General features: G+C 43.8%; 1 protein-coding gene and 1 long non-coding RNA gene across 4 annotated transcripts; both read left to right on the top strand.

The window, feature by feature from the left end:
• The first annotated feature begins 6,352 nt into the window (after nucleotides 1-6,352).
• Nucleotides 6,353-20,187, top strand: Nnmt (nicotinamide N-methyltransferase). The gene is made up of 3 exons (XM_059267811.1): nucleotides 6,353-6,625; nucleotides 8,723-8,930; nucleotides 19,755-20,187. The coding sequence occupies exons 1-3, from the start codon at nucleotides 6,472-6,474 to the stop codon at nucleotides 20,185-20,187; spliced, it is 795 nt and encodes a 264-aa protein (XP_059123794.1). The 5' UTR covers nucleotides 6,353-6,471.
• An 18,640-nt stretch (nucleotides 20,188-38,827) lies between these two features.
• On the top strand, nucleotides 38,828-69,904 carry LOC131914966 (uncharacterized). Of its 3 annotated transcripts, XR_009380231.1 has the most exons (5): nucleotides 57,648-57,698; nucleotides 58,806-58,956; nucleotides 62,378-62,508; nucleotides 68,944-69,203; nucleotides 69,661-69,904. It is a non-coding gene; the product is annotated as an uncharacterized LOC131914966 (long non-coding RNA). The 3 variants fall into 3 exon arrangements; XR_009380230.1 differs by lacking the exons at nucleotides 57,648-57,698; nucleotides 58,806-58,956 and adding an exon at nucleotides 38,828-38,947; XR_009380232.1 differs by lacking the exons at nucleotides 57,648-57,698; nucleotides 58,806-58,956; nucleotides 62,378-62,508 and adding an exon at nucleotides 38,828-38,947.
• Nucleotides 69,905-72,089: the final 2,185 nt, after the last annotated feature.

Below are 72,089 nucleotides of genomic sequence, written 5' to 3'. Positions count from 1 at the left end.
CACGTGTGTGTCTGTGTGTGGGTATGTGCTGGTGCCTACAGAAAGAGGACAGAAGAGGATGCTAGATACCCCAGAACTGGAGATACAGGTGGTTGTGAACTGGCAAGGTGGATTTTGGGAAATAAACTGGGGTCCTCTGCAAGAATAGTGCACGTTTGTAACAATTGAGCCATCTTTCCAGCCCAGTGGCCCCATGCTTGTTGAGATGGTTATTTCATGCTGCTGAGTGGTTTGGCCCCATTGGACCAAATAGCAAAAAGAAGCAGAGAGGAAACTTGGCGCGCGCGTGTGTGTGTGTGTGTGTGTGTGTGTGTGTGTGTGTGTGTGTGCGCGTGCGCACACACGCGCGCGTGCACTATATTATCTTTCAATACCCTTGAACTCTAAACCTGTTGGTTTGGGATTGCTGCATTTGGACATAGTGGATCTTGGTGGTGGTAGTTCGCTTGTTCTTAATGCATGGGGACCATTTGGTTAGAGTTTGAGAGAAAAACCACAGGGCAGGCAAGCTGTAAATCCCAGTAGCTGCTAGAAAGAGGGGGATGGAGAAAAGAGAAAGTCATAGTGTTGAGTTAGAGTCAGTGGTGGAAATCTGCAAGTAGCTGTATGGAGGAAGGTGGGGTGTGCCGGGAGGGTTCTACAGAGAACCTCCCGAGTGAGAAAGCCCGAGAGAACCAGGGCCAGCATGCCTATGATTTTGATCGGTCTCCGAGGACCAGACAGAAAAAAGAAAAGTTTGCAGGCCGATCTCAGAAAAGCAGGCAGGTTTGGCTGTGAAGACCTGCAAGTAACTGAACGCAGGATACTTAAACAAACAACAAAACCCTATAAAATACAGAGCGTGAGACTGAAAATTCCACACCACTTCCGCATGAAGACGGCTATGGGATGGACACTGGTTAACACTGAAGGACTTAGGCGTCTCCTTTTCTCACCCTCTGGTCGAGGACGGTCCCTCCCTCCTCCAGCTGGTATTAAGGAGTTACCCACTATGTGCCAGGCGACAGGAAACTCGTGGCTTCTTCTTGCAGCCTTTCTGCCCCACCCCACCCCCACCCCCGATAAACAGTGCAGTTTGTTTCAGCTGCTACAAGGTCTTCTTGCGATTGGCTGAATCTAAAAGGTCTTCTTGTGATTGGCTGCTTTCACCCATGCCATTTGGAGAACCCCCAGCTGATGCCCATAGCTGTCATTTCTCCTTTCACTGTGGCGTATCCCTAGTTGATTTCCTCTACTGTTGCTGGATCGTTATACTGTTTCTAGCCGGGGCTGTCACAGTTCATCTTCATTTTCCATTTAATTGGAGTTGGAGTCACCCATGAGACATGCGTCCGAGTAGGTCCTTGAGGACATTTCCTGAGAGGTTTAACTAAAGCCGAGAAGAATCTTGGGTGTGGGCAGCCCCACCCCATTGGCTGGTGTCCTGGGGTGAATAAACAAAGGAAGGGAGAAAGTAAGCAGAACACCACCATTCATCTCTCTCTGCTTCCTGTCTGTGGACACAATGTGACCAGTCACATCACATTACTACCACCATGCCTTCCTGCTGTGATGGACTGTTTCCCCTCAAACTGTGAGCCAGAATAAACACCCCCTTCTGTAAACTGCTTCTGTCAGGTGTTCAGTCACAACAACAACAACAACAACAAAAAGTAACATCAAGAGACTATTCCAGACAATGCTGTAAAGAACACTGTAGGTGTGTCCCAGTTCTTCTCTGGGTATATACCTTGGAGTGTACTCTCTGGATCTGGGCTATGTACACATTCATGTCTATTGTTAATGTGAACGATTCATTCATTATTCTGTTCTCCAAAGATGCAGGGTAATGTGGTTTGGCAAGGTCCTTGTTCTGGTCACATGTCACTTGTACCAGTTTGAAGGATGTGTAGTAATATGTTATTATGGTTTAAATTACATTCCAAAGGTTTGTGGGTCATTCCTTTGTGATAAAAGGTCTGTTTGAGTCTTCTCTTTTTGTCTTTATCTTCTTTTGGGTTTCAAAAGTGTCTTATAAAACCTGTATCCCGACCAGGCCTGGTGGTGCATGCTTTAATCCCAGCACCTGGGAGGCAGAGGCAAGCAGATCTATATGAGTTTGAGGCCAGCCTGGTCTACATCATTAGACCATGTCTCAAAAATCCAAAAGTAAGTCAGTAAATGAAATCCCAGTTCATCGTCAGCCTTATGTGTCTAGCTTTTCTGTCTGTGAACTGGTGCTCCTGTCTCTTAACATATGTTTGGAACAGACATTTTTAACTGTCACATACTCAAATGTATAAATCTTTTACTTACTATTAACGGCTTTTGCATCTGGTTTAAGAAATTCTTCCCAACACCCAAGGCTATGAAGATACTCTTCTATGTCACCCTTTGAATCTTCAGAATTTTGCTCTTTAGTTATAGCCGGTTAATGAGACTTAATTGTTTCTTGCTCACAGTGTGAGGTGGGGCTCTCATTTCATTCTCCTCCTACAGATACTCAGTTATCCCAGGGCTCTTTATTGCAAGTCTCTCTCTCCCTGCTGATCTGAGCCACCACCCGTGCATACATCAAATGCACACAGAATGGGTCTGTCCACAGCCCCTCTACTCTGGCCCATGGATGGGTCTATTCATCAAGCACAGTGCCAATACCACTCGGCCTTAATGGTGATAGCTCTCTAATAAGTATTTATTTCTGGTACAGCAAGTCCTCCCACCTTATTCTTCTTCTCCAAGAGTACCCACTCTTGGCCCTTGGCACTGCCATATAAATTTTAAAGCCAGCTTGTCAAGTTCTAGGAAAAAAACCTATTGGGATTTTAATTGGGATTTTACTGAGTCTATAAATCAATTTGGAGGGAAATGACATCTTTACAATGTTAAGCTGTCTACTCCACAGAGTGGTGTTTTTCTCCATTTATCTAGGTCTTCTTTAATGTCTTTCAATAAAACTTGATAATTTGCTCCATTAACGTCCTGTATATATTTTGTTGCAGGTACTTCATAGTTTTTAATGTCACCATGGGAAAAGCTGATTTTGAACTTCATTTTATAACTGTTGCTAACTGAAAAGGAATTGAATTTTATCAGTTGATTTTGTGCCCAGAAGTTTGGCTTCTTGTATTCATCCTGGCAAATGTGTAGTTATGTTTCATTTCTCATACAGAACACCATGTTGACAATGGATCCTCCTTCTCTCTTTCTAATCCTTTTATTTCTTCCTTTATTTTCCTTAGCTCCTATATTTCCAGTACTTCTGGTAGAATTTTTGCAAAAATTGGTAACTGTTGCAGGGTGTGGTTGTTCACACCTTTCATCCTAGGACAACAGGAGGCAGAGGCAGGTGGATCTTTTTGAGTTCAAGGCCAGTCTAGCCTACATAGTAAGTTCCAGGACAGCCAGGGATACATAGAGCGACCCTGACTCAAAAACAAACAAACTAACTAAAACCCTGATAATTGTTAACAAAGGTGTCTTTGACCTCATGTTGAAGAGAAAGCTTTCAAATGCATGATCATCCAGCAAAATGTTTGCACATAACCTTTATCAGTAGATTAAAAAAAAAGTCGTTATTATTGTGGATGGATATTAAATTTGAGCTTTCTTATTTCTTCTGCATCTATTGAATAAATCTAGGATTTCTCTTGTAATGTGGAAATATAATGGCTAGTACTCATTGAATTTTTAATTGTTAGACTATTGTGTGTCACAGAAATAAACTGCTTTGGTTGTATAGTATGGCTGTCAACAGACCTTTGAATTGGGCCTGCCCTAAAACAGGGCTGTGGCCCAGGCAAGCAACTGACCCACCCTCTAGTGCTCAGTATCCTCCATGCTGACATGGAGACAAAAGTCCTAATTCACAGAGCTGTGGTAAGGTTTAATAACATGTGCAAAATGCTCCAGAAGTTCCTGTGATATATTAAGGACCATGGAAGTTTTAGTGGTTTTCCTGACTAGACAATTTTATTTAGAATAATTTAGATAAGTAATTTTTAGTTTGTAATTTTTCCTTTTCATAAATCACCTTGGTATTTGGATTATTCCTAAACTTATAAACTTATAAGCATAGCTGTTGAAGAATTTTGTGTGAATATAATTTAACCTTTCCTTCCTTCCTTCCTGCCTGCCTTCCTTCCTTTCTTCTTTCCTTCCTTCCCTTCTTCCCTCCCTCCCTCCTTCCTTCTTTCCTTCCATCTGTGTGTGTGTGTGTGTGTGTGTGTGTGTGTGTGTGTGTGTGTGTGTATGAATGCTCATGCCACAGCATATGTGTAGCAGCCAGAGGACAAATTAGGGGAGTTGGTTCTCATCTTCCTTCGTGGGCTCCGGGGGTCGATCTCAGATTGTTAGTGTCGGAGGCAAGCTGACCTAGTGAGGCATCGCACCAGGATGGAATGTAATTTTCAGTTTGAATTATTTAAGAGTTACAGCATTATTTAAAGTTTGTAGGTGTTACACCTTCAGTTAGGAATTTATAAATCTAATTTCTGTAATGTATTGGCCTAAAATTAGTTGTAGAATCTTCTTATTATCATTTAAATATCTATGCATCTGATGAATCGGGAGGCATTTCTCCTTTAATGAGTAAACGCGATAGCAGAATCTTATTCTCCTTCCTGACAATGGATGTAGGGAACTTGGCTCTTTCTATCCCCTTGACCATTTGGGAAGGCAAGAATGAAGCTGCATTCAGTAGATGAGCAAGAGAAGTTGATGTGCAGAGAATAGAGACCTCCAGCCCCGCAAAGACAGGCAGAAGGACATAGAAACAAGGGAAGATAACTAAGCTGCCTGAGAGGTTTTGGTTCACATTGACCAGTTAGGTTTCCTGAAACTTGTTTTCATTTTATATTATCAGCCAATTTTTTTTCTTTTGAGATGGGGTCTAACTATGCAACCTGTGGGCCACCCTCCATGCCCAGCCTTAGTGGAGATTCTTTGAGTGAGTTTCTGTGCCTTGTGCCCAAAGAGCCCTGGCTTAATCATGACCAGTGGGGGTACCAGGCACTTGCTGCTACTGCATTTGGTACAACAACTCTGGCTGATTAATCAGACACTATTTTGAGCAGCTACTCCGTGAAGCAACTTATGATGCAGAGCAGGAACTGTAAAGCTCAGAAACACAGTCCTTGGTTCTACTGGTCACTTCATTTCTCACTTCTATAATAGTTTGGGGAGAAATAATTGACAGACAAAACCAGGAGCAAATATATGCTAAAATCAAGTGCTCGGCTAGGCAGGGTGAATTCTAATTGGTAATGTGAGCCCTAGAATGGAAACTGAAGTAATTCTTTAAGGAAATTGAGGTTTCAGGCTTACTTTGAAATAACTGTCAGGATTTGAATTCTTAGAAGCAGCAGAGAGGCTTGGGGAGGCTGAGCAGGGGCAGCGGGGAGGGGAAGCCACAGATGCATTGGGCTGGTCTTGAACTTGTTACGCAGCCAAGGATGAGCTTGAACTCCTGGCTCTGCCTCCCAAGTGCTGGAATTGCAGACATGCACATCATGCCAGATTTATGCCATGCTGGGGATCAAGCCTCAGGACTAATGTATGGCAGGCAAGCGCTTTACCAGCTGAGTTATGTTCTCAGCCCTTAACCATTTTTCATTGATTGGATGTTCAAACATTTTAAGAGTATCTTTTATATATTCTCTGACAACTTCATACATCCTTATAATGTGTCTTGATTATACCCATCCTCAACTGCCTCTTACCACCTCTTACACATCTCCCTCCCGTGTGCACGACCCCATTGAGTCCAGCTAGTGCTGCCTGCTGGAGTGAGCCTGATCATGTTGGCTTGACCCTATGCAGGTCTTGTGCAGGGAACCATGACTACAGTGAGCTCATGAGTACAGTGGCCATGCTGTATCCAACAAGACACTTGTCCATGTTTAAAAAATTAATCTTTCCAGACTTCATCTGTGATTTTTTTTTCTTTAGCCAACATTCCTTAGCCCTGAGCCCATGTCCTTACTCCACATCCTCTTTACTTTCCTTCATATGTTTAAGCTGAAATTGTTCTTTGTGATTCATTTTTTTGGGGGGGGGGCTGGGAAGAATCCTTTTGAGAATAAGAAGACTGACTGGACTGTTTGGAGACGACCCATTTTTCTGAACTTGGGGCTTCGTCCAGGAGTTAAGCAATCTCCACGGTAAGCCAGGCCATTTCTCCCATCTGCAGCCTTTGCAGCTGACCTTGGCCACGGGGCAGAGGGTGGCATGCAGTGCGTGACCCTCCCTCCCTCCCTCTGCCACTCCTCTTACCCTAAACTCCCTTCTCCAATAATTGCATCACTTCTTGGAACAGCCAGAACATCTGAGGTCTATTTTACCCTTAGTGTTTAACAAACATCAGCCTCGAAGGGGTGGGCTGAGCTGAAGGAAGATTGATAGCTCAAGATTCCAAAAGCCAACGTCCCAGGGTGATCCCTGGCTTCCGGAGGAGGGGGCAGGAGTGGGCTGCTGACACAGAGCTGAGACGCAATGGAATCCGGCTTTACCTCCAAGGACACTTATCTAAGTCATTTTAATCCCCGGGATTACTTGGAAAAATATTACAGCTTTGGGTCCAGACACTGTGCAGAAAGCGTGATCCTCAGACATCTGCTGGAAGATCTTTTTAAGATATTCTGCTTGGGTAAGTTTGTCCATCTAAATATGAGTCACACTGCGTCCCAGGGGATGACTGGACTTGTGTCTAGCCATTACTCCAAGACAGTCTCTTGGCATCACTCATTTGTTTAATGAGAATAAAAATTAATGTTGGCTTAGCTATTTTCAGTTTACACAGTTCTTTTCTATCCATTGTCTTTTATATGGTCTTGAAAAATGAAGCCAGAGGGCCTGAGTGCTGGCCTTGCATCCACAGGACTTTCCAGGTGGCTCGAAGGAGACACTCACGGGACACTTCAGAGAGTCCAAGAGAGCAGAGAGCTGGGTGTTGGGGCATAGGACTCAGGAGGTTGAGGCAGGAAGATTTCTGTGAATCTGAGGTTAGCCTGGACTACATATTGCTTTTTATGGATAACCTGGGCTACAGAGTGAGACTCTATCTCAAAAAAATAAATTAATTGAAAGTTTGATTCTATTCTTTTTTTTTTTTTTTTTGGTTTTTTGAGACAGGGTTTCTCTGTGTAATTTTAGTGCCTGTCCTGGATCCCGCTCTGTAGACCAGGCTGGCCTCGAACTCACAGAGATCTGCCTGGCTCTGCCTCCCGAGTACTGGGATTAAAGGTGTGGGCCACCACCACCTGCCTTGATTCTACTCTTAATTGAAAGGAATATTTTCCCATGAGGTAAAGACCTCCTCAAATATTAAGAACTGGGTTCTTTGATTGTAACTTAATCTCATGTTTTAATTTTCTTATTTATGTATGTCTGTGTAAGCGTATGTGCCCATGTTGCATGCCTGTGTACACATGGGAACAGAAGAGGGCATCAGGTGTCCTCCTCCATTACTCCCTCCACCTGTTCCTTTGGAGCAGGGTCTCTTCCTAAAGCTGGGGCTGTGTCTTGGCTAGGCTGGGAACCAGGAAGCCCCAGAGAGCCTCTCCTCTCTGCTCAGAGATGGGATTACAGGCATTTGTGGGATGTCTGGCTTGTTACGTGGGTGCTGGCCCTCATCACTGTGGAGTAAGTACTCATAACTGCTGGGACATCTCTCTAGTCCCTAAATTTAATTGTTAAACAACAACAAGAAGTTAACTTTCTACCAAAGTACTCCTTAAAAGTTTTTGCATTGTCGAAAGAGATACCATGATAGAGGGAGACATCATGGGGATAGGGAGAAACTGGGGGCTAGGGAAGTTCCCAGGAGTCCACAAGGATGACCCCAGCTTAGACTACTAGCAATAGTGGAGAGGGTGCCTGAACTGAACTGGCTTACCCCAGTGATCAGATCGGTGAATACCCTAACTGTCATCATAGAGCTTTTCCCCAGTAACTGATGGAAGCAGATGCAGAGATCCACAGCCAAGCACTAGGCCGAGCTCCAGGAGTCCAGTCGAAGAGAGAAAAGAGGGATTCTATGAGCAAGGGGCGTCAAGATCATAATGGGGAAACCTACAGAGACAACCATACCAAGCTAGTGGAATCTCATGAGATTAAGACCAACACCCGTGGAGCCTCCACGGGACTGGACTAGGCCCTCTGCATAATCGAGACAGTTATGTAGCTGGATCTACCTAAGGGGCCCCTGGCAGTAGGATCAGGATCCAATCCTGGTACATGAGCTGGGGCCCACTACCTATGGTGGGACACTTCACACAGCCTTGAGGCAGGGGAGGGGCTTGGACCTGCCTCTACTGAATGTACCAGGCTCTGCTGACTCCCCATGAGAGACCTTACCTTCTTGTAGGAGTGAATGGGGGGTGGGTTGAGGGGGTGAGGCTGGAGGGGCAGGAGTAGGGAAGAAGGGGATCTGTGAGTGGAATGTAAATGAATAAAACATTTCTTAATAAAAAAAGTTTTTACATTGTCTATGTCGCCGTCTTTTGGGATCAGTGATCTGTATACCAGATGTAGAGCTTGCCCATCCCTAGACATCAAAATAGCTCATCAAAACATGCCTCCATTCAGGACTGGACATGAGGTAGGGATAGAAAGTAGAAAGATATCTTACCAAATGATTTTAATGGAGAGTGGTTAGTGCTGTGGCACAATCCCAGTAAAGACAGTGCAACTTCAGCTCAGCCTGTCCTATTATGATTCCCGATCCTTGCTTCCTCTGTACCAGGTGGCGTGAAGGGAGACCTCCTGATTGACATTGGCTCTGGCCCCACCATCTACCAGCTTCTCTCTGCCTGTGAGTCCTTCAAGGAGATCATTGTCAGTGACTACACAGACCAGAACCTTCAGGAGCTGCAGAAGTGGCTGAAGAAGGAGCCAGGGGCCTTTGACTGGTCTCCTGTGGTCACCTATGTGTGTGATCTTGAAGGGAACAGGTAGGGCAATGAGTATCTGCTCTTCAGCTTTCTCTGGGGACCTGATGTTTCTATTAGCCAGGAAAAACCATTAAAATTCAGTTGAAAAACACAAAAGAAACTCAAAGACAGAGACCAAAGGGAACTCCAAATGGAGAATAAGCACCCAGGAGACTAGGTTGGGAGCCATCCACACCACCTGAATACTATTTTATTGTCAGTCCTCCAACCAGAGCTGGTGGCTGTGCATGTGCCTAATGCTGACATTACCAGAAACAGCAAAACACTGACCAGGCTTTTTAACCGTCAGAAGCAATATGCAGCAATTATGTGAAAAGGATTCATTACTCACCATCCATAATATTAGAGCCTAAAGAGGGCTGGGAGATGGTCAGTGGGTAAAGTGCTTGTCATGGAGCAACAAGGACCTGAGTTCATATCCCTTCCGTTTCTTTAAAGAGACGTCTTTCCTCCAGTGTGTCTTTTTATCATCGTTATTGAAAACCAGCTGGTTGGAGATGCCTGGGCTTAGTCCTGGGCTGTCTATTTTCTTCCATTGTTCCTCACTCTCTGTTTTCTGTTTGTTTGTTTGCTTTTGAAATGCTGTGCTGTTTTGGTTACTATAGCTTTATTGTTGTTGTTGTTGTTGTTGTTGAAGTGAGGTAGTGTACGATTCCTGATTTTTTTTCTTAGTGCTATTTGGGCTTTGTGTGTCTATGGTTACATACAAATTTTAGATTTTTTTCCAACTCTGACATTAGTGTTTTAATGGGGATGACACTGACTCCACAAATTGCCTTGGGGTCATACCGACATGTTCATGATCTTGGTTCTTCTAATCTGCGGACAGATCTTTCCATTTTCTTGGTGTCTGCACTATTCTTCTACCTTGATATTTTCATTTTAGAGACTGTTGGCTTGTTTTAGTCATTTTTGTTTCTATGTTATTTACTATTTATTTATTGTAGATATTGTAATAGAATGGACTTCCTGATTTCTGTTTCAAATAATCTACTATTGGGCCATAGATATTCAGATAAAGGTTCTGAAAGGTTTGTACTTCTTAGTGCATGGTTAAAGGAGCTAGCACCCATCCATCCATCTATCTATCCATCCATCCACCCATCCATGCATCCAACAAACCTAGATAAACAACTGATGCATCCCATAATACTAGCTCTTAGGCCAGAGCAGTGAATAAGACAGAAGAAGCCTATAAGAAGCCTATCAAGGAAGGCTGATAAATGTCAGGTCATTTAGGACCTTCAAGGCTGAGTTAAAGATTATAGCATTTAGTAACAAATTGAAAGGCTGTTTTCATATGTCCATTTAACTCAGAAACCTCTTATACATTTAGCATAAGTGAAGACACATTCTTAAAAATGAATGTGGATTTTACAACTCTTTTTTATATGAAGGACTGATTCCCCAGGACGGAATTGTAAAAACTTTCTGTGAGAGTTTGGACACTATCAAAACTTACTAAGCAAAGAAGGAATTTATCAGGCTTTATAGAATTTCAAAGAAAGTTTATTGAACAGAAGTCTTCTGCCACTGTGAGACAACACATCTTTCTGAAATCTAAAGCACGTGTCCAGAAAGCTCTAGGAGCTACTTTCCCTAGACATCACAGCCCACATCTCATTCAAAAATGAGCCCTTCAGTCTAACAGGATACTAAAAGAATTACATATCTCCCTGCAGAATCATCAGCTCAGAACAATTGCCTCAAGACGTCCTCCCTGTCCCCATCACTTGGCCTGGATGAGGAACTGTACTTTTGGCAGAAAATGCCTGCATCCTTCCTTATCCTCACACCAGATCCAGTGGCTTCGACTATTTTGAGAACAATAGTGATCCCATTTGCCTTGTGTCTCTCTCACATCTTCGAGTACCTCTATCAACCTACAGTCCATTTCCCCCAAGATTATTTCTTCTTTATCTGAAGATATTTCTTGTGCTGATGGCTTCCGAGGACAATATAAGCTCGCTGCCGCTTTGGGAGTACAACTCAGACATTTAAAAAATCACTCATTTCACTACTGTTTGAAAGTTTTAAGACATCAGCACCAAACCCTTGTGATATCATGAGATATTAATGTAACTACCCTAGATCTGTCATGAGCAAAAAAAAGTAAACTCTTTCCTTAAGAAATTCTGGAAACAGGAGCTGCCCCAGTCATTGGGAGCTTTAAGAGGCCTTGCTGCTATTGCAGGGGACCGGAGTTCAGTTTCAAGCACCCACATTTGGGTAGCTCACAGCTGCCTGTAACTCTAGTTTAAGGGGATCCTTCTTCTGGATTCTAAGAGTACCCTTCCCCACACGCATACACATAAAGAAAAAAGAAAACTTAGAAAAGAAATCCTAGAAATAGAGTGAATTAGCCTTTGGCCCCTTGAACAACACATTGCTTACTTAGCCTTGGGATCCCTGAACTAGCAGCTCCAATATATCATGAAGTAGCATGTTAGAAATGCAGCGTCTGGGGCTGGAGCAGTGGCTTGGTAGTTAAGCGCACAGGCTGCTCTTTCAGAGAACCTGGGTTCAATTCTCAGCACCCACAAGGCAGCTGATAACCATCTGTAACTCCAGTTCTAGGGGATCTGACCCCCTCTTCTTGCCTCTAAAAGCACTAGGCACACTCATTGTTGGTGCACAGACATATATGAAGCAAAACACCCATCCATGTTTTGTTTTTAAGAAGAAGAAGAGATGTAGACTTTCAGCCTCACTGACTGTGTGCAGGCCTTGAGTTCCTACTTTCATGAGATCTGCTGAGGTGACCATGACAGTGGGATGAGAGCTGGGTCTAGAGCCAAGATTCCTGCAGACCCGCCGGGATACACAGGAGAAGGGAGATGAGTTAGAGTGTGCTGTCCCAGCTGTTTTTCTCCATTATACAGGCAGTGGGGGGTTTGGTGAGGACAGAGACTGGTGGGTGGCCCTCTAGAGAGCAGTGGCCCCCCTGAGCCTGCCAGGAAATAGCTGGAACACTGGAAAAGTGGCTGTTCTCTGAAGCCAGAGCTCACCACAGAGGTCGGTAAGGGTTGGGCATGGTGGCGCATTTTGGTTCTCTCAGCACTCAGGAGGCAGAGGCAGCAGCAGGATCTTAAGTTCAAGGTCAGCCTGAACTAGAGTGAATTCTAGCCTAGCCAGGGCCACAAGGCACTTGTTTGTTTTCATTACTGTATTAATTAATCTAGATGTCTGATGGTTTTCTTTGTGAGTTCACTAAAATTAAGTATTTTATATTAAAAAAGTAAAAAAAAAATAAGACAAGGTTGTCACAAAGCAAAATAAAACAAACACCAAACCCACAGCAGCAGTTGGTACACTGTTCGAAAATATTCACAACTGTGCCAAATTTGTTCTTCTCTCCTATGTTCTGTCTTTGTTGCAAGTATCTCTGGATTTTCAAACTCACAAAAGCTAACTGATACTACTCCTTGGGATCTTGGGATCTAGATGGTCATGGTGACTATTTGGTGACTGATACTTTTTATGGAGCTGTCTCTCTCTTTCAGATAGGAACTCTCCCATCTCTCAAGGTTATTATCTCTCTGGGGAGATTAATGGGATTGGTTGAGGAACCTTCAATTAGCCATTTCCGTTCTATTATAAACATCTCTGTTGGTAAGTCTCAAAGGACCTGAAACTCAGTCTACCCAAAGTAAAGTGATGACCCCTGGTCTACTTCATGGCTAGTATTCCTGGCTCCTTGAATGACATTATCAGACAATTACTTGAGTGACCCCAAAGCCTGGAAGTCCTCCTTGTCATGTCCCTCTTTGTCATGGGCTATGTCTAACTCAGTTCCAGCTTCTGTCCGTTTTTCTTCCTGCATTTCCCTTTCCTCAGTTTTCTTCTTGAAATATTTACCCATATCTTTATCCAAGCTACCATTCTGGTTGAAGTAGCCTCCAATCTCCACTATTGTCCTTTCACCCAGTTCTCTACAACCCCAGGGATCATTCCAAGACATACTTCTGATAGGACCCTCCCTCCCCTTTTCCTTTTTCTTTTGGGTTTTTGAAACAAGATTTCCCTGGCTGTCCTGGAACTCACTCTGTAGACCAGAACTCACAGAGATCTACCTGCCTCTGCCTCCTGAGTGCTGGAATCAAAGGTGTGCACTACCACTCCTGGCCCAGAAGTGTAGGCAGGAGTTTCTGTCCCACCAGCATCTCCCAAATACCCGGCAGCAGCTTCACAAATAAATGACTCAGAGACTTTATATTAATTGGAAATACTCAGCCGGTAGCTCAGGCTTATTACTAACTAGCTCTTACACTTAAATTAGCCCATAATTCTTATCTGTATTTAGCCACGTGGCTTGGTACCTTTCCTCAGTATGGCATTCTCATCTTGCTCCCTCTATGTTAGGCAGAGTTAGGAGTTGTCAGCCGGAGTCCAGACTGGCCTGACAGTACAGCCCCATGGACACACTCTTTTCTTATGTTCTCTATCAGATGGCCTTTACACATTCTGTCTTCTCCTGCTGGACCATTTTCCTCCCCTTGCTCCTCTCTTTGGTTTGGTCAATGATGGCATATGCCTCCTCCACATCTCTGCTTACATGGCTCCTTTTAGAAGTACTTTTCTTTCCACTGAAGACTAGATCAAGCCAGGATCTCAACATCCCATGTTCCTTTCCTTCTTGAATTTATCCATTTTCGCTTCCATTTTGGTGAATAATCCTCAGATTAGCTGTTTTTCTCTCTTCCCTTCTGTAATCTCCAGGAAGACAGGAGCTGTTTCTCCTTTGTTCATCCCTGAGTCCCCAGTACCTTTGAGTCCCCCAGTACCTAGCACATAACAGAGGTTCAAATGTAAATGTAAAATAAATGAATGAATGTGTCCTGCCTTCCATGCAGGCAGACTCCACTCCCTGCTTACACTTTCTACCCGATTCAGGTGTGGACTGTGCTGAAGGGTTATAGACAATTCTTCCTGCCTCTCACAATTCTTACATTGATACTCAAGTTTATTTGACTTATCCTTTTGTTCTCGTTTAGAGACAGGGTCTCGTGCATCACAACTGACCTTAAATTCCTTATGTACTTGAGAATGACCTTGAATTCCTGATCCTCCTGCCTCTACCTCCTGAATGCTGGGATTAAGGGCAAGTGCCACCACATTAGGCTTCTTCAGCCTTTATGTCCTTGAGCTGTTTTGATGGCTTTGTCACAGGAGGGTCTGCTGGAGGCTCTGGGGATGGGGCGTGGGGCAGGGGAGTGTAATGGATGGGGCTCCTGTGGAGATTCTATGTTGCCAGCTGCCTTGCCTCTCTGAATCTCAAGATAATTACTGGGTATGGAAAGACATTTTCACAAAGGTTCTTGCCAGGAATCCTTACCTTTTCTTCCCTTTGCTGCCATGCCTCTTAGGCTTGTGTAGCTAGCATATACACAGGAAATGGCAGCCTCTATTTGAAAGAGTCAATCTTTACAAGGAGAGCAATGGCCATGCTGTACTTAGTTTTCTGTAAACCAAGCTCCATGCTGCTCCGCTGTGTGTTTATCACCTTCTCCTTGAGCTAAACGTGAGGCTGAGTGGTAATTGCCTGGGTCTCCAGGCGAGTCCATTTCCCTGTGGGTGTTACCTGCAGTCTTCAAGAAGCCCTGAGGGGTAATCTTTACACAGCTGCCTTGGCAACTGAGTTCACTGATGTTTGCTGTGCAGCCAAGGACAAGCAGGTACCGGCGGCGATGGGAGAGCCTAACAAATTCCCCTTCTCAAATTGGCACATTTCCTGTGAGCTTTCGAGATTTCACAGTGGGCTTCACAGTTTGGGAACAATTTCCATCATCGTCTGACTGGCAAGTGCTAGTTCTGTGGTAATTTGTGTCTTTAAAATAGCTTAATACACAATAGGGCACAAAGGTCCACTATGCTTCTGACGTAATCGCTTAAATACACATTCTCACAATGTCCCCGACCTAGAGTAGCATTTTAAATCCTCCTCCACCACCACCACCACCACCACCACCACCACCACCACCACCAAATCTCCATGTTCTATTTCCTTAGCCTCTTCTATACACTTGTGATACACATGTGTAGACAGGTAATTCCAATTTTTCTGATCTACTTTCTTTACCTATTCAAATCCATTCTTTATAGGCAGATTTAATGATCAGGTTTTCTTCTTAACATGCTCTGTCAAATTATCTGTATTCTAGCAGGGCTGGCTGGGTGGCATCCCTACTTTGAGGATGACAGTTGCTCTACTTTGGCCAAGACTGCAGAAAGAACCCAACACAGGAGATTTCAGCATAGGAAAATTTTAAACTAGAAAAATCTAATGCAAATCATGACAAAGTGGGTGCCATAGAGCCATCTTCACCCCCAATAAGGGAGCAGGTAGACACAATCAAGGGTAATTTTTTAAAGAAAGATTTATTTTTATTATTTTCAATTATGTATATGTGTAGCCAGAAGGTTCTTGGGTGCCCCCTGGTCTCCCGCGTTCCAGACAAATCTCTCTCACCCATGGTCCACAGCTGCTTAGACCCAAGTAAACACACAGAGGCTTATATTATTTACAAACTGTATGGCCTAAGGCTTATATTATTTACAAACTGTATGGCCTATGGCTTGTCAGCTGGCTCTTTCATCTTAAATCAACCCACTTCTATAAATCTGTATGTTGCCACGTGGCCGTGGGGTTACCTGTCTGCTGATCTCTTGTTGCTCCTTTGGCAGTGGGCTCAAGTCTCCTCTGCCTCTGCCTTTCTTCTCTCCTGTCTCTCTCCTTGGTTTTCCCACCTGCCTCTAAGCTGTCTTGCCATAGGCCAAAGCAGCTTATTTATTAGCCAATGGGAACAACATATAGTCACAGTGTACAGAAAGACATCCCCCAGCATATATGTGTCTCTATGTGGGTGTGTGACATCCATAGTATGGTTAAGGAGGTTTAATGTGGATAGGAGAGATAGAACAGCCGGAAGCATCTGGAAGAGTCTAGGGCAGAGAGAGAAAGAAGAACACTGAACATGGCCAACAGACTGAACATGGCCAGGACTATCTTCAAAAGAGGGGGGAACAGCAGAGGATAGAGAAAAGTGAGAGCAGCAGGAACAGAGGGGGGAGAGAGAGAGAGAGAGAGAGAGAGACAGAGAGAGAGAGACAGAGAGAGAGAGACAGAGAGAGAGAGACTGGGAGAGAGAGAGACAGAGAGAGAGAGAGAGAGAGAGAGAGAGAGAGAGAGAGAGAGAGCAAAAATGGTGAGAATAGCAGGGTTACAAGGAAAATGAGTCCCTGAGGGAGGGAAGTCCATGAGCTGGAAGAGGTTTAGGGTAGGGGAGAGGTGAGAAGGACTAGAATGCTAGCATGGGCTTTGAAATGTGTAACAGGTACTTGTGATTCTGAGGGAGACTGGAGGCCACGTGGGCTTTGATATGCTAATAGGCACCACAGGTAGCCATATATTCCTTCTGCCAGAGATAAGGGAAATGACTCCTTTAGGGAGATGGAATCAGTTTCACAAGTTTTCAAGGAACGCTGGGTTTTATCTAACTGCCAGAAATCCTCCTGTAGTCCAGCTTGAGCACATAGGACTGCCCTTTGAAGTTTGGGGAATTGGAGTTTCCTTTGGACCTGACCCTTAGGTCCTCTGCAAGAGCCATGTGTACTCTCAGCCATTTCTCCAGTCTCCATTTTTCATACCCTATGTAGATACCAGTGTAGTGGTTCTGGAAATTTCCTGATGGCATCTGCTGAGCCTCCACCTCTTTCTGTGTATTTCTCACTGTCTTCTCCCCTCCACTCTCTTTTCTTCTCCCCTCTCTTCTCCACAGTCTTGCTACATAACCCAGGCTAGTCTGAACTCATATATCACCCACTCTGGTCTTGAACTCATAATCCTCCTGCTTCACTTCAGCCTTGTGAGAGCAAAGATTAAAGGTGTATGTCACAATGCCTGTTTGGCCCCCTTTTTTTTTTTTTTTTTTTAGATAAGGTGGCTTACTGAGCTAGAACCATACTATCAATAGTATGTTAAAATTTATGTTAAATAATTTATTTAATAATAACTTATTTAATAATAAATGCTAAAATAAGTCTACATTTAAAGTGGAGCCTAGTGGTTTTCAGTATATCCACAGACTTGTGTGATCTCACCTCAAATAATTTTAGAATATTTTTGTAATTCCCCAAAGAAATTCTCACCCCTCATCCCCTGACAAATCCCTCAGCTGCTGGCAACCTCTGCCCTGCTTTTAGTTTCTAGAGCCTTCCAGGACATTGCATGTAAGTGGGACTGTGTAACACGTAACCTTGGCTTTCTGGCTTCTATTACTTAGACAGTGTCTCCTGGGTCTACTCATGTTGTAGCACACATCAGAATCCATTGTTGGCAATTAGTTTTCTCAGGTATGTATCTCCCACATTAGAGTTACTGATTTATAAACTATTGGGTATTTAGATTGTCTTGGGCTGTTTAAGGACACACATATATATGTTTTGTTTCTCTTAGGTATATGCCCACTGTGGCACTTCAAATATAATTGGCCACCATAAGCCCATAGGGAGTGGCACTATTAGGAGGCGTGGCTTTGTTGGAGTAGGTATGACCTTGTTGGAGGGAGTGTGTCATTGTGAAGGCTTTGAGGTCTCATATATGCTCAAGGCACACACTTCCTGTTGCCTGCAAGATGTAGGACTCTAAGCTCCTTCTCCAGCACCATATCTGCCTGCAGGCCACCATGTTCCACCATGATGATAATAGACTGAACCTCTGAGACTGTAAGCCACCCCATTAAATGTTTTCCCTTATTAGAGTTGCTGTGGTCACGGTGTCTCTTCACAGCAATAGAAACCCTAACTAAGACACCCACGAATGGAATCGGGGGTCATCCAGAAACTTTATGTTTAACTTTTTGAGAAACATTTAGACTACTCTCCAAAGCAGCTGGATTATTTTAAATCCTCACCAGCAGCACAGGCAGGCAGGTTCCTTGCCAACACTTGTTACTTGTCTTTTTCATGCTAGTCCTCCTAGAAGATGTGAAGTATAGCCTTGTGGTTTGGGCATACCGTTTTTTCCTCTACCTATAATCAAGCCTCTCAAGTGAAAAGTTACAGCAAACTCAAAGGACATTGGCAACGAACTGAATGTGCCAGGCAAACACTCAAACTAGACAGCCACAGGCGACTTCCCCCACCTCAAATCATTCTGCCTCGAGGCAAATTTAAGCCTTCTTCAAACCATTGACTTTTCCTCGTGACTGGAACTTATCCCAACTTACACTCTTCCTTCTTGGCTGGTGTTGGACCATCCTCTCCTGTTTCATCAAGCTTTGCCCTCAAATGGCCATCTCATCTCATCTCCTGGAGTCTGTCAGACAGCTGTGTTCCCTGCGTATACAGCTGTGCGTTGCGCAGGCGCACTGCCAACCAGTTTCCTCACAGCTGTGTTCCCTGCGTATACAGCTGTGCCTTGCGCAGGCGCATTGCCAACCAGTTTCCTCAAAGGGTTCTGCACCAGTGGTCAGGTCTCCTGAAGCTCAGGGCCCTGGGTACTTCACGTACTCGTTTCTTCTTCCCTTGCTCTCTGGCTTTCTGCTATTCCTTTTCTTTTCTGGTTCCCCTCTCCAGATTCTCTGGTGTGCTCTACACCTTTATTTACTGTGTTTCTTTGTTCCTTCTTTTCTCCCCCAACAGACTCAAAGCAGACCCCGAATGTCTGTCACCTTTTCTGTAGCTAATAACCAAGACTGTTGATTTGCCAAGAGAAAGACTCATTTCAGCTCACAGTTTCATGTTGCTTGTAAGTCTACAGTGGAGGATCAGGGTAGGAACATGTGATGCAGAAAAGCCACTCACCAGAAGAGAGAGAAGACACCAGGACCCTACAATCCCCTTTGAGGCATGTCCACAGAAATGGCTCACGAGGCCTCTCCGTCTAACAGATCCACCACCTCTCAATAGAACCCAGCCCGAGACAAGCCTGTGAGGGACATATATTAACTATAGGACCATGTATGACCTCATCTCTGGTCCCTGTTTTCTCACCTCCGTCGATTAGTTGAAATTCCACTGGTTTAGCAGAAAGAGACAGGTGTCTTGATGGGGTTACCAAGAAGGTGATGCTTGGAAATAGACAGCTCTCTGCAGTCAGGAGGGAGGAACTGACTTGAGACTCTGGCCTCTGTGGTAAGATGTTCTTTTGGTGTCATTTGTTTTCTGGGCCAGTCTCACATAGCCTCTTGTAGCCCAGACTGACCTTGAACTCAATAAGTTGCCAACTTCTGATCCTCCTGCCTCCACCTCCTGAGTTCTGACATTGCAGGCAGGCAGCACCACACCGTTTATGTGATGCTGGGGATGGAACCCAGGACATAATACATGTCAGACAAGCACTCTGTCAACTGAACCAAATCCCCAGGCCCTCTGATCAATAGCCTCTAAATCAGTCTGTGCCGACTCCCATCCCCTCATTAACGGGGAAATACTGTAAGATAATCGTCCGGCACTTAAACCCATTGTTATTTGCTATGTGAGAGTCTATAGCTACCACCTTGTAGTTTGACAAAGCAGTCAAGGACAGCACTAATAATTTAAAAATATGTAATAATAAAAGAGTCGGAGAAGTATAATTTCATGAAGGACAGCTCATTTCAGAAGCAGACAGGAGCTATTGTGATTGTTTGAATGTCATTATTTGCTTTATAAAGAATTTTGATCCAGCTTGGGGTAATAGGGTAACATTCAGATACCAGATTAGGATGAATTAAAGGACTGCAATATGGACCACATGGATATACATCCTCAGCCCTGACCAAAGAGATCTGGGGCCCCCATGTCTGGAGCAGTGACTAAAGCTGGTCTGTGTCTGTTTTTCAGAACCAAGGGACCTGAGAAGGAGGAGAAGTTGAGGCGGGCAATCAAGCAGGTGCTGAAGTGTGATGTGACCCAGAGCCAGCCTCTGGGTGGGGTCTCTCTGCCTCCTGCTGACTGCCTGCTCAGCACGCTGTGTCTGGATGCTGCCTGCCCTGACCTTCCCACCTACCGCACTGCCCTCAGGAATCTGGGCAGCCTGCTCAAGCCAGGGGGCTTCCTGGTGATGGTGGACGCCCTGAAGAGTAGCTACTACATGATTGGAGAGCAGAGGTTTTCCAGCCTTCCCCTGGGATGGGAGGCTGTTCGAGACGCCGTGGAAGAGGCTGGCTACACCATCGAGCGGTTTGAGGTGATTTCTCAGAAGTACTCTTCTGCCACAGCCAACAATGAAGGACTGTTCTCCCTCGTGGGGCGCAAGCCAGGTAGAGCTGAATGACATCCTGTGATTCCAATTAAAGGCTTGCTGGTTTGTTTCAGACTCTGGCTCTGACTGCAGTGTTCACTGTGTGATGTAGAGGCTGACTGGGGGTGGGGTGCCCACGGTTCAGGGTGGGGTGGGCAGTCTAGGATGAGCTCATGGGCCGCTCCTCGGTGTACCATACACGTATTAATGCTATGGGACCCCCAGGTGAGTAACTGAGACATCTGGTCTCCTCTACCTGTACTCACAAAAGAAGCTTCGCCACCACAGACATGCAGTTATCGCCACACCTGGGAACCATGTGTGAATCAAGCCCACACCTGCCTACAGAGACATCAGTTATTCACTGTTAACCTCCCAGGGAGTTGCTGTATCCTTCACTTGCCTTCTTCCTGGAGAGACTGGCACACCCAAGCCTCTGATGAATCTGCTCTGGGCCCAGCCAGTCTCTAATAGACTTTCCCCACCCCCATCCCCCACGCCCTGCCAGAACCAGTCCGATTTCAGGGACCAGAGGACAGCTGATCTGCATCTTTTCCAATTCATCCCAGTGATCCAAACTTTTTTCTCTTCCAAAGCTCATCTCATTTTCAAATTCTATCACTCCTTAGGCAAGTTATCTAACCTCTCCGTGCCTTGGTTTCCTCATCTGCAAAATGAGATTGAAATAGAACCGCTTGTTAAGATAATGAAAAGGAATTACAAGCTAGAAAGAATCCAGAGGGATGCTTGGTGCTCAGTGGGCATCGACTAAATGTTAACGATCGTGATCATCATTATCACTACAATCATCACATTCCCATCTTTGCTCTCAGTTGCCGAAGCAGTTGAGAAGAGATGTTTTTATCCCTAGTAGAAGAGGGATCCTTCTCTGGGCCTCCACTGCTGTGGCTATCAAGAGCATCCAACAAGAAAACAGTTTTCCCCACCGCCAGTTCCCTTCTGGTTCAAGAGCTATCCAGCAAACGTGTTTAGCGCCCTCCATGTGTCTTCCCTGTGCCAGGTCCTGGGAATGGAAATGAAGCCCCAGTGTCAGCTGGCTCAAGAGCCCTCGTCTTTGTAGACACAGTGGCATGACAAGTGCCCCCAGATGCTGCCAGAGACAGTGCCCTCTGTAGTCCCCACCCAGACTCCGCCTGCTCAGCATCTGCTCCGGCTGTCCTGCCTGACAGTGCCCAGGAGGGCTATGTGGAGGAAGCTACTCCCCTGCCTGTGTGTCAGAGCCATGTGTGTGTCTTCCTGCCCAAGAGGCAGAGAACACATTCTGTTGACACTAGAGTTGGCCAAGAGCCAGATGGCAAATACTTTTTGGCTTTGTGGGCCACATGGTCTTTTCTTAGTGATTGATTGATTGAGGAGTGAGTGAGTGAATGAATGAGTGAGTGAGGAGTGAGTGAGTGAAACAGCATCTCACTATGCAGTCCTGGCTGTCCTGAGACTCACTCTGTAGACCAGGCTGGCCTTGAACTCACAGAGATCCACCTGCCTCTGCCTCCCAGGTGCTAGGATTTAAGGCGTGCTCTGACATACCTGACCTTGGTCATATAGTTTTGATCATAGCTGTTCAGCCCCACAGTTGGAGCAGAATGAGCCACAGATGACATGTAAATGAATATGCAACTTCCCTTACTGAAATAGGTGGATAGGTAGGTTTGGACCAAGGGTTGTGGTTTATAGACCTCTGATCTGGGATCAGAAGCAGCCTTATTTGTGGTTCAAGTTTAATCAAGTTTCTTGTGTCTACTTTGGTTGTCTTGTGATACTCAGTAAGGGAGCTCAGACCCTATACAAGGGTGAGGACAGGGGATACTGATTCTTCTCACTCTGTCCTTATTCTTCCTCTCTCTTTATTGCTGTTCCCCTCAGTCACCCCCCCCCTTGCCCCAGTTTGAAGGCATCCCATAAATACAAACAGAAAATGAGTAAACAAGTAGAGGCAGGGGGATGCCAGACCAAACGTCTGCTACACCCATATGTTCACACTGAAAGTTACCATACTCATCAGAGTGTCGTAAAATCCATTGAGGGCACTGCAATGCACTTTATAAAAAACGACCGAGAACAAACTGGGCGGGGAAAAAATTTTCCCTGATAATAGAGAAGCATGAAACAATAATTTTTTTTTTTTTCTGAGACAGGGTTTCTCTGTGTAGCTTTGCGCCTTTCCTGGAACTCACTTGGTAGCCCAGGCTGGCCTCGAACTCACAGAGATCCGCCTGCCTCTGCCTCCCAAGTGCTGGGATTAAAGACGTGCGCCACTACTGCCTGGCTGAAACAATAATTTATGAAGTTTTGTTTTACAAATCTACGTAGTTATCTGCTAAGTTAGCGCTGTGGCCATCTTCCACTCAGAGCTAGCTTCATGGCTGTGGATCTGTCTGAAAGATATCTACTACATGCCCGTTACTGGTGTTTTAGTTTCATTTCTGTGGTAAAATACTCTGGCAAAAAGCAAGTTATGGGAGAGAGGAGTTTATTTCAACTTACAATTACCAGGTTGTAGCCCACCGTTGTGGGGAAGTAAAGGCGGGAACTTCAAGCAGCTAATCATTTCACCATCCACAGTCAAGAGCAGAGAGAAATGGATGCACACGTGATCAATTGCTTGCTTGTCCTCAGCTCAGTTTCACCACTCTTAGATAGTTTAGGACTCTCTGCCTGGGGAGTGGTGCTTCCCACAGTGGGCTGGGTCTTCCCACATCTCTTAAGACTATGTCCCACAGACATCCTCACAGGCCACGCCAATATAGACAACCCTTCTCTGAGACTCTCATTCTAGGTGATTCTAGGTTGTGCCAAGTTGACAATTAAAGCCAACCATCACAACTTTATGATGCATTTGTTGCTGGATTATGATATAGCATATGTTTATTATTGACTGTGATCCAAAAGGTTGGAAAACAACTTGCCCGTACTCTGGGATTCTGAGATTGGACTATGAATACCCAATTTTTTTTTTCTTTCAGTCAGAGATAAGATATGTAGCTTCTTCCTCCTAAAGAATGCTTAGTCCCTTGGAGAAACCGACACACAAACAAATGTAACACTGTGAGTGAAGGAAGGGCTCAGATGGAGTATCAGCAGCACTGGGTGCTTGAAGGGAGGGTGCCACAAAAACATAGTACCTGTTTTGCATCTTGCAGGCTGAGTAAGGGTGTTTTGGGCAGGTAGGAATGGAGGAAACACCTGGGGGACAGTGTGAGCCGATGTCTGAAATGACTCCTGCCAGTCGCAGATGCACACTTTACCAGTGTGTTCTTTCAGTGAGACCCAGACCTAAGCAAACATTTGGCTCCTGGCTTTTTTGTTTGCCTTTTCTGAAGTCAAACACACCAACCGAGTCATGAGCAAACAGACTCCAGGATCATTGTGGTCCCAACTTGTAAATGTCTTTGACCGCTGACCCTGCTCAGTTTTTTCCAGCGGGCTTTCTGAGGGAAGTGTTGAACAGTTTCACCATGAGCAAACTTGTATGATGTAGGAGGCTCTGTGGCTATGCATAATGCCTTGGGGGAAGACTAGGGAAAAAGCAAGCTATTAAAGAGGTAGTTAGCTCATTTAGTGTCACGCAGCCCAGCCTTGGTAATTCCTATCATCCGGCTGTCAGGAGTAATCAAAGGAGATGGTCATGATACGGCTTACCAGGCTCCACTTTGAAGGCTGTGACTGCCTCTTGGCCAACTCAGAGATTTGAGGCAACCAGTAAATCATATAGAGGGGGGAAGGCTGGGGACTGAGGACAGAAAATGTGGTCATCATTAAGAGTGCCACACCACTTTCATCAGCTGGAGACCTTTCTCGAAAACAGGGGCAATAAGCATCTCTCAGGACTGGATTGAAATCAAATGAGATGCCCATCAAGCCATTCTGTAACTTGCCATGCTATATTAGAAATCTGCAGTATAATTAACTCCTTCTACAACAGCTGTTGAGACATGAGTTGCTACGTTCATTAGATTTTCTTAATGAACAGAGTTAAGTGTGATCTTCAAAACCTGCTTTATCTTTTTACTCAAGTCTGTGATGTATGCGCTCGGATCCCAACCTTCTTTAGAATGAGGCATTCACTCAGAAGATATTTGGCACACTCTCATTAGATTCTAAATCTTGTCTCTGGCTCCATGGACTTTAATCCCTGGGGAAGGGCAGAGGTTATGGGGTCTCACAGTGCCTAGAAAGTATATGTCCTGGTTAGCTTTAATTGTCAACTTGGCACAGCCTAGAGTCATCTGAGAGGAAGGGATTGCTTAGATCAGACTGGCCTGTAGGAATGTCTGTGAGGGGATTGTCTTGATTGTTAATTGATGTAGGAGGGCTCAGCCCACTGTGGGCAGTACCATTCTCTAAGCACCTAAGGTGGTCCTGGATGGTATAAGAAAGACGGATAGGGAGGCTGGAGAGATGGCTCAGAGGTTAAGAGCACTGACTGTTCTTCCAGAGGTCCTGAGTTCAATTCCCAGCAACCACATGGTGGCTCCCAACCATCTGCAATGAGATCTGGTGCCCTCTTCTGGTGAGCAGTCATACATGATATATACATAATAAATAAATAAATCTTTAAAAAAAAAGAAAGAAAGACGGGTGAGCATAAGGTATGGAGCAAGCCAGTGGGCAGTATTCCTACATGATTTCTCCTTCAGGATTTTGCCCAGACTTCCATCAGCGATGGACTATGACCTAGAAATGTAAACCAAATAAAACTTTTCCTCCCCTAAGTTGCTTTTGGTTAGAGTGGTTTTTACAACAACAGGAGAAAACTAGGACAGCATCCTATAATAAATAGATCTTTTGGTCCTCAGGGATCACCAGCCCTTTTTTTTTGACAGAGTCTATCCAAACAAGACATACCAGGCTTTTCTTACAGCTGTGCATGCCTCTTGTGGATAGCCCAGGTCTGTGCAACTCAGCTTTGTTATAAAGAATGTCCAGCTTCTACACTGCATTTTTTAATATTATAGCAAAGAGAAACACTACTGTGAATGGAATCGCTGGCGCATCCTGCTTTGTATTTTCCAATGGAAGTAAGAATCTCAACTTTTTAGTCCTTACTGGCTCATAGAGTGGAAGCACATTGCTTGACCTCAGTGTGGCCAGCAGAGGGCGCACACGGTTCTTACTAAAGCCTTTCCCAGCCTGGGACCATTGATGCCAGAAGGAATTTAAATAGAAATTAAACCTTTTGAAACAAGAAACCTATTTCCTTTGGACACTCGACTTATGAGGTTGCTAAGAGAACGCGAAGAGAGCTCAGTACATTTTTCTCTAACAAAAAAAATATGTGTGATTACTTTTACACACTTTAAAATTTTCCCTTTTGGGTCTATACACAAAATGCAAATTTTAATACAGAGGCTCTGGGTCAGTTTAGCATGAGAAATGTTGAATATTAGATTATTCGGCTAACTTGCCATCACCTTCTATCTCCTGTTTACTCAATAAAGGGACAAGAAGTTTTTGTGCTTTTGCAAATCTTTTAATATTAAGAAGAAAAAAAATTAAGGAGTCTTCCGGCAGCATTGGTTGCTGACCAAATGACGAGGCTCCAGATTTTAATTTTTATTTTAATGGTGTCTCATGAAATAAGGAGAAGATTTGGGGCTGAACTGCAGATCCTCTCCAGTTCATTGAGTTAATATTACCTTTGTTCTAACTTAAGTGTTGAAAACCAGAAAATAGTTTCCCTCTTGCTAAATTACCATCTCTCCCTTTTGAGGGAAAAAAAAGCTTTGAATATTGAATAAACAGGTAGGTTGTTCCTACCCAAGTGACTGTATACTTCCTAGGAGCAGGCATGTAAGCAGTGCGGAGCAACACAGGAGGAAGACAAATGGTTCTAGAGCAAGCTGTTAGCCGATTGCCCCTTACCACGATCCATGCTGAGTTTCTGCCCCCCTCAACTTGTCCCGCCCTCTGTGACTTGCCAAGTGTGGGAAAGCTCTGCAGTTTAATATGGTCTGTGCCGTTGCAGAATCAATATATCTAATATGTCTTCCTAATGTGAGTCAAGCCTTGGAAAATGAAAAGCTAAAAACTCTTGCTTAATTGCTGAAAAGTTGAGGCTGGGGTCAAGGTAAAGGGCATCACCTTTGAAAGCCCTGGTTTCCACCGCAAAATGAGAAGTTGAATCATGCACCCACAATGTCCAGTGTTCTACGATTTTGTGAATTGAAAACCATGCTTGTTGAAATAGAATTCGAATGCAAAATCCACCTGAATTAATACCTTCCTTTAAAATTCAAGTAAAGCAGATGGGGCTGTCACTCAGTCGGTAGAGTGATTTCCTAGTCTACACAAAGCCCTGGTTGCAATCCTCAGCATCACCACAATTTAGTGTGGTGGCTCCTTCCTGTAATCCCAGCACTCAGGTGGTGGAGACAGGTGAAAGAGAAGTTCAAAGTCATCTTTGGCTCCATAAGGAATTTGAGGCTAGTCTGAGACCTTGTCTCAAAAGAAAAATAATTTTTTTACAGGTGAAGTTGACCCTAGTCCCCCATCATTCACACAACCCATAATTTCCCTTCACTTTCAGGGGGTTGGGTTGAGGTGTGGCTTGTATTTTTCTTGGTGACCTCTGGATCAGAAACTGCCCCTCATTTTGGTTTGGGAATCATGTCACTTCAGTTGTGACCTGATCCTTTTCTGCATCACACAGCCCCTGAGCAGACTCATCCTGGTCCTATGTCTCCTGAAATCCACTGGCTATAACATACTTGAGTTGTAGGCTTGACTGAAGCTTCGAGATTTTGAGTTAATGGAAATCACTCACACTTTAGGGTGAAAGCAATTTAAACTTGGTGTCTGTATTAGTCATGGTTCTCCACAGGAATAGAGCTAATGGAATGTATATAATTATAAGAGGGGATTGATTAGATTGCCTTGCATACACAGGGGCTGGAATGTCTCATAATGGATGTCTATAGGCTACAGAGCCAGGGAAGCCAGGAGCTGCTCTGGCCAAGAAGCTGGGAGCCTTGGAAAGAGGAACCAATGATGCAGCCCCAGGCTGGGATGGAATACCTCTCTAGCCCACCTCAGTGTTCAAAGGCTGAAGAGCAGTTGACAGGCACAGCAGAAACGGAGCTTGTTCAAGAAGGATCAAGAGTGAGATCCTGAGAGAGGGAAAGTGGACACAAGCCCCCATCCCTAACCCAAGAGTTATCTCCAACTGACAACCACTCTCCAAGGAAAAATGAATTTTCTCCAGGGGAGTCTCACTGGATATATAAACCACACCTAAGGGTGGTCCCCATACCCAGCAATAGGTGGCCTAGACAAAATGAACTCAATCAATGGTAGTTTGGGAGTCTTTTATATTTGTTCGTCTGTTTGTTTTTTTGTCTCAGTGTTTTGTCTGGGCCTTTGTTTTTTCTTTTCTTCTTCTTCTTTTCCTCCTTACAGGTCTTTCACTAATATATGATGGTTCTGATTTTGTATGTTTATGGGATTTCTGTGTGAGCAGATGTGTGTGTCTCTACATCTATTATGTGTTTGTTTCTCATGCTTTTTCTTTGGCTCTTTTTTTTCCTGTTTGTTTTGTCTTTTTTCTTTCTTTCTCTCTTTCTTTCTTTCTTTCTTTCTTTCTTTCTTGCTTTTTTTTTTTTTTAGTTGTCTGTTTTCTAATGAGAGAGAATGAAAGAAAGTGTGGATTTGGGTAGGTGGGGAGGATCTGGAATGAGTTGGGGGAAGGGGAAACCGTAATCAGACTATTTTGTATGAAAAAAAAAACATTTAAGAGCAAAAAGATTGGGAGCTGAAGCTTTCTCTTTCTGCTTTGTTCCCCTGGAAGCTGCCAGCCTGCTGGCTGGTGTTACCCACATCCAGTAGGGTCCCCCAACCCAGTTTGCACATCCTCATCCCAATCGTCTCTAACCACTCTCAAAGACACATCTAGAAATACGCCTTACCAAATTTTTAGGCATCTCTTAGTCCAGTCAACTTGTTACTAGAGCAGTTAGGATTAAAGCCTGGGCCCTGATGCTTAAACAAGCCAGCCTGGGCCACCTGACCGCAGCAGGCCAACTAGAGAGACAAAGGGATTGGGAAAATGCAGAGATTTACTTGACATGGCCGCACTGAGGAAAGGAACCAAGAAATCAGCGACCACCCCTCACTCCCAAGTCCAACTTTGGAGTTCTGATGTAAGGATTCGGTCTAAATAGAGGGCAAGAGGTATGCTTGACTAATCAGTCCTGGCCAAGGTATGTTACCACCCATCATCCTTGTCTGGTTCCAGGCTCCCTGCAAGGTGGTCTGTCAAGTGTCACAAGGGTGTGAAATCTCTTTTCTAGAAACAAGCTCCCAACTGGACAGCATTGAAGCTTCAGACTTTCCTTCTCCTAGCATGAGAGTCCCGGGGGGAATTCCAGTTCCTTAGGGGTGTTGTTGCAATAGTTTGATAGTCAAAGGGACAGGCACACGTGTCTGTTTAGAGTATCTGCATCCCTGCCATGATGGTTCTGAAGTTAATGACTATCTTAGTTATTGCTGTGAAGAGACACCATGAGCATGGCAACTCATACAGAGAAAACATTTAATTGGAGCTGGTTTACAGGTTCAGAGGGTGAGTCCATTGTCATCATGGTGGGAAGCATGGCAACACACAGGCAGGCATGGAGCTGGAGAGACAGCTGAGTTCTACATCTGGATAGGCAAGCAGAAGGAAGAGAGGGTAAGTGATACTGAGTCTGGCTTGGGCTTCTGAAACCCTAAAGCCCACTGCAAGTGACATACTCTCCCTAACAGGACCACACCTACTCCAACAAGGCCACACTTCCCAATAGTGCCACTCCCTATGAGCCTGTGGGGACCATTTTCATTCAAACCACAACAACCCAATCCGATATCACAAGGCCACTGCTTGCCAATCCAGCCTGTAAACACATCTCCTTAAGCCATCTCCAAATAGAGACAACAGCAAGGCTGTGATCTCCCTAACACAATTGTCCTGGGAACAACTAAAAGCATACTGCCTCCTTCCAGAGAAGAGGAGCTAGGGTTTTCTGAGTAGTTCTTCCTCCGTTCCTGAAATATGTCACAGCTTTCTGGTCCCAATTCCACGGGGAATTTCTGCCCTTATTATGTTATTCGGCCTCCCACCCTCCCTCTTTGGTCCCCAGGCCCCTCCTCTGTACCTGCTTGCTCAGTCCCAAATACCTCATCGTTTTGCATCTTCAAACCTTGACTAGACCCTGGGAGCTTCACTTCCTTTGAGACTTCATGGTATTTTCCTTGAAAGGAACTTTGATAACTGTATTTAAATTTAAGATGCAGGGGCAGAGACAGGAGGACCTTGAGTTCAACTCTGTCTCAGATAGACAGATAGACAGACGGACAGACAGATGGACAGACAGACAGATAGATAGATGATAGATAGATGATTATTGATTGATAGAAGATAGATAAAAAAGATCTATAGATGATAGGTAGATAGATAGACAGACAGACAGATAGATAGATGATAGATCTAGATAGATGATGATAGATAGAAGATAGATCAGATAGGATAGATACATAGATAGATATAGATAGATAGATAGATGATAGCTAGACATAGCTCAATGATGATGATGGTAGACAGAAGATAGATGACAGATAGATGAATTCGTCTTCTTTCTCTAACCAAGAAATCAAATCCGGAGCTTCCTAACATCCAAAGCAAGGAGAGAAAAGAGTGCCAGGAATGGTTGTAAGGGCTGGACAGACAGGAGTACAAGTCAGACATATTCTTAACCTGACCTTCTGAAGCTCACAATCAAGGTGAGGACAAGTGAGTAAATTTACTATGTCACGCAGTGTCACTGGGAAAACATAGAGTCTAGACTTGTCTTACAGGGTTGACACATAGAGGAAGAGATGTCTATGGTAAAATAATGTTAGCTAAGTGGGGGAAGGTGAGAAATGAGTTCCAGATAAAGAAAACCACATGTACAAGAATGCACAGAGAAGGGCCTGGAGAGATGGCTCAGTGGTTAAGAGCACTGACTGCTCTTCCAGAGGACCCGGATTCAGTTCCCAGCACCCACATGGCAGCTCACAACTGTCTGTAACTCTAAGATCTGACAGCCTCATACAGATAAACATAGGGTCATAACACCAATGCACATAAATGCACAGAGAGAGGGGGGAGAGGGAGGGGGGAGGGGAAGGGCAACAGGGAGAGGAGAGAGAGGAGAGAGAGAGAGAGAGAGAGAGAGAGAGAGAGAGAGAGAGAGAGAGAAGAGGAAGGCAGTGGGCAGGCTTGGTGACTGTAGAAGATACTATGGTATGTACCCAGATGCACCCCCCCACACACACACTCACACATTAACCTGCCCCCCTAGCCTCTAGCAGCTCTGACTGTTGGCTGTCCACAGCACACAGCAACCCCTTCTCAGGAGATGTGCTTTTAGCTGATGGGAGACAACTCATGTGGTGACAAGCCATTGTCCCCAAGGCAGCTCTCAACCCCTGGCTCTCTGATTCCAGAAGATTTAAACAGCATATCCTCCTATAAGGGAGACCATTTGTTAACGCATCTTGTGTTACTGTGCCTTTCCCCTCCTGAATCAAGCCACAGATAGAGTCTACCTGACATCACATCCTTGCTGGGCCTCTCCCACTTCCTTAGCTGCTTCCTTTTAAGTGTGGTCCCCATGGCCAGATGTGGCAGCATAATCCCAGCACCTGGGAGACAGAGGCAGGCAGATCTCTGTGAGTTGGATGCCAGCCTGGTCTACACAGTGGGATCTTGTCTCAAAAAACAAACAAGACAACAACCAAATGACACATAGAATCCTTGGGCTGTACTCTGACAAACTGCTCTGGCTAGAATGAATAATGCTGCTATGAACATAGCTGAGCAAGTGTCCTGGTGGTATGATTGAGCATCCTTTGGATATATGCCCAAGGGCAGTGTATCTGGGTTTTGTGGTAAATTGATTCCCAATTTTCTGAGAAACCGTCACACTGACTTCCAAGGTGGCTGTGCAAGCTTTCGCTCCCAGCAGCAATGGAGGAGTGAGGAGTCCATCAGAAAGACCCCAGACAAGACTCCTAACAACAGTGGACACATAGCCTGAACTGGCCATCTCCTGTGACCAGTCTGGTGCCTAGCCCAATTGTCGTCAGAGACCTTCATCCCGCAAATGATGGAAACTGATGCAGACCCACAGCCAAATATTAGGCGGAGTTCCAGGAATCCTGCAGAAGAGGAAGAGGAAGGATTATAGGAGCTGGAGGAGTCAAGGATACCACAAGAAAACTCACAGGATCAACTAACCTGGCCTCATAGGAGCTCACAGAGACTGAATTGACTGTTAGGGTGTAGCTAGAGTTTTCCTGCCTCGCCCATAGTCAGGACAAATCTCTATCACCTGCCAGTCCCATAGCCCTCAGACCCAACCAAGTAAACACAGAAACTTATATTGGTTACAAACTGTATGGCCATGGAAGGCTTCTTGCTAACTGTTCTTACAGCTTAAATTAATCCATTTCCATTAATCTATACCTTGCCACATGGCTCGTGGCTTACCGGCATCTTCACATGCTGTTTCTCATCATGGCGGCTGGCAGTGTCTCTCTGACTCAGCCTTCCACTTCCCAGCTTTATTCTCCTCCTTGTCCCGCCTATACTTCCTGCCTAGCCAATGGCCAATCAGTGTTTTATTTATTGACCAATCAGCGACACATTTGCCATATAGAACATCCCACAGCACTAGGGAGCCTGCATGGGACTGACCTAGGTACTCTGCATATATGTGACAGTTGGGTAGCTTGGTCCTCTTGTGGGACCCCTAACAGCAGGAACAAGGGCTGTCTCTGACTCTTTTACAGGCTTTTGGGACTCTACTCTTCATACAGGGTTGCCTTGCCCAGCCTTAATACATGGGGAGGTGATTAGTCTTACTGCAACTTGATATGCCATGTTTTGTTGATATTCCATGGGAGGCCTGCCTTTTCCTAAACAGAAATGGAGGGGGAGTGGATTAGGGAATGGGAACAGAAAGGAGTTGGTGGGGAGGAACAGGGAAGAGAGGAGGGAAGGGAAACTGGCCAGGATGTAAAGTAAATAAATAAATAATTTGAAAAAAAATGATAAATGCAAAAAAAAACCCCTATTTTAATGACAGCATCACAGGGAGGCCTCCTAAGATGGAAGTCACCCTGTAAACCTGGTTTGAAGTTTTCATTGTCTTCAGTTATCAGTATTTTCAAAAAAAGTTCCTCTGACTTGGGTTTGGTTCCCAGCACCCACACCAAGTAGCCACAACTGCCTGTAACTCCAGTTCCAGAGATCCAGTGCCCTCTTCTGGCTTCCACAGGTGCCTGCACACATGTGGTAGACATAAACTCACACAAGCACACAAAAACACATAAGTACAAAATAAATAAATCCTTTTTAGAAAGTTCCTCTGCAATACAACCAATTGAATTTCTGATTTCACGATCACAGTTAAACATTGCCTTCATTTATTCTCCTAATTTTACGAATAAAGACACCCAGGCCCAGGAAACCATGGTACCTGAGAGGAATCTTCCTGAACTTCAAATTCTTTGAAAGACAGGCTGGAGAAACTGCTCTTTGGGCTTTATCAGGGCAGAGCCAGAATAAAGCCTGACTCAAGCTAGAATATTATGTTTGAATTTAAATCCTACAAATGCCTACCACGCCTCACATCAAGTAAAGAGAGCCTGGATTCAGTCTCTTCAGTGTGAGTCAGTGACTATACCCACCTCGAAGGCAATGATAAATTAAGTTTCTGAACCTATAAGATCAGACGCTGAACCAAGGCATGAACAATCTCTGAAACCTAACCCTTAATAGCCTACTCTTTTCTTCCCTCCGTTGACTCCCTATAGATTGAGGTGGATGACCTCACATGACTCAGGTTGGAAGCTGGACCTGAAGGATGACGGAGTGGAAGGGACTCCAGTAGGACCCAGTGTGAAGCAGACAAGTGGAACTCCTCCCCGCTACAGGACAAGTCTTTCCGTTTCTTGCTCCTGGGCAGTGAGGATAATCCATGAGTTAAAGATAATTAGTGCCCTTCTAGAAAACGTAACTGTAATTACAGACAGTTAAGTGTGTTTCGGGCATTCAAGAAGAATCAAGTGTTTCACAGTTCACAGAGGGTCCTTGCTGGCTGGAGGGGAAACGTGGCATCCTTGAAAACTCGATTACAGTTAGAGGAATATGGGACAGAAGGAAACCAGCATCCAAGAGGCAGCAGAGGCTGGAGTAGTCAGCCTTAATACAACAGGATACCCATTGATATGTAGCCTATGGAGGCTGAGTGCTCAAGCACCCAGGGTGAACTTGCTTTCTCCCCTCCTTTGATCTCACAAGCAACTACTAAACGTCAGGCACTAGAGGCTGGGGAAACAAACAATAATTCTGGCATACATGGCCCACCCTCTCAGAGCAGTTGGTTTATTGGCCAATGCTATGGGGGGATGCTATAGACTGAATCCACATGTTCAAATGTAAGCAGAGGCAGAGTTTTTCTATCCCGACTGCCCAGTCCCAGGTAAACACACAAAAGCTTATATTAATTACTGAATGCTTGGTCAATAGCTAAGGCTTATCATTAACTAGCTCTTACATTTAAATTAATCCATTTCTATTCATCTACGTTTTGCAACGTGGTCCATGGCTCTACTGGTCTTCTGGCATCTTGTTTCTTGGGTGGCTTGCTCATGTCTCTCCTGGCTCTGCCCTCCTTCATCCCAGTCCTCAGTTTGATTGCTCTGCCTAACCTTATCCTGTCTTGCCATAGGCCAAACAGCTTTATTATCAACCAATGAGAACAATATGTATTCACAGCATACAGAAGGATCATCCCACAGCGTTGAAACCTAACCCAATGTGACATTTCCAAGTGGTTAGTCAGCTATCAGAGGCTTAAAGGTCACTGAAGATGGACTCCTCCCTTGTAGTCAGCTGCTGTATTTCTGGGCTTGGGTAGAGAAATAACTTCTAAACTGACCAAAAGATCATAAGGCTACTATTTAGCTGGACAGTACCAGTCTTTTCTGGTAAAGGACTAAGAAATTCTGTTGTCCTCTCCAGTGGAATCCAGATGGGCTAGTCAAACACCTGGACAGGAACATCCCCTCCCCAAACCTATTCTAAAGTCTGTTCTGGGACTTAAAGAAATAATATAAAAATGTAGGTTGGCACAATGGATTCTGGTCACTGGCCACCGTCACCCTATGAAAGTGTTTTCTTTCACAGTGGTCCTTCTGGCCATTGCCCACTCTCACCCCTTGAGAGTGCCTCACTTGACTCTAATGCAGTCTGTCTTCTATAGTAGACGCAGTGTGTCTCGTCTGAACTCTTTCCACAGAAATCTCAAGGATGTGGGGAGGGGGCAGATGTGGACCAGCTAAGCCCTGCGACAGCTGCAGGAGATGGAATCTTTGGGGGATAATTTGATCATGAAAATGGAACCCTTATGAATGGGTGGGACCAGTACCCTGTGAAAAGACAGACAGGAACTCCACTCTTGGGTTCTGCTCTCTGCCATGTGACTACAACATCAGAAGAGAGCCATTTAAAAACCAGAAAGAGGGCCCTCACCAAATGCCAGATCTCTCTCTCTCCTCTCTCTCTCTCTCTCTCTCTCTCTCTCTCTCTCTCTCTCTCTCTCTCTCTCTCTCTCTCTCTCTCTCTCTCTGTGTGTGTGTGTGCGTGCGTGCGTGCGTGCGTGCGTGCGCGCGCGCGTGTGCAGGTGCACAAGTGCCATATGTGGTGGTCAGTGTCAAATTTCAAGAGTCAATTCTCCCCTCCCACTGGGTTTTGAGGCAGGGTTTCTCTTGTTTCTGTGTATGGCAGAGCAGCTGGCCCATGAGCTTTCTAGACAATTTTCCATCTCTGCCTCTCATATAATTATAGAAGTTCTGGGATTACAGATGTGCACCACAACATCAACAACATCACATGGGTTCCAGAAATTGCCAGGCTTGAGTGGGAAGAGCCTTTACCCGTAAAGCCACCTCCCTACCCCTCACCCCCACCAAAGACTTTTTCATTAATTATTTTTCATTGTCATATAAAATAATCGGTTTCATTATGACATTTTCGTACACGTATTACTGTGTTTGCTCATCCTTGCTCCCGCCCACCTGCGATCTTCCCCAGAAGTTTTTGAGCTAAGATCTTGAGATGAAAAGATTTTGGAAAGGTGTGCAGTTGGGGTGGGGGGAGGGGGGGAGGGAGAACAATGTTCCAGATGAAATGTAACAAGGATCTGGCAACAAGAGAGTGTGGCTCGATCTCAGAATGGAGGGGAGTTCTCTGGGGCTGTTCTGCAGGGTTTAAGTGAAGAAGGGGCTAGAGATGGGCTCTAAAAAAAGATACAAAGGTTGAAGCTTTTATATTTAAAGTACAGTGAGAGGCACTTGGAGGTGTAAAGGGAAGAGCAAAGCCTGGCCTTAAAGAGATCTCTAGTATCTTTGGATTATATTCAGGGAAGGAATTTGCAGCTGCTTTGGGTTGCTAATCTGCCAGGCAACTGAAAGAAAATGTTTACCTAAGCCCTTCACTCTTGGCCACATTGGATCCCTCCATCAGCTGATCCTCCATGGACATGGGACCAAATCTAGAGCCCTTAATTCTACATCACAGCCTCTGTGTGTATGTGTGAGAATGGGTGTATGTTCATGGGTGTGGATATTTGTGTGTAGATAAATGTGCACATGTGTGTGAATGTCAAAGTCAGAAAACAAACCCAGATGTCATTCTTCGGGTGCTGTCTACCTCTCGTTTGAAACAGGGCCTCTCATTGGCCGGGTACTTTGCCAAACTAGTCTCAGCAGTGAGCTCCAGGGGTCGGCCTCTCTCGATACCTTCTATCTTGCCATTGCTGAGATTACAAGTGTGCACCGCCATGCCTGACTTTTTATGTGGGTTCTGGGAATCTGACTCAGATCCTCATATTTGCAAGGCAAATGCTTTACCAACTACATAGACTCCCCAGCCTTCCACATCCCTTTCAATGACCCCCACCCACCTCGCCCCAATGTTCAGACCTCACTCAGAATGCCTGACAATTAGAATGTATTCAGTAAGTATTTGCTAAGCAAAACAGTGGAGGGATGTCTTTGGGTGTCTTTCTCAGTGGCTCATGAGCTTTATTCTTGACGTGTCCCTGGATCCACTGGGAATCTCTAGTCACCATGAGGTTGAATCAGCAAATACAGTATTATTTACAGTATTACAGTATTATTGCTCTTCATAACTAATGCTGATTCGTTAACGTTGAACGTATCCCAGCAGCATTGTAACACACACCTGAAGGAAGTTTATCTAAAAAACCTATTTCCCTGTTAGGTACATCACAGCCTTCTTGTGCTTAAGAACAGAAGCGGGCAGATGGGGATAGAAAGATGGCTCCATAATGAACAGAGGAGCTCTCTTGTAGAGGACCTGAGTTCTGCTCCCAGGATCCACATTGGATAGCTCACATCCACCTGTAATTCCAGTTCCAAGGGATCTGATGCCCCCTTCTGGTCTCCATGGGCAGTACACTCACATGCACAAACCCCCACAGAGACACATGTATCTACACATAATTTTTAAAAGGACAAGAAGAAGAGAAGACAGCATTGCAGAGCTACGTTTTGTGGCTTATTTAAAGTGAAATGACTAACCACAAACACAAAAGTGTGGAAATTATATCAGTAGCTAGACCATGACAGAACATTTGTTTACAGTTTGAGAGCTAAGATGAGAAGATAAAGGGTTACCTTCTTTGATCTCAGCTAAGAATTTGTGTTGAGCAGCTCAAGTTTTCAGTGCTCTGCAAATGTCAATGAGCATGCAGTGGTGGTAGAATATTAATTTAGGGCTTACAAATTTTCATGCATAGGTAAATCCACCCATACAGACTCTATGAATAATGACCATCAATTTCTTCTTCTTCTTTTTTTTTTTTTTTTTTTGAGACAGGGTTTCTCTGTGTAGCTTTGCGCCTTTCTGTAGACCAGGCTGGCCTCGAACTCCGCCTGCCTCTGCCTCCCGAGTGCTGGGATTAAAGGCATGTGCCACCACCGCCCAACCAATTTCTGTTGTAGCATTTGTTACCCTGAATTGAGGTGAGTGACTCCTGTATCCTTCCTTCCACAAGAATCTAGGGACTAACCAGTGAATAGCTTGAAGAGCTAGCATAGACCAACGAACAATGTCAGTGGCGCACTAACATGGAGGTTCTGCTGTGTGGTTTTTTCCATATGCATTTCTCCATGAACTGGCTGCAAGAACCCCATATCATCATTTTTTTCTAATGTGTAAGCAAGTGGGAGGATCAAGGCTTAGCTAGTGATGGCAATACTTGCCTATAGGAACATAGTTAGTGTTGAGGTAAAATCTAACAAAAACCCACATGCTTAAGAACCATGGTATCCTGTCTGTGAATTTTAAGTCATTTAGAGAAATCGCTAGGAAAAAAAAAATACATGACCTTCCCATGACCAAGTGACCAGCCTCAGAGAAAGGCAGCCAAGCCACCCAGAGAGAGAGGAGGAGGGAAAGGGCTCCTTGAGGACGATTTTGGAAGTTTTAGCCAGGAGGACAGCTACTCATACACCGTTGGCTGAAGAAATGTCTTTCTTTACCTGACATGCAGCTTTCTCTACCACCTAACATGCAGCTTTGGGAAGGACACACATGCATGGGGAGAGAGGAAGTTGACACCAGTCTAACCTGCAAGATCAACCAAATCAATCCTGGCAATCAATGAGGTGACGCCAGAGAAATTCCCTTCACCCCCACGGGTAAAGGAGCTTCTAGGAGGACGTGACTCCTGTGCATGGCCCCTGATCACTGACGTCGCTCACTGGTTTAAGAAGGTGATTGAGGGGGCTGGAGAGATGGCTCAGAGGTTGAGAGCACTGGCTCTTCTTCCAGAGGTCCTGAGTTCAATTCTCAGCAACCACATGGTGGTTCACAACCATCCATAATGAGATCTGGTGCCCTCTTCTGGCCTGCAAGCCTACATGTAGGCAGAATATTGTATACATAATAAATAAATAAATCTTTTAAAAAAAAGTGATTGATCGAAAATATTATGCAGAAGAAGGTGCTTTCTGCGCATGGGAAAACAAGACTTATACTTAGCTATGGAGAGTGAGTCACCCAAACTGGGAGTCTTTATGATGTGGATGTAAAGTGCCTTGTGTGTTTGAACAGCTGGCAACACCATTTTTGGAGACAGGCGAATCTTTAGGAGATGGAGCCTAGCTGAAGAAAGTGAGTCACTGGAGACAAGCATTGAAGGTTATAGTCTAGCTTGACTTCCTGTCACAATTCTGCTTCCTGGTCCACAGGAATATGAGCAGGCAGCCTCAGGCTCATGCTGCTGCAGCCCCAATCCACTCCCGGCACCCTGTCTTTCCCAAGGTGATGTATCAAACTGTGAGTCAAAATATATCCTCTCTCCCTTAAGCTGCATTTTTGACAGATACTTGGTTGCAGCAAGAAAAGTAATTAATTCAAGAGACAGTGGGACAGGCAGAGTTGGAGATAGTGGATACTCAGCAGCATTAGCGTGACAACATGGTGAATTTGGGACCCAGCGGAGATAGGACATAGGATGTGAAGATCACTAGAGTAGCAGCCTGGTGTCTGGTTGTGACAAAATAATGAGACTGTGTCTCAACCACACAGGAGCTAAAAGGTCATGGGCCACATGAAAGGAGCTGCATGGGGGAGACACCTCCGTGATTTTCTCCATGTCCCAAAATTGTGTCACTTCAACCAGACCAAGTCTCTAGCCATTGAGTTATCAACCGTAAGTTGGTAAGTGCTGTGCCCAGTACTGAACCGTGAGGGGATGGCTGTGTGCTCAGGCCATGAAGAAGCATGAAGAGTAATAGCCCTGGCTTGGGGACATCCATTACTCTTGCAGCTGGAGAACTCTTACCCTCTCAATGCTCTACCTGTGGCCTGGGCTATCTCACTGCCAACAAAACTTCAGTCAGTTCTCAAGCCCAGCTGCTTACCATCCTATTTGAGTTCTTTTGCGTGGCCACAGGAGACTAGGAGGCCAGCCTAAAATGTCTGCCTGGAAGGAGCCCAGGACATCTCCAGGGAGAGCTGTTTCCATAATACAGAGCAAGTTGTCAGACCTTTCCCAAAGCAGAAAGGACAGACTCTCCTCCAGAGAGGGGCCTCCCCTGCCTATGCACACATTTTTGTGCCCCAGGGGGTGCTGGGCACTTGACTTGATCGGCTCACATGAGATGACTAAGGAGTGGGCTCTGGTTCCCCCTAATGGCCCACCTGCCTGGCCTTGCTATGATGATTTCATCTTGGAAGAGAGCCAAATTTCCCCTTTACCCACAGAACTCCTAAGGTCCCTTAATCTCTTCAAGTCCACACCTCTCTTCTCCCCCATTCTAGGGATGCTGCGGCTTTAGCACAGCCCCAGCCCCGTGGCTCCCCTGCTCCAGTTGAACAAATTCTGTCTTGATCCTGGTTTGTATTAGGTAGAGCTTGTCTGATTTCCCCAAGAGCCTTTGTGCAGTAAACACGGTTGGTCCAAATGATAAAGTGGCTGAAATCTGTCTCCATTAACTCCACAGCAGCCTGAGTTCTACATTCTCTTCTAGATCATTACTACTCTTCATTATGTAGCGTTTTCTCCCTCCCTCCTTCTCTCTCTCTCTCTCTCTCTCTCTCTCTCTCTCTCTCTCTCTCTCTCTCTCTCCTCCCTCCTCCCTCTTCCCTCCTTACTCAACTGCCATAGGTTCCTTTTACAATTCGGGGTGCTGTATCCTGGGACTTCCAATATCAGAAAACAGCATGTGATTGTGCAACCCAAATAAAACTGGGCCCTCTGTGGCCAGTTGCACCATTGTTGCTTTAAATTGAGACAACAAAACTTACTCCAGGACAAGTACTGCAGATCTGGAGGCATCTGCATGGCCTGCTGTGCAGTGTAAAGATGTCCCAAAATCTCTCTGTGAGTCTCCTCTTCCTCACAATAGCACGCATTTCCCTCTTGGCTTTTTCCTTTCCTTATAACTTTTCTTCCTCAGACATCTGATGCCCTTTACTTCTTAGAGCCTGGCCATCCAACTGCTCCTCCCCATTTCTGCCTTTGTATTTTTTCTCTCTGTCACCCCATGCCCTGTAATCCCTTTAACCCCCTCCCCCTCCCTTCTTCTCTCCTAAGTTCCTTCTTTCAGTCAATATATCAAAGCAGTTCAAAAAGCAGTTGATACAGAGGCAATACATCACAGACAAGAGAAGTCAGTAGTGTCGAGCTAGCTGGCTACCACGCTGCTCTTCTCACGTGTGGTGGTGTGCATAGGTATGCATGGCCCCCATAGACTCATGTGTTTGAATGCTTGGCCCATAGGGAGTGGCACTATTAGGAGGTGTGGCCTTGTTGGAAGAAGTGTGTCACTGTGGAGGTGGGCTTTGTGATTTCATATGTGCCCAAGCCACACCCAGTGTGGCAGTCTCTCCTGCTGTTGCCTGCAGATCAAGATGTAGAACTCTCATCTCCTTCCCCAGCATCATGTCTGCCCTGCATGTCCCAGCACAATGACAATGGACTAACCCCCTGAAACTGTAAGCCAGCCCCAATTAAATGTTTTCCTTTATAAGATTTGTCATGGTCATGGTGAAGAGTCACAGCAACAGAAACTCTAATGAAGACAGAAGTTGGTATCAGGGACTGGGGTATTGCTGTGATAGGCCTGACCATGCTTTTGTTTAGAGGAATGTGGACTTTGGGAGTTTGGATTAGAAAAGCAGTTGAACACTCTAAGTGGGACTTAATGGGCCATACTAGTAAGAGTATGGAAACCGAAAGCTGGTGAAGATGCAATTGAATAAGGAGGCCATGTTCCAGCCCCCGCAAGCAGCAGAACTTGGCAGCTTTGGACACATGGTTCTGGCTTAAGAGTCAAGGATAGAAGAAAGGGGTTATGGAATCTTCCTCCATGACTAAGGAAAACTGGTGAGGCTAGGCATGTGTCAGGGGTGTCTCTGAATGGAGGCTTAGAGAGACCATTGTATGAAGCTATGAAGGTGAAGCCTGGAGTGTCTTAGAGACCCCAAAATTTTGGAAGTGCCAGAGTTGTGAGATATCTGTGGAAGAAAGCTTACCAACAGGAAGTGGAACCAGCCCAAGAGAAAGAAGTGTGTTGCAGTCAACTAAGCTGAAAAAAGTTGGAGATCTGAAGAGCATTTTGACATCAGACATGGAGATGCAGAGTTTGGAGTTTGCCCAGATGGTTTTTTGGTCTTGCTTTGTTTCAGTATTTCCTCTCTATGTTCCCTTCCCTACATTTTGGAATGGTAATGTCTATCCTGTGCCATATGTTGGAAGTATGTGATCTATTTTTTGATGTTGATTTTATAGGGGATTATAGTTAAGAGACTGCATGAATCTCAGAAGAGACTTTGAATTTTGGACTTTTAAACATTGTTGAGACCGTGATAGACTATGGAGACTTTTGAAGTTGGACTAAATGCATTTTGCATTATGTTATGGCTACAAGCCTATGGGGACCAGGGAGTGGAATGTGATAGTTTGAATAGGTATGTATGGCCCCCATAGACTCATGTGTTTAAATACTTGGCCCATAGGGAGAGGCACTATTAAGAGGTGTGGCCTTGTTGGAAGAAGTGTGTGACTGTGAAAGCAGGCTTTTTGATTTCATATGTGCCCAAGCCATACCCAGTGTGACAGTCTCTCTCCTGCTGCCTGAGGATCAAGATGTAGAACTCTCAGGTCCTTCTCCAGCACATGTCTGCCTGCACACCACCATGTCCCACCATGATGATAATGGACTAAGCTTCTGAAACTGTAAGCCAGGCCCAATGAAATGTTTTCCTTTATAAGAGTTGTCATGGTCATCGTATCTCTTCACAGCAATAGAAACACTAACAAAGACATTGTGCACCCGTCAGGGAGAGGAACGCGAATATGTTTTTGCCTAAGTCAAAATCCTCAGCTTTTAGAGCTGTGCTGCTTGAACTAGTTGAGTGGGGCAAGAGTTAGCTTTTAAGAAAACATTCCCCTAAACAGCAAGCACACTGCTGAGGTCCCAAACCTGTTCAGATCATGGCTCATGACAATGGCTCCTGAGTTACTTCCAGCTGTCTGTTCACATGTGTCCTTTGCTCCAACCTGGCTCAATATTAGCATCTTTTCATGTGTGTCAACCATTTCATTTCAGAGAGGTCCTCATCCAGCCTCTCCTTTCTCTGCACTCTGACAAGCCAGTACCTTCTCTGAATTCTTATTAGGTTATAAACAAATTTCTTTACAAGCAACACAGTATGCTGAACTCTTAGGATATTTTTTATATGAATGAATGAAGATTTCTTTTTAAGATTATGGTATGTTTCTAAGCTTTGGTTATTTAAAAAAAAACAATTTTGGTGAAACTTTCCACTGCCAAAGAGTCAGTACACTGAATAATTTTATTTATTTACTTATTTTTTGCAATCTAAGGATTTATGTCTTCCCTGAGTTCTGGAATATTGTCTTAGTATTTCTTTCACACATTGCCCTCCCCCATCTGACTATTCTTTCCATTTGGAACACCAATTATACATATGTTAGATTAGAGCTTCTTGCGTCTCTCCAACTTCATTTCCGTCTTCCATACATTCATTTGTCTCATTGCATTCAGGGTGATTTCTGTATGTGTTCAAGATAAGCTGTGCTGTAAAACAAATCAGCCCAGAGAGAACAAGCAAAGTTTATGTTTTGCCTACATCATAGTTTGCTGCAGGTTTTGAAGCTCTGGGCAGAGGACTCCAGACCCTTTGCTCTCTCGTTGGTGTTGTTATGTGGGGACCACAACCTTCAGGGAGGAAGATGGAAACTCAGGGTGTATAGTGTCCGAGACTAAACATGACTTCTACTCATAGCCCAATCTGGTTTCCCTCAATCTCAGTGCAAAGACATCCAGGAAACAGAGTTTTCTGATGTGCTCTGGAGGGGAAGAGGAAGTGATGAGTGTGTAACCAGATTTTATAATATTTGCTTAATTTGCTTTTCCAATAAACGTATTTTCTTTTACCTAACCCAACCTACTAAGTCTTAATCAACTTTCTATCTTTTCAAATATATAAAGTTTAATAGCCTGCTCTCTAAGAATGATGTTTTCTCATTTGTCGCTGAGGATTCTAAACACATTTGTTTTAAGCCTGTTAACAAGTTACCTCATTATTTCTACTTCCTTAGATGTGATGTGTCCTGTTTGTCAGGTATGCCAACTAGCTCTTAAAAGTGTAGATAACATCATGGGCTTTGTAATTTTTATTTGAAAATTGATCATGCATGGGTTCTGTTGGATGCTTTAGACTGATCTTCTGAGATGCCAGCTCTGAGCCACATCTTTGTATCAGCAATTAGACATTTTGCTCCATTGTAGAACACTATGTGTGGTTGATATACATATACACAGCAAAGGCCTAGTTCCCATTTATTTTTTGTTTGTTTGTTTGTTTTTGTTTTTCAAGACAGGGTTTCTCTGTGTAGCTTTGAGCCTTTCCTGGAACTCACTCTGTAGCCTAGGCTGGCCTCGAACTCACAGAGATCCGCCTGCCTCTGCCTCCTGAGTGCTGGGATTAAAGGCGTGCGCCACCACCACCGCCCAGCCCTAGTTCCCATTTATATATCATAATCGTTGTTTCCCATTGTCCCAGAAAAATGATCATGGAATTTTGAGACAACCCCAGCTCACTTGTGGAGAGCTTGGGCTTAGCCCATTTTTACACTGGGCTCTGGCTTCTGCTTCTCATTTGTTCTCAGGGAGCTTGGCTACTTTTCTTACAGAATGACTGATGACTTGGCCTGTACGTCTAGCTGGCCCCATTTTTCTTTCTTGTGCTGCATCTCTTCAGTTTCTGCTGCCTCTTTAGAAGGCCTGACCTATCCTTTCACCTTGAGTTAAGTGTGCTACGTCTTTGTCGTCGTCGGGCACACACCCCATCACAGTTATTTGTGACTTCTTGGCTAGACTGTAAGAACGTTGAAGGTAGATTTTATTCCCTATTTATCTTGCTGCCCCAGTACCCAGCACAATGGCTGCAGACTGGAGATACTTAATACTGAAGAAATTAAATTTGAGATTTTTAGGGCCTCTCGAGAAATCCAATTTTAACTGTAGCCCAGAAATGAGTCTCCAGAGGTACAACATGATGTTTGTGGAAGATAATTTACAGACGTAACTAAGAGGCATGTATGTGGACTCTGTAAATGATGTTCTCATCTGCCTGTTTGTATGCTAACTTATGCAAGGCCTTTCATTTTCTCTCACTGGTCTCTTTTGAAGATATAATTGCTTCTTGGTTCCATATTTCTATTGCTCATTACACTGTTCCATACCATTTCATTCTGAAAATAAAACAAAATAGGATATTTAAAATTAATGATGTGAGGCACAGCGCTCTCTCTCTCTCTCTCTCTCTCTCTCTCTCTCTCTCTCTCTCTCTCTCTTTCTCTCTCCACCTCTAGGCAGAATTAGCAAATGGCTTGAATACAAGCCACTCTTTTTATTGGAAGCATCTGGGTTTCACTACGGTAAGAAAAGTCAGTGATTAGAAGGAGAGAGGCCTCAGACCATCTTTGCAAAGAGTCGGTTAAGGTGTTTGTGTACCCTTACTGCCTCCTCCCCGACCCTGACAAATTCATGATGGCTGCTTCTGTTTTAACGGAAGTTGAAACGTCAATCTGATTTCTCTGAAACCAGATCAGCAAGAAAGTGAAGTTTTTTAAGCATTGACAGAGTAGAACCGACAAACCTACAGAAATCTCAGAATTTTTCTTCAAAATAATTAAAAAAAAAAAAAAAACGGTCAGGAGAGCAAAACTGAGGGAGGTGGCTATGGGTAGATCTCCCTTCGAGAATGCTCAAAAAGCTGGGTGTGGTGGCACATGCCTTTAATCCCAGCACTCAGGAGGCAGAGGCAGGTGGATCTCTGAATTTGAGGCTAGTCTGGTCTAGAGAGTGAGTTCCAGGACAGCCAGGGCTTCATGGTGAGACACTGTCTCAAAACAAATATATAAATAAAACTAAATGCTCAAAATAATTCTTCAAGATAAAATGAAATGTTTCCTTCCATACTTCACCCTCTCTTTCCTTCTCCCTCCCTCTTATACTCTGTTCTTCCTTTTCTCTTCTTCCCCCTCTCTTCCTCCTCATCCTTCAGCAAGGTCTTAACATGTTTCTGAGGCTGGCCTGGATGGAACCCATTATATAAATTAGGCTGACCTCAAACTTGCTGTCACTTTCCTGCCTCAATTTCCTGAGTGCTGGGATTAGAAGTATAAACCACTGGGGTTCAGATGGCTCAGCAGTTAAGAGCACTGACTGTTCTTCCAGAGGACCTGGGTTCAATTCCTGGCACCTACATGGCAGCTCATAACTGTCTGTAACTCCAGTTCCAAGGACCCCAGAGACACACATGCAGGAAGAACACCAATGTACGGAAAATAAAAATAAATCACTTTAAAAAAGTATAAACCACCATAGACTAAGACTTTTCTTTTTCTTAACCTTAGTGGATCCAATGGACAACTGCATAAAACATCACTGAAAGCACATTTGATATGTATACTTATGTTTGTGTATAAACGAAATGATTGACATCAGTGACACAAGGCGGGGGGACAACTATTGTTTCTTAGTCGTAATCTGGTTGTACTACCCGTGAGGTAAGATGGTGCTGTTTGGAAGCAGAATTTGATTGACGGACCATGTACACTGCAAACTCTAAGGTCTAAGTATAACTAAGATCACTAAGTAGAACTGATGTGCGAGAAAAGAAAAATGGAATCATGTCAGATGATCAGCGAAGCTGAGAAAAGATGAAACACAGTGAACAAAGAACAAGAGAAACGAGGAAGAGATACTTACAAAACAAAACTTAATACAACAATACCAACCATCATTGTGAATGCCAACAGCCTAAATGCACCAATCAGAAGACAATTAAGAGACCGTAACGGAGGACCAAGAAGAGAAAACAAACTTTATGCTCCCTATAACAACTTTAATCATAAAGTCACATAGAGATGACAGAGAAGTGGGCGGGGAATGACAGATCATGTCAAAACAGATCACAGCAAAGAAGAACAGAATTCACTTCAGAAGGAGGAAAGTAACCCGTGGCAAAGAGGAGCATTACAAAGACAGACGAATAGTCAGTTCTTCAAGACGTAGCGTTCTTAATGCTTGTGCCTCTGAAAATGGAGCATCAAAATACATGCACACAGTGAAAGGAAGGGCTAGAGAGATGGCTAAGCTGTTTAGAGTGCTCACTGCTCTTGCAGAGGACCTGAGTTCAGTTCCCAGCACCCACATCAGAAGGCTCATGGAAATCTGCAACTCTGGCTCCAGGGGGAATGTGATGCCCTCTGCTGGCCTATGTGGACACCGGCACACTTGCTCGTATGTACATACACATACACACACATTTTAAAAATGAAAAGATTTTTAAAGGAAAAAAAAAAGGATGAATCCATGATTTCAGCACCCTTCTATCAAATATAGACACGGCAGGCAGAAAAATCAGTGAGAATTTAGTTGAACTCAAAACACTGTCAATCAGCTGAATATAATGGGCAGTTATAGGTTACCTGGTCCAACATGGTAGCGTGCACATTCTTCTCAGATTCCCATAAAGTGTTCACCCAGATAGACCATACTCTCGTCCAGAAAATGTGCCTTAGCAAATGTAGAAGAGTATGAATCCCACAATCTCAGTTTTTAGACCACAATGAACTTAATCTAACAAGAAAGAAAAAAACTGGAAAATCTACACTTAGAGATTAAAAAACACATTTATAAGTAACACAAAGTTCAATGAGTTCATCTCAAGAGAATTTAAGAAAATATTTCAAACTGAGTAAAAATGAAGATAAACCTACCAAATTGTACAGAATGCATCCAGGACAGTACTAAGAGGGAAGCCTGTGTGGGGGGAGGGGTGGAGGAGGGTAACCTAAGATCCAATACTAAACTTTTACCTCTGGAAACTAGGAGAAGAGAAAATTAAATTCAAAGTAACTAGAACAAAAATAATAAGAATTAGAGCGCCGTGCAACAATGAAATTGAAAACAAAATCTAAAGAGATCACTAAAGCCAAAACGTGATTCTTTGAGAAGATTAACTGTCCTACTTCTAGCCAGGCTAAGAGAGCAATGTGATGAATTAGAGATACCAGAGATGGAAGGAGGAATGTCATTACAGAATACACGGGCTTTCAAAGGGTAAACAAGGAACACTACAAAGCACTCTGCCTCCAAACCCGACGACCAAGAGGAAGCCAACTCATTCCTTGAAAACCTCACTCTGTCAAAATACACACAAGAAGAAGCAGATGCTCTGAAATGGGCTCATATCTACAAAAGAAATGTAATCAATAGTTAATAACTACTAATTCATGACATTACAAAAGGGTCCCCTGGTGAATTCTACCTGATAATGTCTTATAAACTCTTTCAGGAGCCAGAGGCAGAGAGAACACTTCCTTACTCACTCTGTGAAGGCATTATCATTTTAGGTCACTACAAAGACATTATACAAATAGAAATTATTAACTGTGGTGATATATTGTGTACCCTAATAAAATTTGCCTGAAGATCAGAGGACAGAACAAGCCACTGCCACCTCTTACCTCTAGGACTCCTCAGCCTGAAAAGGCTTCAGTTCCTGTCTCCTCACGCCTTATGTACCTTTCTTAGCCCAGCCATCACTTTCTTTTAGTGCTGGGATTAAAGGCCTGTGTGCTTCCCAAGCAAAGGCATGAGATCTCAGTTGCTGGGATTAAAGGTGTGTGATTCTCAAGTACTGGGATTAAAGATGTGTGCCACCACTGCCTGGCTCTGTTTCTCTCCTAGACTGAATCAATCTCATGTAGTCTACAGTGGCTTTGAACTCAGAGTTCCAGATGGATCTCTGCCTCCCGAGTGCTAGGATTAAAGGTGTGTGTCACCACTGCCTGGCATCTATGTTTAATCTAGTGGCTTGTTTTGTTCTCTGATCTTCAGGCAAATTTTATTAGGGTACACAATATATCACCACAATTAACCATGATCACCCACGGAAAACAGATGAAAAAAAATCCCCAGCAACATTTTGAAAAACTTAACCTAACAATATACAAAAAGAACTATGTACCATGGCCAAGTGAGATTTATCCCAGGTAAGCAAAGCTGGTTCAGCATTTGAAAGCTAGTTCATCATATCAACAGGGTAAAGGGGGGAAAATGTCACATCACCACATTAATAGGCATATAAAATATTTTATAATAAGATTTTTTTTTCAGTAAATTAGGACTAGAGGGGAAGGTCCTCAACTTGTGTCTGTCTGTAAAAAGCCTTATAGGTAATGTTTTACTTCATGGTGAGAAACTAGCAACCTTCACACTGCAGTGTGAACACCACTTGGGCACCCAAATGCAAAGCAAGGAGTCAAGATACAGTTCTTCCCATCTTCCTAGAAGTAACTTAAAGTAGATCTCAGAGCAACGTGCAGAGCCACGATGTGCCTGGAAGTAAAACAAGAGGAAGTCTGGGCGCCCTTGAGTCTAGCGATGACTTGTTGGAAATGACATAAAAAACACTTTTGTAGAGTGAGAATGAGCTAGACTTCATTAAAATTAAAGACTGTGCTTTGTGCAAAACCCTATCAAGAGAGCAATAAAAGAAATCATAGGCTAGGAGAAAACATTTGCCAAAGATTATCTGATAAAAGACTGGTATCCAAAATATATGGGGAACTCTTAGAACTCAACAAGAAGAAACAACCCAATTAAAAATGAGCCAAAGGACTTAAGGAGTAGCTCCTTGAAGAACACATATAATGGCAAAAAATTAGAAAAGATGCTCCACGTGGTGTCCACTGGGGAAATGCAAATTAAAACAGCAATGAAAAGACCCCAAATCTAGAGCCTAGAACCCTGATAGCATCACAGGTGGATGGGTGAGAGCTCTTGGTCAAGGGTGGCTGGAATTGTCGTTTACAAGACCATCAGCAAACTCCAACTACTCTAAGCAGGCAACCCAGCAATTGAACTCTGGCATCTACCAAATGAGGAACACTAGGGTCCACATAAATTCCTGCTCATGAAAGTTTATGGCAATGTTTTCATCATTTCCCAAACTTGGAAGTAATCAAGATATCCTTCAGCAGATGAATAGATAAAGACATTGTAGTATGTCCAGACAATGGGGGAAACAAAATACATACTACTGGTTTCAGGATGCAGATCACAGGTAAAGCACTTGCCTAGTAGGCTTGAGGCCCGGGGTTTAATACACTACACTACACACACACACACACACACACACACACACACACACACCACATACACACAATTACTAAACTGAAGAGACCAATCAGAAAACGCTATATCCTGCCGGGCAGTGGTGGCGCATGCCTTTAATCCCAGCATTTGAGAGGCAGAGCCAGGCGGATCTCTGTGAGTTTGAGGCCAGCCTGGTCTACAGAGCTAGATCCAGGAAAGGTGCAAAGCTACACAGAGAAACCCTGTCTCGAAAAAGAAAAAAAAAACCATATCCTATATAATTCCAAATATTTATCTTTCTAGAGAAGGTAAAACTATAAATAAAATCAAAAGATAAGTGGTTGCTAAGGACTGGCAGAATGGATGACTAGGCAGAACATGGAGTGTGTTTGGGGCAGTGAAAACACTCTGGAGATACTGTAATGACGGATGGATGCCATTAGGTATTGTCTAAACCCACGATACACTCCACATCAAGAGTAAGCCCTACTGAAGCCAAGGCCTTTGGTGCTGGTGTGTGAGTGTATTTCTCTCAGTTGTGTCAACAGTACCTTTCTGGGGAAGGATGCCAAGAGAGGGAGCTTGTGCCTGTATTTGAGCAAGGGCATATGGGAAATCTGTGTATGGGTCGCTCAAATTTTATGTAAACTTAAAATTTCTCTAAAAAAAATAAGCCTGGTGATCTGGGTTGGATCCCTAGAGCGTGTGTAAAGAGCCAGATGTGCTGGCAACATCTGCAACCTCAGAACTCTTGAGTTGAGAAAGGAGGCTGAGGCAAGAGAATAAACCAGAAGCTCACAGACCAGCTAGCTGGGAGGACACAGCACAGCAGCAGAGACAAGAGACACCCTGCCTCGGCAAGGTAAAGGATGAGACCCAACTCTTGAAAGTTATCCTCTGACCTACACACACACACACACACACACACACACACACATACACACACACACTCACATACTCACACTTACACACACTCTCTCTTTCTCTCTCTCTCTCACACACACACACACACACACACACACACACACACACACACACACACGCCAAAACAAAACAATAATACCATTCAGATTCACTGAATTACTACATATCAGTAATTTCCCTTTACTTTTTTTCATTTGAGTCTGTGGGAGAAGAAATGGTGTGTATGATTGTTTGATTTGCTTGATCATGTGACTGACAGAAAAAAATGTGATTTCTAGCCTGGTCATCACCTTGTCCTTAGAAAAACCTAGACAGAGGGAAAATGGGGACAGAGCTCCCTAAAGTAATGTGCTTCTGTGGTACAGTTGATTAGAAATTATGGCCTTGGCTTGAACACTAAAGGAAATTTATTTGTTCACATGTCTAAGAGGTTGGAGGAACAGGGCTTCGGCCAAGCTGGATCCAGCAACTCAGAGCCAACAAGGAAGATTTGGTTGCTTTTTTTTTTCACCCTCCGCCTTGGATAATGTCTTTCCCCAAGTGGCCACAAGATGGCTGCCAGTAGCTTTGGCACTCAGGCACTCCTGAAGTGAAGATAAAAGGTCCTAGGTCATTTGTAAGAAAGAATAAAAGTGTTCTCTTCAGAACTCTGAGAAAATGTGTTTGTTATCCACATTCTTGGGTCTTGTGTCTGCCTTTCACTAGGCCCAGGGTTGGTGGCCTGTACCGGTTGCTCATTTCTAGACTTGAGTGTGGAGTCTGCCTCCATCAAGAGCTTGGTTGTGTGAGGGAGGGAAGGATTACACCCAGTGTAATCAGGGTGCCAAATAGAGGAGCTAGATGCCATGTGTCCCGACCAGCATGCTTCCTCTGCAGAGGAATCATTTCCTCTTTCCTTTCTCTGTTGTTGGAGGAAGAGACTGGGGGAGAGGAGATGTGTAGAGACAGAATATACTTCTTATAGGGAAGCCCAATCCTGTCTAGTTCTGGAAATGGTCTTATATGGCTGCCTGCCTCACAGAGCTGATACTAATCCCACCGATCTAGAATAAGACCACTACCACCGTTTAAAGCCAAATTTGAAGCAAGCTTTAATTAAATACTGGCCAGGTGGATGGGCTCTGGCCAGGTCCATACCCAGGTTCCCAGGAAATGGCCCAGAACCACAGTTTGTAGTGGTTTAAGAAGAAAAACCCATAATTCATTGCATTTCCCATAATGTCCAATTGGGGGCAAGCATACATCCTAATGTGCCTCCAGCCTACATCCAATTAGGTCCAAGCATACATCTTGACATATTTTCTGCCTGTGAACCACCCACCCACATGTGATCAAGCACATCCGGTGCAGATGGGTCAAACAATCTTGTTTAGGGGAGTGAAAACATGTGACTTGTTACCTCCCATAAACAACAGCCTCCAGCATTTTAGGGACTATCTGTCCTTGGGCAAGGGGCTTGCAGATCAGAGGCATTTTGTTTCATGGACCTTTTAGGCATAGTAATTAAAATGGAAAATGTAACTTTGGCTCTCACACTGACTGATGCTCCTCATGTGAAGGAGTGAGGAGTAAAAGTACCTATCTTTTTCTTCCTGTGTCAAATTAAACCATCTGATTAAGGCTGCTTGCTTACGATGTGCTTAGTTCTAGCCAGAGAGAGCTCATGTCTTGGGCTGGCAAGACGACTTCATAGGTAAAGACACACCTGCTGCCAAGCCTGATATCCTGAGTTCAATCCCTGGGACCTACATGATGAAAGGAGAAAACCAATTCCCTCAAACTGTCCTGTCTCCTACACACACACACACACACACACACACACACACACACACACACACACCCTAGGGTGGGTAGAGAAAGAGATGGATGGGGGTGGGGGAAGAATAATTTTAAATATTAATTAAATTTTATAAAAGAAACAATTCACATCTAGACTGCCTTTTGCTGTACTGATTCTTCTCTATCACCCCCTTATGCCTTAGCCTCAGAATGACCTTTGTAGACACTGCTGGACTGTCACTCTCTGGTGGCACCAAGGATATGATAATCATTACTCGAATTCAAAGTTCTATTCTTAAGCTTTTATTTATTTATTTTATTTATGTGTAAGTGCATGTGCATGTACATGTGCATGTGGATGTGCATGTGTAACCGTGTGTGTGTGTGTGTGTGTGTGTGTGTGTGTGTGTGTCTGTGTGTGTGTAGGTACCTGTGGAGTCCAAGAGAGGGGGTCAGATTTCCTGGAGCTGGAGTCACAGGCATTGGTGAGGCACCTGATATGGGTGAGTCATCTCAGTACTGGGCCATCTCTCCAGCCCCAAAGGCCTATTCTCACCTCCTCTCTTCCATGTCCCTATTATTACTTTCACTTTTTAAAGTTTTGAGATACTGTCTGTATGTAGCCCAAGTTGACCACAAACTCATGGTGATCTGCCTGCCTCAGGCTTCTAAACAGACAACCACCATTTTTTTCAAGACAAAATACTATTTCAATAGCCTCTCTTAAAAAGTATATCTGAGCCAGGCATAATGGTGCAAATCCCAGCGCTCGGGAGGCAGAGGCGAGTGAATCTCTGTGAGTTCATGGTCAGCCTGGTTACACAGCAAGTTCCAGGACAACTAGGACTGCATGGAGAGACACAGTCTCAAAAATTAAAAAAAAAAAGTAATGTCTGAGCCAGGTAGTGGTGGCTCACGCCTGTAATTCCAGCACTTGGGAGGCAGAGGCAGGTGGGTCTCAGTGAGTTCAAGGCCAGTCTGGTCTACAAAGTGAGTTCAAGGATAGCCAGGACTGTTATGCAGAGAAATCCTGTCTCAAAAAAAAAACAACAAAAAAGTATGCCTGAAATTTTACCACAATGCAGGTGTGTGTGTGTGTGTGTGTGTGTGTGTGTGTGTGTGTGTGTGTGTATGTGTGTGTGTGGTATGTGTTGTGTATATGTGTGGGTGATGTTGCATATCCATTGGGTTTTTTGAGACAGAGTTTCTCTGTGTAGCCTTGACTGTTGGAACTTGCTCTATAGACGATGCTCGCCTCAACTCTGAGATCCACCTGCCTCTACCTCCCAAATGCTGCGATTCAAAGTGTGTACCACCACACCTGGTTCGTACTGATATGTTTTTAAGCATTGGAAACAATATACTAAGGACTTATTTGCTCTTTCATTTCATATTATTTACCAACACAATCCTAAGAGGTCAAAGAACAAGGAGGCCTGCAGACTGAGTGTATCCCTTGTATTTTATAAATGGGAGAGAAAAACCCCTAAGATTTGTCACACATGATGGAAGGCTGAAGTGGCCAAGATAAACGATTCTAAACCACAGCCAGTCCTCTGCCTCTAAAGTAGGATCCACAGGGAAGTTTCCCCAAATTCAGAGAAAGTACTGGGAGTATGTGTTTCAAATCAGTTTCCAATGTGGAGGGGCCCCAAAACAGCTTGACCACACAGCAGCCATGGCAGGCTTAGGGGCCTAGACAGAGTTTCTGTGAAAGGCTTATTGGCAGGCAACACCCAGATCCAAAGAAAAATCTTAAACTGCTAAGGGATCCACCCAGGGCTCCACCCAGGGATGAGGAAGTATCTGACATCCCAAACATTCCAACCATTAGATAAGGTGGCCAGATGTCCTTGAGTCTAGTACACACCTATTTTTTGTTTTACAGATACCCCTAGACAATTGTCAGCCAATCCTGAACTCTGGAAATCCCCTTGGCCCAACCTCTGCTATGATAAGAACCCCACCCCACCTGAGCTCAGGCCTCTCTGCTCTCACAGCTGTGTCAGACAGACAGAGTCTAGCACACCTCGAAACAGACTTCTACAATGAGACTTAGGCATTTGCCATTTTAGCTGATACCTGAGTGATCCGTAAACACAGTTGAGAGCCACTGTTTTGGAGTGACTGTGTCATAGAATATCTGCAGGCAAATTGTAGCATGTCGCACAATCAGCTGGGACTTCTGAGCCTGACTGGACCGCCGCTGACTTGGCCAAGACAGAGGTAGGAAGAGCAGCCAGCTCTTCATCTGAGCAGATGGTACCTTCAGGCCTGTCCCACCCACAGCCAAGCCAGTAGGGGTGGATGTGCTTGGTCAGTTGACCTCTAAGCATCTGCTATGATTTCTTGGGGGTGGACGGGGGTGGGGAGGGAAGGGTTGAGCTGTGGGTGACAGAGGGAAGCATGAAATAGCTTAGGAGAGGTTCAAGAGAGCGGTTGACACTATGGAAAAAACACACTGACCTAGTTATATTAACAATCCCTTTATTCGGCCCAATGCATGTGTTCTACATGTAGTCAGGTGTAAAATTGCATGCCCACCGCAATTACTTTCCTCTCTAGCTCCATTTTGGCCCCAGCCTTTATTAAAGCTCTTTGGGTATATTGTGGGGGAGGGAGGCGGAGAAAGGTGGGAGAAAGGTGGCAGTGAGCTTCAAGCACTTCTATAAATTAGGTCATTATTGTATGAATGGCTGGCTGTGATATATTGGTGGGTTTGAAATCAATTTAATGGCAAGCACGTTTAACTGGAGTGGAAAGGAATGATAGAGAGAATAGGAGAGAATGAAATAGACCAGCAAGCATTCCTGTTCGTGTACGTGTACGTGTGTGTGTGTGTGTGTGTGTGTGTGTGTGCACCTGCTTACAGTGAGCCGAATACACAATTCCCCCCCCCACCGTTTTTTTCTTTTTTGCTTTAGCCATTTTGTTGAGGTATGATTGATTTCTCTTAAATGTGAAGTCTAAAACAATAAAAGGCAGAGAAAGTGGAATGCTGGTTCCTAGGGGCCAGGAGGAGGGGAAACAGAGAGGTGTTCAAAGGGGACAATGTTTCAGGTAGGCAAGATGAGTGTGTTCTGGAGACCTGCTGAATAGCACGGGGCTAGATCACGTATATTGTGTCATGGACTTAAAACGTTGTGACGAGAGGGACAAGGAGGCCGTTCAGTTGCTCAAGCGCTTGCCTGCAAGCCTGAGGACCTGAGTTCAGATCCCTGGCACCCACATAAAAAGCTGGCACTGTGGCATGCATCTGTGATTCCAGCACTGGGGAGGCAGAGAAGGCAGATCCCTGGAGTACCCTGGTCTGCCAGCCTGGCTGAACCAGGAGACTGCAGCTACTCTGTCTCAAAAAATAAAGTGGAAAATTATTGAGTAAGAGAGCATCAACTTTTGGCCTACACACACACAGGCACATGCATTTGCATGAACACATGCACAAACAACACACACACACACACACACACACACACACACATGCATGCACACATCCACTCACACACAATTGTAAAGAGGATTGATGTTATATCAAGTGCTGGTCTAGAGAGAAAATATGTTGTTAGAAGAAGTCAGGGTTGGAGTACATGTTGAGTCCTTAGTAAAAGCCACTTCATTTCAGGTCTCCTAAGTCCAAATCCTCTGCAATCCAGCCTACCATCTCTGGGCAGTAGGCATGCTTCTTTTAGTTGCAGGATCTCCATACAATTTCATTCCTAATGAATGAACATTGGCTTGCATGGCATTACTTGCTCTGTTACTGTACTATTGGGGATTTGGCAATTTCATTTGTAGCTAACATAAATAATTCTGCTCCAAATATTCTTATAATTAAGGTTTTGTTGTTCTTACGAATTACTTGTATGGGATACATTTTCTGGCATGATGGGGTTTTTCTTGTGGCTCTACTGCAGAAACTAACTAATTTATACTTTACTGGTAACGATCTCCCAAGTCTCACTGGTGCTGGATTTGATCATTTATCCTTATACTTGCTTATCTGATATGTGTTAAATGGCCCTTTATAATTGTTTGCGTTTGAATTTCTTTAATTAACTTTCGAAGCTTAGCGTTTCAAACGTTGGCTTAATGTCGGTGCTCCTGGTGTTTGAAGCTGGCTGTGTGTGTCCCAGCCCCTCTGGGAACCTGGTTTGAATGAACACGATATATTGTAGATGGCAAACTTTAAATATGCTGCAATGTCTAGCGCAAAACACAGTTTCCCATTCTCTTGCATCTCTTTTTTCTTTTGACTTTGTGGACTTTTCACCATTCCAAAGTTCTATGTCTTTATGTCATGGAACCTGTCATTATTTTTTACTTTGAAACCTTTCCCATTCTTTACCTTATAAGCAAGAAGAATGGGTACTGCAAGTAATAGGTTAGAGACACCGTGTTTTGTGCTCTGTATGTGATTTTTAATTCTCTAGTATACAGACACAAAATAATTAAGATAAAACAAAAAACCAACAACCTCCCTTTCATGGAGTGTGAGCACGTGGGTTAAGAACTGAGTTGTGGTAAGCTTTGTTTTGGTTTTGCTACTGTTATTTCAAGACAAGGTCACATGCAACCAACTTTTGTAGCCGAAACTGGCCCTCATACTGATCCCTCTGCCTCCACCCCAAGCGCTGGGATTATAAGCATGGGCTGCCGTGCCTGTTGCGTTATAAACCTTCTTACTAACATGTTGTTTTGTTTTGTTTTTTAATCTTTGGTTTTTCAGTGAATGGTCTGAGAACTTGTTAGAAATATAAAACTTGTGCCAGCAAGATGTCTCCGTGGGCAAAGGCACTGGATGCCAAGCGTGATGACCACTTGAGTTTGATCCAGAAACCTGAATGGTGGAAGGAGAGACCCAGCTTCTACAAGTTGTCCTCTGATCTCCACATGCATGCTGTGGTGCTTACACACACACACACACACACACACACACACACACACACACACACAAAGAGAAAGAAGCAAAGCAAACAGAAAGGAGTGAAAGAGGAAGGGGGAGGGAGGGAGGGGGGGACGGAGGGAGGGAGGGAGGGGCAGAAAGAAACTTCAATGCTACTCCATACCCACTGGATCAGGAGGACCATCACCTTGTTTTAACAAGCCCTCCAGGTGTTTCTGACACAGGCTTTTACTTGAATACAAACTCAACAGCCACAGCTGCACTTACTTCTAACTTTGAATTAATTGGTACTCGAAATCATCTTTCTTCGATGGGCGATTCCCCTGGGGTCTACAGAGTAGTATTTATTCCATTTATCAAAATACCCAGCGACAGTGCCCCTCCACTCCATCCTTGGCAGCATGGCCAATTATATGCCGACGTCTTCATTTGCCATTCCCCTCCTAGCTCCCCTCCACTCAACACCCACTAGGACTTTCTACTTGTTAAAGTTTGCATGAGGATATTCTTCTAGTTGCCCTCCTGGGTTATTAGCTTTGTGATATTCTGTGTATTTTTATCTTTGCTTATGGAGAACCTCTCACTATGCTTTCTCATTATTTTCTGTTCTCAGGGGTCTATCCCTAGTGACTTCATTGCTGATCTCGTCTCTTCTCTCAAGGTCAGTTTTGAAGCACTTTTTAATAATGATGCAGGCAGACAGAAGATAACAGTCCTAAAATATTGAAGTTTAAAACATAAGAGGAAAAGTTCAGAAAATTTGAAGGGGGGCTGGATCCCAGGAAATATCAGTGTTGCTAACTGGGAATACTTTAAGGACTTTCAAAGGTCATGTTGTAGATGGGGTCAAGGAAGCCATTGGGTTTGGGTCCTAGATGTAGACACCCTAAAGTGGATTCTATCATTTCATGTGAAGATAATCAGGCTTTGAACCAACAGTAACAACAGTAACAACAAACTGGCCCATTAGAGTCAGCTTCAAATATACCAAAAGTATTTGGAACAATCTTTCAAGACACTCTCCCAAAGTTTCTTAAATTTTATTATTTAACAGAATCCTTAAATCTTGGCTGTCAAAATGGCTCAGTAGGATATGCGCTTGTGACCAAACTTGGCAACCTAAGCTCAATTCTAGGAACCCACATGGTGGAAGGAAAGAAGTCATTCCATAAATTGTTTCTGGTCTCTCTGCATCTCTGTCTCTCTTTCTCTCTCTCTCACACACACACACATGCACAAATGTAAAAAGAAAACACTGAACCCCTTTATCCAGGCATGTACAAAGTAGAAATGATCACAATTTGGATGCAAACAAATACAAACACCCAGTGAAACCCTGTTCTGTCTCAGGGAGCTGCCACGTCTGCTTCTAGAAGGGTGCTAAGCTACTACACCCATCTCTGGACAAAGCCCTCTGATAAATAATGGACTCTGAAGTTACTGATTTCACCCTGTCTTTAAAATGTTTTTAAAAACTGATATGTCAAAACACAAGGAGAAATTGATGGTTTTCGTCTTCCTGTTTTGGAGACTACTAGCTTACATGGCCAGTGCCTTTATTATCTGTAATAAATGCAGGGTGCTACCAAGATAGTCAATTCAAGGCCGAAACTGGCTCAGCTGGTAAAGGCACTTGCCAGCGAGCTGGATGGCCTGAGTTGGAAGGAGAGAATCCACTTCTCCAAGATGGTTAGATCCATGCCTAGAAGATGTGAAGGACTAGAGTTCTGTCTTGATGCTCACCATCTGCTTTCCTTTTGTTTCTCAGATCTTTCAGCTGGCAGCTCATGTGCCCGGCTTCCTTCCATAGCTCTCAAAAGCAAGAAAAAAGTCTCCTTGTCCATCTCTTCTATGATCAGATAACTACTCACAAAACCACTCAGCTCCCGGAAGTTCCCATTCACACCTGCCAATCACTGGTGAGAAGGGTGATGTTATTGGCTAGCTGTTACTGGCTGGCCATCGTGCATCATCCCGGTTCAGAAGGATTTCCATTCTAAGCCACTCAAAAACAGTAACAACAGTAATTCTGATAACAATTTTCTTAGCAAGGATGCACAAAGAAGCTATGGGTTAGAGACATTACACACATGATGTTATCAGAAGGGAGAGCTTCAGTCCTTAGTGTCTTTCAGTCCCTGAGTCAAACCATCATGAAAGCATCCTGAACTTATTCACAGAAAATAAAGTACTTGCCATGGAAGCAGTCTCCAAAACAAGCATAAAAACAATCAATATCTTTTTGTATTTTGACATACTGATCTTTTTTTTAAGTATTTAAAATACCAAGTGAAATCAGTAGCTTCACACAGCTGTTATTTGTGACAGAGCTGTGTCCACAGACAACTCAGGGGATCGAAGGGACAGCTTCATGGAAAGGAACATGGCTTCCCTGTATCTGTTCTCAGCCCATTGTGACAACTTACGGTGTGGACATGAGCAGTTCAGGGGACTCAAGGTGCATGAGTGAGTGAGTGAGTGAGTGTGTGTGTGTGTGTGTGTGTGTGTGTGGTATGTGGTGTATAGTATTTAGTGTGTTTGTGAGCTGCATGTGAGCTTGTAGGTACATGAGTCTGTGCATAGGCATATCGTGGCCTGTGTAACTCTCTACCCCATTGACTCAAGACATTTGGCGTTCTTGGGAGCTACCTGCCTCTGTCCTCCGAATCCCAGGGTTACAGGCACACACAGCCATGCTCTTTTTTTTGAAATGGGTGCTGGGGATTCAAACTCAGGTCCTCATGCTTGCAGGGTCCTCACTCTTAACTTCTGTGCCATCTCCCCAGTCCTCTAGTTTAATCTATTTTTATTTTTAATTGTATCTTCTGTTACTTACAGCCAAAGTAGCCTCATTTAATGCTTCACTTAAAAATGACTCTCACAATGCTATGGTGTAATGGCACACACCTTTAATTCCAGCACTGAGGAGGCAGAGGCAAGGTGATTGCTGTGAGTTCAAAGCCAGCCTGGCCTACACAGCAAGTTCCAGAACAGCCAAAGATACATAGTAAGACTCTGTCTAAAAAAAAAACTAAATAAAAAGGCATTCACAATTTAGAAAAGCAGACTTTATTATTGAGAACAGTTTTTGGTTTATAAGAAATTCAACAGAAATACTGTTCTCCCTCAGCTTTCACTTAATCCTATTACTAGAGTCTTGTGTTAGTGTGGCTCATTCGTTACCACTGATGGTCCAATATAAACCCAAGATTATATTAAGATTCCATCTGTACATTCTCATATTTTGGTAAGTGTGTGATGCTATGTATCTTCTCTTATAATATAGATAAAAATCTCACTGCCATAGACAACCCCTTATGTAGCCAGGTATGGTGGTGCAAGGATTTGATCCCAGGACTTGAGATACAGAGGTAGGAGGATCTCTGTGAATTTGAGGCTAGCCTGGTTTACATAGTGGGTTCTAGGCCAGCCATGGCTCCCTAGTGAGGCCCTATCCCCCAAACAAAACAAAATCCTCTATGTCCCATCTATTCATCCCATCCTCTACCACTGGAGACCACTGAGGGTTTTTTTTTTTCTAAATTGTCTCCATAGTTTAGCCTTTCCAAGAAAGTCATATAGTTGGACTCACACATAAAGCCTTTCCATATTGTTTTTTTTCATACTTAACAATTTTCATGTGTCTTCCATGCCTTTTTGTGACTTAATAACTCCACTTCCAATTGATTTCTTTTTTATCACTGAATAATATTCCACTGCATGGCTATGTCAGACTTTGTTTATACATTCACCTATTGACAGATATCTTTGTGATGTCTGTATTTTAGAAACATCCATGTGCAAGTTTTAATGTGTACATATGTTTTCAACTCATTTGGGTAAACAGCAAGGAGTGCAATTGCCGTATCATATGGTAAGAATGTGTTTATTTTTTTATTTTAAGAAACTGTCAAATTATCTTCCAAAGTGGTTATACCACTCTGCTTCCCACCGGCAGCGAAGGAAGAGTTCCCATTACTCTGCATTCGCACTAACATTTGGTGTTGTCCGTATTTGGATCCCAGCCACTCTGTCAGACACAGATTTGAGCAGGCTATCTGGAACGGCTTCTCATTACTGCTCTAACTTCCAGCTCTCTGATGACATAGGATGTGGCCATCGTTGACAGTGTTTACATCCCATCTGTAGTGGTTTTTTTGTTTGTTTGTTTTTGTTTATTTTGGTGATTTATCTGTGCAGATCGTGTGACCTTTTTTAAGTTGGAGTGTTTATTTTCTTACTGTCGAATTTCTTAAGTTCTGTGTGGTATAATTTAGAGGCCAGATCCTTATCAAATATATGTTTTGTAAACATTTCCTCCCCGTTTGACTTATCTTTTTCTTTTAACCATCTTTCCTGAAGAAGTTTTTAATTTTAATGAAGACCAACTTAATTTTATTTTTCTCCCAGGAGTCATGCGTTCTGTGCTGCATCCACAAAATCATAAAGCCAGGCAGTAGCTCATGCCTGTAAACCTAGTACTGAGGGGCTGAGGCAGGATCACCATGAGCTCAAGGCCAACTGGGGCTATGTAACAAGACCTTATCTCAAACAAAATAAAGCAAACCCAACAAAAACAAGTTTTAAAAAAATCCAGAAGTCATCAACAAACTCAAGATCATGTAGACTGTTCTCTTAGTAAATTTTACAGTTTTACATTATATTATTTATATATTATTTACAAATAGCCTTACAACCTATTTTAAGTCAATTTGTTTTTCTGTGGAAGGAGTGAAAAAGTTTTTTTTTTCCATGTCACTGCCCAGTAGTTCCAACATTGATGACTGAGAATATCCTTTCTTCCCTGAACGCTTTTCTTCCCTTACACAGGTCATCAGATGAGTTTCTACTGGTCTTTTTCTGGGCTTTCTGTTTGTTTCCTTGATTCTTCTGAGCCCGTCTTTCAACAGCTCATTGTCTTCATCACTGTGGATTTGTATGTAGTAAGTCTTGAGTCTGCTTAGTAACCAGCCACCCCAAGTTCCATTCTGTTTTCTTCTTGCCTTTTCATGTAAATGGTGTAGAAAAGGTCCTTTCATTTACCCATTCACAGATGAGCTGGAGGCCCAAGGCCACTGAAGATTTGTTCAGCATCGTTTGTGAATCCCAATCTGTTACTGCTGAGCCCCAAGTGTTTTTCTTTCTCCCACATCCCCAGACAATGGACCAAGCACGTGTATGAACTAGCACCCAGTCTGGTTTCTTAGCTAGTGCATCCTGTACACAAAACAGAACCTGGGATTTACCAGAGATATGGGTCCACTCAACAGCAACTTCCTTCAACGCTACCAACCAACGGTTCAGAGCAACTGGGTAAGTAACAGCTCGTTCTGTTGGCAGGGCTGGAAATGAGGACGCCGACTGGGAACGGGAGTGATCTGGCTGTCAGTGTGTTTCTTCAGAAATCAAAGTTGGCTCATTGGCGCTATCATCAAAATACTAAAGGTCCCAGGAGCTGTTAAAATGGCTTGGTGGGTAAAGATGCTTATGATAAAGGTGATGACTTAGTTCAGTCCTTGGGACCTGTAGAATAAAAGGAGAAAAACAACTCCTGTGAGTTGTCCTCTGACTTCCACACATGTACTGTGGCATGCATGCCCATGCATATACACACATGAAAAATAAATAAATGTTATAAAAATAGGAAGAGACCAAGTAAATTATACTAAAATACAGCTATCCCCTGATCTTAAATCTTTCACTATTTTTTTTTTTTTTCCCGAGACAGGGTTTCTCTGTGTAGCTTTGCGCCTTTCCTGGAACTCGCTTTGGAGACCAGGCTGGCCTCGAACTCACAGAGATCCACCTGCCTCTGCCTCCTGAGTACTGGGATTAAAGGCGTGCGCCACCACCGCCTGGCTCAAATCTTTCACTATTTAATGAGTGTGTCTCTAACGCTGTTCTCATATCACATTTAACATATGCTACCCCTCTCAACCCGAAGGCATGAACTTTTTCTTATTAGGAAACCATATAGGTTTGGGAAAGTATATGTGCTGTGTGGTAATTTTATCTGAAATGAATCATTCCCTTTTGGGAGGCGGGAGATTCTTAAGACACGGGTAAAGAAAATCTACAAGTCTCATGGAACTCCTGAAACTTACAAGATTCCCAAGGCCCATTCCTGAGGTCATACGGGAGAAACCTTTCTTGGGGAAGAGACTCTGACTAGCCCATAAGTGGTGCAGGACACTCCAGGGATGCACAGTCATCCAACACCCATGATGGGCTGGGACTTAGCAATTATGCAGCTGCCTTTGAGCCTCCCCATGCAGTAATCCCCCGCCCACGCTCTGTAAATAAGCCCAATAAAACGCTTTGTTCAACAAGATGGACTTTAACGGGGTCATTGCTTTGGTCTATCATCAGTTGATTGGTGTCTCCTCAAGGAAAATGCCACGCAACAAAATCAAAAGTTCAGGAAATCCTAAGAAGAAAAACAAAACCATGTTCTTACACACACACACACACACACACACACACACACACAGAGAGAGAGAGAGAGAGAGAGAGAGAGAGAGAGAGAGAGAGACCATTCAGTTTAGTCCTGCTTCCATGAGTGTGCCCAGGTTTTCAGCGTTACTCTGCTTCATTGCTTAGTTATTTCTCCTTGGCTCTATTGTTTTTGAATGTGTGCATGTCTGCACTTTGTGTTACACTCTATTATGGACCTTTCCTATGATGTTGCAAATATTTCATAAATACAACTTTCAACAGTTGCATTATATTTATTTATCATATAACATTCCAATTATTGAATCATTCTAGCTGCTGCTAGAATTTTTGGTTATCATTATGTTCTCATAGTTCAATGTGTGCATGTCTTCATCCATATCTCTGATTTCAAACTTGTCCCTAAGTAAAGATGCGGATGCTGTGTTTGAAGAAGGCGGCCCTCTTCAACAATTTTGCTGTCAGTTTTGTCAAAACATGTGTGTTTTTAACACATTAGTGCCATGTTCTTACTGTCTTCCCATCCAAACACAATGCAAGACACTTATCTTGTCTCCTTCTCATCAATTTGTTTGTTTTTGCCCTTCTGGTAGCTCTTAGCCAAATATAAATATCTTTTGCTTTTTCAAGTTAAGACAGAGTTATGGGACAATGGCCTTTAAGAGGAGATTCTTACATGAAAACTAAACCAAAGAGCTGTCAACAAAACCCCACACAGACTTGTCATTAATAAGGACCTGCCACCAGAACTCACCAATGGTTTTAGATGCATCTCTGCATAAAGATTATTGAAATGACCTAAAAACCGTCTCTCCCACACTCAAGAAGTTGAATTATCCCACATCAAAATATATACATCAAAATGTAAGAAAATTAGAATGAAATAGGAAAATGTATACGTTCCCCCTCCTGTCTCCATATAAGGCTGAGTGATGAATCCTTTATTTTGCCATTTTAATGATATTTTCTGCCTTGTTTATCTAACTTGTTATATAGTCAGTTGGATTGAATAATTAAAATCTACCAACACTACCAAATATATATATTTGTTTTGTAGAGTAGATAATTAATTGATTGTCACTGGTGCAATTGTAGAGTAGCCAAGCAGCATAACAACCACAGGCCAAATCATTGCCATGCTATCTACTGATAAAAATGTAGCCCTTGTTATAAGACAAGAAAACCATAGCTTAAACTTCCTTATCAATAAACACAAAAACCTTCAAAAACTATGAACAAATCAAATCTAGTGATATATATAAACAATGAAAAAGTGAGATTTGTTCTAGGAGTACAATGCTAGATTAATTCAAATAAATCTTTAATTCATTGTATTAACAGAATTAAAGAGAAGCATAATGTGATCATCCCAGTAGATGAGAAGTCAGTAGCAAAATTCAATAGCCATTTATTATAAAGTTCTCAGCAAATAAAAGGAAAGTTCTCCAGCTGATTAAATTTTTAAAATCTACAGCTAGTATCAAATTAGCTGAATTCTGAACATTGTCTAACTAAGATTGAGAACAAAGCAAAAATTTCTAGAACTGCCACTTCTATTTACATCCTATTGCAGGTCTTTAAGATTGGTTTATGTGATATGTGGGGGCATGGGGGATAGGTGCATGTGTGTGCATATGGCCACAGAGGCCAGAAGAGGGCATCAGATTCCCTGGAGCTGGAATTACAGGCTGTTGTGAGCTGCCTGATAAGGGTCCTCTGTAAAAGCAGTACATGATCTGAACCACTTAGCCACCTCTCCAGCCCTGAATCATGGATCTTGAACAGTGCAGAAAGGCAAGAAGAAAAGACAGCATCTCACTAAACAGCACCACCAACTGGGGACCAAGTGTTCAAATCCCTGAGCCGATGGGGGACATTTCGTGTTGGAGCCACCACACCAACTTCCGTTACTACACACGGTTAATGTTGACAAAGCGGCTCCACTTTGATTCACATATCTGAAGTTGGGGTAGTCTCATATTCCTTAGACTGTGGGACATGACACCAATTCCAGGTACTGAATTGAACTGAACTGAACTGAATTGAATTGAAGAGTATCCAGTTTATGTTCGAGGGGAAATCGCCTCTACCCATTTGTTCTTGGAAATGGTTTGGTTTGAGATTGAGAATATAAGGAGAAAATGGTTTATCTCTCCTTATTATATATCTTTGTGGCTTAGAAGTAGCTAGACAGGACAGAAAGAGCACCAACCTTTAACAAAAACATCAGAGACTAAGACTTCATCAATTGTAAAGTTGATGATCCTTAATAGACACTCTTAAGGGCAGGAGACATGGCTCAGTTGGTAGAGTGCTTGCCTGGAACACACAAAGCCTTGGGTTTGATACCTAGAACTGCTTAAAAAACATCCTCAGAAACACATAAAGCCAGGCATGGTGGACAATACCTGTAATACTCAGAAGGCAGCGGTAGGCAGATTGGAAGTTTAAGCTTCCTCAGATGAACAGAGAATTTGAGGCCAGCCTGGGCTACAGGGGCTGGAGAGATAGCTCAGAGGTTAAGAGTACTGGCTGCTCTTCCAGAGGTCCTGAGTTCAATTTCCAGCAACCACATGGTGGCTCCCAACCATCTGTAATGAGATCTGGAGCCCTCTTCTGCCGTGCAGGCATACGTGCAGGCAGAACACTGTATACATCATACATTTAAAAAACAAAAAAGATGAGCACAGAGATAAAGTATTTGCAAAAGACTTGTGTCTATAGTACTTGTGATAAAAAAGAAGTGTCAAAGAACACAGTCTCTTAAATTGATGAAAGACTAAAGCAAATATTTCACAAAGATAAAGTTATGACTCAATAAACACATGAGAAAAGTCCTGACATTATCATTCATCAGAAAGTTAAAAATTAAAACCACAGCAAGATACCACCTAAAGCCACAAAGAAACTAAAAGTAAAATTCCTGGCAATACTAAAAGTGTCCTCTCATCTTGCTAATGTAGATGAGCAACAACCATGTTGGGAACATTTTGAACACATACACATACATACACAGCGAATTAAATATGCACCTACCCCTTCACCCAGCAATTCTACTCCTGTCTGAACTAGAGAAATGAAATACATATGCACAAAGTGATTTGTTAGTAGCAGCTTAATTCACATTACTTGGTGAGTTAGTAGAAAATGTAAATGCCCATCCACAGAGAGTGGATAAGTTGAGCCATATTCATATCATTGAATTCTACTTAGTGATAAGAAGGAATGAATTGCTAATTTCTGTACCATTATGCTGTACAGAAATTATGTATGTGTGTGTATTAGACTAATATACACATATACACACAAAATAAATAAATATTCTAAAAATTAAAACGCAATAAGAAGACAGCTTCTGGTGGGAAGATGTCCGCAGAGGACAACTCCAAGGTGTCATTCCTCAGGAGACATCCTTCTTGTTCATTAAGACAGAGTCTCTTGGCGCTGAGTTCATGGAGTAGGTCAGACAGCCCAAGGAATACACCCAACTGCCTCCCCAGAGGTGGAATTACAAGTGTGTCCACTATGTGTAGCTATAGTGCACTTGGGCATACACATACACACACACACACACACACACACACACAATAAGTAAATAAACATAATAATTTTTTTTTATTTTTATAAAATGGGCCTCCAAATGGTCTGTTCCAAAATTTCAGAATGTCTTGACTGAACATGCCACTTGCTCAGGATTGGACTAACAGACCTCCCCAGCTCCAAGACTGTGAGAGTGTGTGAACTGTCAGCTTTCCCAGCTGAGGAGCACAATCAGAGAAACAAAACGTGAATGTTCTCTTAATCTGGAATGAAAAGATTCATCCATGAAGACACACTGTAAATTGAGGACTTTTGTTTAAAAGGAAGGAAAGAGACCCAATGCAAACTAGCTTAAGTCCAAAATAAAATCCATCAGAAGGCTGCTGGGAGAGTCGGCCATCAAAGTGGGGAAGGCTGGAATCAAGAATGCAAAGGAAAGCTCAGGGACCAGAATGCTGAGCACACAGCAGAGAACATGTGGTTTCTCCTCTCCTCTTTCCCACTTCCTCTAAATGGCTCCTAGGAAATGTGATGCTAATGATGCCATCCTTGAGATGCAGATGTGTGTTTAAAATAAATTAGGGAAGAGTCATGGTTACTCTTCTGAGCTCATTAAAATCACTTACACCTCACTAGCAGAGTGATGATTACTTTATTTTTTTTTCTGGTATTATACTCTGTGTGTGTGTGTGTGTGTGTGTGTGTGTGTGTGTGTGTGAGAGAGAGAGAGAGAGAGAGAGAGAGAGAGAGAGAGAGAGAGAGAGGAGAGAGAGAGGAGAGAGAGAGTTACAAGTGTGCCCCACTGAATCCAGTTTTCTTGTGTGGATTCTAAGGATCAAATCAGGTCCTTGCGTTTGCAAGGAAAGAACTGTAGTGAGTGAGCCATCTCCCAGGCCCCAGATTCATATTAAAAACCATCCTTAAAAGCCACCTCCTTAACTGGGTGTGGTGGCACACATCTTTACTCTCAGCACTGAAAAGACAGAGACTCTGTGAGTTCAAGGGCAGCCTGGTCTACATATCAAGTTCCAGGACAGCTAGAGCTGTTACACAGAAAAATCCTGTCTTAAAAAACTGAAACAAACAAAAAAACAAAACAAAACAAAACGAAAAACAAAAAACAAAAGACATCTCCTTAATCAGGTATGGTGGTGCACATTTTTAATTCCAGCATTTGGGAGGCAGAACCAGGCAGATCTCTATGAGTTTGAGGCAGCCTGTGCTACATAGTGAGTTCTAGACCAGTCAGAGCTAAAAGATATCTCCTTAATAATTGTCCTAAGGCAAATTACTTCATTTACTTCAGCCTGCCTTGTGTTGCCATATTTGTGGTTTTTTAACCTTTATTTTTATGTATGTGGATTTTCTGCTTACAGATGTGTCTGTACACTGTGTCCATGTAGTGTCCAAAGAGGCCAGAAGAAGACGTTAGATCCCATAGGACTGGAGTTACAGACAGCTGTGAGCTGCTATGTGGTACTGGGAATTGAACCCAGGTCCTCTGGAAGAGCAGTCAGTGCTCTTAACTGCTGAGTCATCTCTCTAGACCTCTTGCTGCCATATGTGGATGTGCCCCTCCAGATATTCTTCCTTCATCTGAATTATACACCACACCTATTGAGAACCATTATATCTTATTCACATGCACACCAATTAAAAGAACTACTGTGAACATCATTTTCTATTGACTATAAACAACAGGGTTTTTCCTTTTTTTTTTTTTTTGAATGATTTGTTTTTTAAGTGATGTGTATGTGAGGATTCCTTGGATTGGAGTGACTTCCAACTGTGCTGTGGTTCTCAGCTGTGTGTTCTGAAAACCACACTCAGATCTTCCAAACAGGTATTCCATAATAGACGTGCAATGCTTGTTTGTTGAGCTGAACTGGCCTGTAACAGCTATCACCCCACAGGTCCAGTTATGCAACCATGAAGAGAAGCAGCTGGACTCCTGGGGACGTTTCTATAGCACCTTCTCTAGGGACAGAGGGATTCACTCCTTCACCACAGCCCTGGCCCCTGGGGACAACGCAGCTCTTGTGAGGCGGCCAGCACATAGTCCAACCATTGCTGTTACCAGGATACAGTCATCTACCTAAGGAGAAGAATTGAGGGTTCCAAGACTGCATGTGGCTCAGCCCTACCTGGGTCTTGGCAGGGCCATCGATCAGCAGTTAAGGCACTATGTATCAATCAAAATAACGCTAATAACTTGTACAGTGGGTTTAAATGTAGAGGGTTGGGGGCAGAGATATAGCTCAGTTGGCAGGGTGCTTTCCTGGCATGTTTGAAGCCCTGGATTTGATGCCTAGAACCCTATAGGTCAAGAATGGTAATACATGCTGGCAATCTCAGCACGCTGATCAGGAAGTTCAAGGTCATTCTCAGCTACCTAGTGAGTTCGAGGCCAGCTTGGGCTACATGAGACCTTGTCTCCAAAATACATACATACATATACACGGAAAGCTGAAAATAACTGGGCCAAGTGAAGTCAAGTGTTTCAGACTGTCTAGTACAAGAAACACAAACAAAAGCTTCATCATACCTTAGGAGTCGCTGGGCGGGTTCAACCATCATCTTCCAACTCAAAGCCGTCTTTCTTGTTCTTGTTTTTGTTTTTTTTACTACAGATGCACGACTTACTCGGTAGAACAAATCATGGACTCGGCACATGAGTGCGTCTTCGGAAGTCTCCACAAGAAGAAAACAGAAAGGAGTTGCTTCCCCTGCCAGTACAAATGCCACTCAGCACCCAAGCACGGAGAAATGTGATGGAAATCGCATCTGCAGAAAAGTGTGCTGTTAGTGGATTAGCCAGGCTGACCTATTCTTTCAAGCTATTCAGAGAAATAACAGTCATTTATAGCGATTTTAGTCAACTGCTCTCGCTGTCATTTTGTGTAATTAGGGACAGCCATTTTCTTGAAGGTAGCGAAAACATGGAGAGACAGAGCCCCCACCCCCAGAGCTCCATTTCTGTAGCCGTCAGAAAGTTAATGGTCTCCGGGCAGAACAAGTCGCTGAGGCAGTGGTGGCATCAGCACGGGACATGGGGGTGACCCGGTGGAGAGACAGGCGAGGCTGACACATACCATCCTCTCCGTGGACAGAGGAGAGATGAGTGACAGAGCCGGTCTCTAAATGTCCTACCTGTCCGTCACCCGGTGCCAAAATGCCCCCTTGGATATCCGGCCTCTTATTTTTATCTCTGGAGATCAGAGCCCCTCAGGATTCAAAAGCTTATGTATTTTAACGTGTCAGAAGAGAAAGTGATAAAATGAAATTTTCCTGCCACACAGGGTGAGGGGAATTTAAATATGTAATTGCTGTCAGCAGTGCCTTTGTCCCCAGCACTACCCTTTCATCTACTGCTCGGGAGAAATGACTTCATTCACCCCAACTCCTTCCCTCCTGCCTCCACCACAGACAGCTTTCAAAGCCTCTGCCACACGCGCGGCTCTGCTTCATTAGCGTCTTTGTGTCCCAGCATCACTGACGGTATCGGCGAGAGCTTGGGGAGTAAAGTTTGTTCAGACATTAACCATCATTAGGAACAAACAGCAAACAGCTTCTGTCGGGAGCAAAACTGGCTCCCTGAGCCGAGGCTCTGAGCTTTAGAAATGGGGCTTCTTCCAGGTAGCGGCAGGGCCTGCCTGCTGAGCTGGCTTTGTGCTGTGCTGGCCTAGCAAGCTCTCCTGAAGGTAGAGTAATCCCTACAGCAGTTTAGAAACCTTCGTGTTGTTGCTGTTGTTTTCAATAAGACTCACAAACAGGATCACTGCCACTGCCGCCCCACGGGCTGCATTCTGGGTGGATGTTTGTTTTGTTTTGTTATTTTGGATTGTCATTAAGACATGAGTGATCTTGTGGGTTTATTGTGTGTGTGTGTGTGTGTGTGTGTGTGTGTGTGTGTGTGTGCGCGTGCGCGCGTGTGTGTTTTGTTGTTGTTTTGTTTTTGTTTTGGCAGTCTCTCTATGTAGCCCTGGCTGGCCTGGAACTTGCTATGTAGACTAGGCTGGCCTTAAACTTAGAGATCTGCCTGCCTCAAGCCATGAGTGATCTTACCTTTGCCATCCAGAGACTAAAGTCCTGGATCTCAATTCAGTTTATACAGTTCAGTAGTAGAAGGAGGAGCAGGAGGAAAAGGAGGAGGAGAAAGAGAAGGCAAAGGAGAAGAAGAAGAGGAGGAACATACACTGAATATGAATTCTCTTGTTATAGACCTGTTATCTAATAATGATCAACTTGGACAATAAAAACATCAAGCCATCACCTGCCATGAGAGTTTCTCAAGTGAATTGTCCCTGGTCTTGTTTGCCTGAGCATTGAAAGACTGGCTTCTACAGAGTGTAGACTGGCAGTACAGTCCCTGGATCGTGTCATCCAGACTCACTGCTTCTAAAGAGCATAGGGTCACCCAAACCACAAATCACTCAACTGCCAACTGTTTTTACCATCAATTCATATTTACTTTATGTTGTATCAATTTCTTAGGCCAGACTGTGAATGAAACAAAATGATTCTAAGAAACAAAATGATTCTAATCTATAAGATTGGCCAGGTGTGGTAGTGCATGCCTTTAATCTCAGCCTAGGGCATGTGGTTCTCTATGAGTTTGAGGCCAGCCTGGTCTACTAGTAAGTTCCAGGTCTGTCAGGACTACATAGCGAGACCCTGCCTCATTTAAAAAATAAAAAAAAAAAAGCCCCAAATTATTTTATTCCTTATCTTTCCTGCTTCTGTGTGTCTGTCTCTATCTCTCCCTCTCTATCCCCCACTCTTTGATTTTTTGAGACTGTAAGAAGGGGAGTGGGGGGAGGGAGAATTAAGCAACCATAAAAGAAACAAACTTTCTTTCTGCCAACAAGCCTCCCCTGCTGGAGCCTTTCCTCACCTGTGGGCCAAGTAGGACGCACACTATGACCCACAGCCTGCAGGTCAAGGTGAAAGAGGGTCCTTGATGGTCACCCCCAGGCCCAGGGAGGAGCTCAGGACTAAGCAGACATCTTCCCAACTTCCTGGCTGTTGGAGTAGCTTTCTTCCCTGTGGAGAAGCTGGT

The sequence above is a fragment of the Peromyscus eremicus genome, chromosome 7 (assembly GCF_949786415.1).
Source record: "Peromyscus eremicus chromosome 7, PerEre_H2_v1, whole genome shotgun sequence".
Classification (NCBI taxonomy): Eukaryota; Metazoa; Chordata; class Mammalia; order Rodentia; family Cricetidae; genus Peromyscus; species Peromyscus eremicus.
Note: the sequence above shows the minus strand (reverse complement) of the source record. Positions and strands in the feature narration are given on the sequence as shown.

Excerpts from the sequence above, each read along its gene's own strand:
- Nnmt (XM_059267811.1), top strand. The coding sequence starts at position 6,472 with ATGGAATCCGGCTTTACCTCCAAGGACACTTATCTAAGTCATTTTAAT. Across the intron at positions 6,626-8,722 it reads TTTTAAGATATTCTGCTTGG|GTGGCGTGAAGGGAGACCTC; the intron begins GTAAGTTTGTCC and ends CCTCTGTACCAG. Across the intron at positions 8,931-19,754 it reads TGTGATCTTGAAGGGAACAG|AACCAAGGGACCTGAGAAGG; the intron begins GTAGGGCAATGA and ends TCTGTTTTTCAG.